This window comes from Bubalus bubalis, chromosome 9, assembly GCF_019923935.1.
Source record: "Bubalus bubalis isolate 160015118507 breed Murrah chromosome 9, NDDB_SH_1, whole genome shotgun sequence".
Lineage (NCBI taxonomy): Eukaryota > Metazoa > Chordata > Mammalia > Artiodactyla > Bovidae > Bubalus > Bubalus bubalis.
The window spans coordinates 106123264-106175167 of record NC_059165.1 but is presented as its reverse complement, the minus strand read 5'-3'; the positions used below and the strand labels follow the sequence as shown (position 1 = coordinate 106175167).

General features: G+C 52.1%; 2 protein-coding genes across 24 annotated transcripts; one reads left to right on the top strand and one right to left on the bottom strand.

The window, feature by feature from the left end:
- Positions 1–4552: 4552 nt before the first annotated feature.
- Positions 4553–20801, bottom strand: ARMC6 (armadillo repeat containing 6). Of its 14 annotated transcripts, none has more exons than XM_025293900.3 (11): positions 20662–20798; positions 19031–19156; positions 14934–15266; positions 14121–14190; positions 13561–13643; positions 10193–10766; positions 8018–8163; positions 6913–7044; positions 6426–6563; positions 5558–5644; positions 4553–5337 (listed from the first exon to the last, which is right to left on the bottom strand). In XM_025293900.3, the coding sequence occupies exons 5-11, from the start codon at positions 13615–13617 to the stop codon at positions 5125–5127; spliced, it is 1347 nt and encodes a 448-aa protein (XP_025149685.3). In that variant the 5' UTR covers positions 13618–13643; positions 14121–14190; positions 14934–15266; positions 19031–19156; positions 20662–20798; the 3' UTR covers positions 4553–5124. The 14 variants fall into 14 exon arrangements, with proteins under 14 accessions (XP_025149685.3, XP_025149680.3, XP_044804297.2 ...); XM_025293895.3 differs by lacking the exon at positions 14121–14190 and having other exon boundaries at positions 14934–15103; positions 15194–15266; XM_044948362.2 differs by lacking the exons at positions 14121–14190; positions 19031–19156 and having other exon boundaries at positions 14934–15103; positions 15194–15266; positions 20662–20800.
- A 1-nt stretch (position 20802) lies between these two features.
- SUGP2 (SURP and G-patch domain containing 2) lies at positions 20803–49973 on the top strand. Of its 10 annotated transcripts, XR_003111606.2 has the most exons (12): positions 21728–21880; positions 22618–22746; positions 26418–28025; positions 30520–30640; positions 35237–35724; positions 36752–36863; positions 40889–41409; positions 43486–43547; positions 46372–46508; positions 47132–47252; positions 47727–47820; positions 49701–49973. XR_003111606.2 is itself a non-coding variant. In XM_006058000.3 (11 exons), exons 1-10 carry the CDS (start codon positions 21811–21813, stop codon positions 47250–47252), a joined length of 3369 nt encoding a protein of 1122 aa, XP_006058062.1. In that variant the 5' UTR covers positions 21728–21810; the 3' UTR covers positions 49701–49973. The 10 variants fall into 10 exon arrangements, 8 of the variants coding, with proteins under 8 accessions (XP_006058064.1, XP_006058063.1, XP_006058065.1 ...); XM_006058000.3 differs by lacking the exon at positions 47727–47820; XM_006057999.4 differs by having other exon boundaries at positions 47727–49973.
- The last annotated feature ends 1931 nt before the right edge of the window (positions 49974–51904 follow it).

The window sequence follows — 51904 nt, the reverse complement described above, 5'->3', positions numbered from 1 at the left end:
ATGTTTGATTTCTCCGAGTTTAAGCTTTCTCTTCCAGGGATCAAATGACATCCGGGCCACCTCCCTGCTAAGCCTTTGGTGAATAAACCGAATCCTAACCACAAGCCCGTGAGGTCAAAGCGACCATTGGCTCCATTGTACAGAAACCAGAGCACAGAGAGGTCAAGCTCCTTGCCCCTGGTCACACAGCACTCCAGCAGGCTCAAAGTAGCCTGCTTTTTGGAAAAGGGGTGGTAAAGACCCTGCCTGACAATGCAGGAGATATAAGAGATGTGGGTTCTATCCCTGGGTCAGGAAGATACCCTAGAGGAGGGCATGGGAATCCACTCCAGTATTCTTACCTGGATAATCCCATAGGCAGAGGAGCCTGGCGGGCTATAGTCCATAAGGTTGCAGAGTCTGACACGACTGAAACGACTTAGAATGCTCTCAAGGCAGTGTGAGAGCTCAGCCACTGGGGGCCTGAGTGACCAGCCACTGGCTGACGGACGACACAACCTTGAGTAAGGCCCTCAGATTCTTCATGGGACAATGATTCCTACATGTTGACCTTTCCTCTCTGGGACTGCTCCTCTGGGAGAACTTATATTCCAGCCCTCCGCTTGACCTTCAAGTGAAAGCCTTTCCCCCCTCTGCAGGTTATATCTGGCCTGCGAGCCCCAGCTTTTCTGTGAGGTGTGGGGTCATGGGATTCTTTGCAGATAGGGAAGCAGCTGCTGTCCAATACTAGGCTGTGGCATTGGCACCTCTCCCGAGCCCACCCCGTTCTCTGACTCACCAAGTGCCAGGGCAGAGAGGTTTACAAATGTTCCAGATACTGGCTCTTATTTCCTCTAGGTGTGGGCTGGGGTTGGTGGAGATCAAGTTCAGAGCCAGGGAAGCCTGGGAGAGAACAAGGTTGAGCGAGGCTGTGAGAATGGCTCACATTTCAGGGCTGTGCAAACCCCCTGCCAAGTACGTAATCCATAACTTCTCAAAGGGCCTCTGTAAAGAAGCAGTGTGGGGCTCACAAGTGGGAGCCACTAGCCTGGGCCTACCATCTGACTCCTGATATTCCCAGCATATTCCCACCTGAGCCTCTTCTCAGGCATCTCCCAATTGTAGTTTGCTTCCCCTGCAACTTCCAGGCCCTGGTCTCGATTTGGCCCTCTGGAGAAGAGGAGGGAGCTGCGTGCTGAACACCTGCTGGGTGTTGGGTCTTTCCTGAGCCAGACACTTCTCAAACACCATCTCATGACCTGACTTCCAGATGCGGGTGATGATGCCCATTTTGCAGATGGGAAAACTGAGCTTTGTGCAACAAGTGTTTCTTGCTGGGAGGGCCCGGGGCTGGGTTTGAACCCCTGCTTTTCTTGACTTGCTAGCTACAGGACCTTCCACAAGTGCCTCAAATTCCCTTGCCTCAGTTTCTTCAATTAGCTCCTAGGGTTGATGGAAATATTAATAAAATGAATGGAAGCAAACCACATGTTGGCCACAGCAAGTGTTTCTGAATGTTGCCTGGATAAACTGTTCTTTTCAGGGTCTCTGTTTCCCTCTCTGTAAATAGCATCTGATGGAATGTAGATATAGACCGACTGTGGGGATGGTTTGCCATGCAAAGAGGGAGGTATTTGTACTGGAGAAGTCCCCAGCTGCAGCACCCACCTGCTAGGTCCTGTGAGGGAGGCAGCAAGCTCCTGGAAAGTCCCACAGCACCCCCAGGGACAGTGCCAACTGAGGCAAGGGTCAGGCAGTGGCCCTGGAGGTGCTCACTGGGCTCTGGCTTCTGTTTGCTCATCAGCAAGCTGGCACTGGCCCACCTCTCAACAATGGCAGACAGTGCCTCTCAGCATCAGCAATAGACACCCCCCACCACAGGCACCTTGGCTGTACCTGGCCAGGGTGCCCAGGGGACCCAGCTCTCCCCTGTCTGCTTGGCTTCCCCTGGGCAGGACACTGACTCTCTGCATCTCCAGTTCCTTCTGTCTCGGGAATCCCAGGAATCGTCTGACATGACGGCCATGAGCCAGGCCCGGGCACGGTGACAAGGGCTTAATCAACCAAGGCTAGAGAGCCATTTGCCCAAGGTCAGGTTAGCAACACTGGCAGCAGAGGAGGGGCATGGAGGCGGGCTAAGCCAGGTTCCCATCCCATCTTGGCCCCTCGAAAGCCGGCGAGTCTGCTTCTCATCTGGAAAATGGGGTTCCCAGGCCCTGCCTCTCAAAGGTGTTCACAGTGCGAGCAACGTTGTCCCTTTCCCAGGACCCCGAGCCCTTCCCTGGCGGGTGGGGGGACACATCATTGACACCTTGGACGCCACAGAGATGACAGTCAGGACTGACTGGTTTCAAGGCAGCCTTAGTCAGTGTCCCAAAGGCTCAGATAGGGCAGGACCCCTCCCCTAAAAGCACATGGCAGTAGAGGAAGAACTGAATGTGCTGGCCCCTCCCTTGAAGCAGTTTCCCCCTTGGCCCACATTTCTATCGTCAAGGAGGACAGAAGAGCGCTGTGTGCCAGACACCCACAGCCAGGCAATGCTGGGGGCTGTGGCCCTGTGCGGGGACACACTTAAGCCCATTTCCAGATGAGGAGGCGGAGGGCCACCTGAGGGGGCAGAGGAGAGACTGGAACGTGGGCCTGGTGGACCTCAGTGAAATGCGGGCTCTTCAGTTGGAGGTGGGGTTCCACCCCGCCTGGGGATGTCCAAACAGGCCCTGACCCACACCCAGTGAAGGCACGCTCAGGCAAGGTGGAGAGGACTGATAGGCAGGAGCCAGTCTTCTAGAAGAGGGCTGCAGCTGTGGGAAAGCTGGATGGGATTCCAGGGGAGGTGACTAGGGTGGCCAGGGCAGAGGCCTCCCCTACAAGCACCCTGGGTATCTCCTCATTTACTCGGGTGAACATCTGAAAACACTGATGGGAAGTTGGCGCAGAGCGGGGAGACAGGAGCCTGCTCATGGGCAGTGGGCCGGAGCGGGGGAGTCAAAGGAGAAAAGCACACAAGTGAGGTGACCTCAGATGGGGGCAGAGGTCAGGGACACAGCCCGTGATCACGGGGCACCAGGGCAAGGGGGCAATAGGGCACTTCTCTGAGAAGGCAACATGTGAGCTGGAACCGGGTGCCAGGAAGGAGCCAGCCATGGGGAGGGCTGGGGAAGGATGCTCCATGCAAAGCATGACATGTGCACAGGCCCTGAGGTGGGGAGGCTGGAGTGACCGGAAATGTGATTACAGGGGCACATGGGGAAGATGCAGATGGGAGGTGGGTAGGGCCTGGAGGACAGTTTGGTTTCATGTGGAGGGCGATGGGGAGCTACAGGAAGATTCAGAGCAGAGCTGAGGCAGCAGTTACAAGGCTGGCACCTCAGGCTTCCCCGAAATGGACTAGCAATACCCACTGCCCATGAGACAGATGGAGGAACAGGAGGCTCATGGGGCCTCCAAGGACACAAGACTGATCCAAGGTCTCATGGCTGGAGCCTGGAGCGGGTACGGATCATCCCACCCACGGGCTGAGTCCCCAGTGAGTGAAGACAGGCCTGGGGGGCTGGGGCAGAGGTTCTCATCAGCCCATGGAGCTGGCAGGGCCCTCCCCATCCGGAGGGGCGGTGGGACCCGGATGACGCTCCTCCCGCAACTCTTCCCGCGGGCCAATTTCCACCGGGACCAGGAGCCTCTTGGGAAAGGGCTTGCGCTGACTTTGAGGACTGAATTCAGACCTTTCTCAGCCTAGAGGAGGCGAATGACAAGCAGGGTGGTGGAGACTCAGACGGGTGATAAGGGGCTCCTGCCCTGTGGGCTTGAGCTGTCGGGCATGACACCAGGAGGCCACCAGGGGGCCTGAGGCGGCCCTGACCTGACTGGAACACAGGGGATGCCCGGAGCTGCCAGGTGACCACACCATGAGCCTGCGGATGAATAAAGAGGAGAGCTGGGGTCTGCCAGGCACCGCTGCTGGGTGACACCTCCAAGACACTTGCAGAGGGTGGGCAATGGGGGCAGCAACAGTGACGCCCACCTTATGGATGGGGAAATGGGTGCTCAGAGACGGAAGGCCGGCTGCCCCAGCCAGCCAGCTACTGAGGACCTTGACACAATCCGGTGGGGGAGAGCGCAGGGTGATTCTCCTGGGGTGACTCGGGCGCTGAACTGAGATGAATGACTGGGTGTTTCCCATGTGGCCCAGCTCTGCACCACCACCCTTTGGAGGGGGCTCTAGCCCCTCCCCTCTCCCCATTTTATGGAGGAGGAAGTCAAGGCTCAGAGAGATTGTGTCACTAGCTCAAAGCCACAGAGCAGAGTGGGGGCCAGACACTGAGTGCTCCAGAGCCCCCAGGGCAGTGCACATCCAGGCACAGCAACGTTGGCACCCACGGATCCCAAGTCTGATGAAGACCCCAGCAGCCCACCCCTCTGAGTGACAGCAAATCACACATCCCAGGCTGTTCTCAAAACCCTTTGCTTTCCTCAGTGAATCCATGACCTCCCCAAATGCGCACCCCTCTCCCCTGTCCTTTGAGGCCGCTGGCTGCAGCCCCCACACCCCGTGGTGCTACGGAAGAGACCCCTCCATTGTTCAACCAACAGTCTTTTATTACCAGGCTCCACTGGCTGGCCTGGGACACCTGGAGACCATCAAGCCTTGGTCCCTGTCCTCTGTTCGGCACGGCAAGGCACCTGGGATCCAACTTACAGGTGAGAGAAGCAGTAGCAGTGATGAGAATGGACTCGCAGGAACAGAAGCAGGATCCCTGCCCTGCTTTGCGATTGGCCAGTGTGGTTTCCAGATTTCAGACGGACTTTCAGCCAGAAGCAACGCTGAGGGGGCACTTCTCCTAGCAAAGGGCAGCGGGGTGGGGGTGGGGTGACACAGGGCAGATGGAGCGATGCTCTCAGCTGGCAGCCGCGTGGACGAGTGCGCAGAGGGGCCGGGCCTCAAGGGCCACTTTCTGCTGTGCGGGTGCCTCACTACGACTCCCTTCCCACTCCCTGGCTTCTACCTGGCACCAGTCAGAAAAGTCCTCTTCTGGACGGGGGAGGAAGCTGGGGGCAGAGTGGCAGGACTCGGATAGCTGGCCTGCCCCCAGGCCGTTCCTGAGTCACACGACTCGCCCAGAGTCACAGCGCGCACTGGGCCTGCGGTCACGGCGCCAGGTCGCCCTTCTGGCCAGTCCACAGCTCCCGGAGCTCGACGTGGCAGCCCAGGTCCCGCAGGGCAGCTTTGGCCACGTCCTCACAGTCGCGGTGGGTGGCTCGGGCTCGCGAGATGAGGGCCTCAGCCCCCAGGTCCAGGATGGGCTGTGAGAAGGCTTGGCTGCGGGCCACCAGGTTCCGGATCAGCATGCAGGCCTGTTTCTGGAAGGGAGAGCAGGTCAGTGGCTGAGAGTCGGGGGTGGGGCCCGGGGGTGGGGTCCACCCTGACCTTGGGGTCATCATAACACAACACAACCACTGGCAGCATGCAGCAGGTGCCTAGGCTCTGACTCATCAGGCGAGGCCCATGCCTCCACTTCAGCCTCTTGGCACCCTGGCTGGGCTGACCCCCCAGCTCCCAGGTGAGGAGACTGAAGCTCACAGTGGCCAAGTGTTGGGCAGGCGGGGCTGACTCCTCAGGTGTGGGACTCAAAGTCTCTGAGCAATGTCCTTGAGTGCTGGCAAGAGCCTGGCCAGGGGAGGAGGGCGGGGAGACAGAGGGAAGAGCGGGGCTGTGCCCAGCGTCCATCAGTCAGCACACTGTTGACTCATTCAGTTAGCATCTGGGCCCTCTGCCTCTGCTGGGCAGCAGTTCCAAGAAGCACCCCAACACGGGAAAGCCGGGGAGAAGCAGGTGAAATGAGGGCTTGCCTGGCCAGGGTGGTCAGGAGTGGGCAAGGTGATGGGCCAGCCACGGGCACAGTGTCCTAGAGGGAGCCAAGGCCTCCTGTGGGACTCAGCCTGGTGCGTCTCCAGACCAACCAGGAGGTCCCTGAGTCAGGATGGTATGAAAAGTGGGAGCGGGAGGAGGGTGGGTTTCTGACAAGGGTGTGCATGGCCCTGTCTATGCTTCAGCTTGACTGACCTCCAAAGCAGCAGCCTAAGGTGGGGCCAGGAAGCTTCCATGAATCCCAGCAGAGCCCCATCTGTGGGTCCACCCAACTCCCCCCCACCAATATCCCTCTAAAGAGACTGTTAGGAAAAGGCAAGATCAAATGCAGGAAGACCAACGGAACAGGAGAGAGAACAACAGCGGGCAGAGTTAGGCACATTTTTGGAGGCTGGGATGGAGATGCAGGACACTGGAGCCGAGAAGGAAGGAGACCCTGGAGGCTTGGGTCACGGTGGTAATGGGCCAGGTCAAAGAGGGCCTGCACCCTCCGCTCTGCCCGCCCCAGGACCTGCTGGCAGGCCTCTTGCCCCACCTGCCCACCAGGCTCCCGTCCTCTCCGCCTGTTGCCCATGCCTACTTGGACGCCAGCCTCCTGAGGGTGTGCCTTCATGGCCTGCAGCGCAGCCTGGGCCCCGCCGCCCTCCATGATGACGCGGCTGTTCGCTGGCTTGCGCAGGGCCAGGACGCACAGGGCTGCACAGCTCTGCTCGCACACCTGCAAGGGGGTCACAGGGATGGCTGAGAGGAGGCAGACGACCCCCCACCCCGACCAGCTCCCCCAGTGAGTGCTCTGTGACCTCACTGGGACAGACCACTGTGCGCCTACGTGTGTACCGACCAGCAGTAACGGAAACGATACCAGGATGCACCAACCAAGCTCTTAGGGGTGACAGTCTTGCGCCACCCTGGCCCTCACTCACCCTGCCTTCAGCCGCTGGCTTGCTGGCCTCACCCTAGCCTGGGCTGGCTTCCCAAGATGGGAAAGGCCATCACGTGCTACAGGTACTGACCTGGCATTCCAGCCGCGTGGCCCCGCCTGTGTGCCCCCGCCCTGGGATGAGTACCTGGGCACTGGCCAGGTGCCGGGTCATGGCGGCCACAATGGACTCGGTCCCGCCGGCACGGACGATGGCATCTTTCACATCATCGTTGCCTGCAATGGCCCTCAGAGCACTCAGCACCTGCTTCACCAGCTCCTGGAGAGAGAGCAATGCACAGGTTACCCCCAGCAGCACCCGGGCATCAGGTGCTTGGTGGCTGGATGGTGGGAGGGGGTCTTGAGGGGGGTGTGGAGCTGTTTCAATGTCTGCTGTCTGAACACACAGGGGACAACTCCGGGGCGTGGAGGCAGCATGGAACAGCAAGCTTATCTATCACTCGCTGTGTAGAGAAGGCAGGGGAAGCTTGGGGAGGTGGGCTGTGTGGTTCTGGCCACCTGCGTCCAGGACAGGCATTTGGATGACTTTGATCACCACCCCCAGACACACAGAGGGCTGTGTGGCTCAGGTCAGCACCCAGAGCACAGGTGGCCTTGTTCAAGCACCACACCCTTCAGCTGCCCCCACCACACCCACTCTGCTTCTCTCACTGCTGATTGAAAATACAAAGGTGCTTAAGGACGGTGAGAGAGGGTGGGTGGGTCTGTCTTCCCCCTAAGCTTTAGTTCCTTCTCACAGGTCCTGACAAGCAAAAACCGAACTTTGATTCTGGGCTCTGCAGACAAGGCCAGCATGTTCTGATGCAAGCCTGTCTGGCTGACCAGGGCCAAGAGGGGCCGAGTTCACTGCGAGACGCAGATCCTTTCCCAGATATCGAGAAAAACGACAGACTGAAATTCAGGCGAGGGATTTCCCTGGTGGTCCAGAGGTTAAGAATTCACCTGCCAATGCAGGGGGCACGGGTTCGATCCCTGGCCTGGAAAGGTTTCACAGGCTGAGGAGCAACTAAACCCGTGTACCACAGCTACTGAGCCGTGTGCCCTAGAGCCTGCGCTCTGCAACAAGAGAAGCCACCGTAACGAGAAGCCCATGCACTGCAGCTAGGGTAACCCCGCTCACCGCTGCAACTAGAGGAAGCCTGAGCACAGCAACGAAGACACAGCAGCCAAGAGTAAAGAAGGGAAACTCAGGCAAAGGGACTTCACACCCTGAGACAGCGGTGGACGCCCACCTGGTGGTCATTGCAGTCAGCCAGCAGGGCCACCAGGACGCTGAGGCCCCCGAGGTCGACGACCTCCTGGCAGAACTCGTTGCGGACAGCCAGGCGGGACAGGGTGCTGCAGAGCTCACTCAGGATGCTGGGATTGTCGGGGAACACTGCAGAGGGGGGAGGGGAAACCCCAGGGTGAGGAGCGGAGAACCAGCCCTGGCTCTGAGCCAGCACTCCTGCTAGGAATCCCGAATCCCGCTCCGCCAGGGCAGCCTGGCCCCTCTGCCTGGCTGGGTGGCTGCCTGTTGGGGTGGATGATAAGGCAGGGGAGAGGCAGGACCACAGGGGGCTGCCCAGGCCTGCGGTGCCCCCTACTGGCTGTTGGGGAAGACACGGGAATGTGCCTTCCTCTCTGCTGTGCCCCAGATAAATTCCAGAACAACTGATGATCTCGACTAAAAAAAGAAAAACCATAATAGTGCTATAATAAACCATCCGAGACTATTTTTATGATCTTGGGTTGGGAATGACCTTTCTAAGTGCAACAGGACACCTAGAAACTGCAGAAGGACATATGGATAGAGTTGACCCAGGCGAAAATGAAACACAGATGCTGCAGACAAAGTTCAGAGGCACCAGGGAGGATAGGCCTGACTGAGGATGGTGGTGGGGAGGAGGGTTAGGGGGTTGCTGGTGGGGGGGTGGGCGGCGGGTGGGCACAAAGAGCCATAAGAACACAGAGCTCAGCGATGGTCAGTGCATATGGCCCCCTGGCCAGGCCACAGCCCCCAGTGCCTCCATGAACTGTAACCTGTGTGTCGTGGAGATACTCTGGAGATGTGGTGACACCCAGGACCAGCTGACTTTTAAGTATAGCAGATGACCCTCGATGGTCTGGGTGGGCCTCGTCCAATCTGCCGAGGGCCTTAAGAAGGAAACTGAGGTCTCCCTGAAGAGGAAGAAGCTTGCTAGTGGACTATAGTGTTGGCTCCTGCCCAAACCTCAGCCTGCTACTTAAGTCTGAAAGCACCACAACCCCATGAGCCAATTTCTTGCCATAAATCTTCCTGTGTATATATGTATACATGCACGCCAACACACACACACACACACACACACACACACACACACACACACACGCCCCCTACTGGTTCTGTCTGTCTGGAGCACTCTCACTGATATGTGTGTGTTAGTCAGTCAGTCGTGTCCAACTCTTTGCGACCCCATGGACTGAAGCCCACCAGGCTCCTTTGTCCGTGGGATTCTCCAGGCAAGAACACTGGAGTGGGTTGCCATTTCCTTCTCCAATGCGTGAAAGTGAAGTCACTCAGTCATGTCCGACTCTTAGTGACCCCATGGACTGCAGCCTACCAGGCTCCTCCATTCATGGGATTTTCCAGGCAAGAGTACTGGAGTGGGGTGCCATTGCCTTCTCCACTCACTGATATGAACCCCTGTAAATAAACAAGGAAGATGTAACCCACCCCTCAGAAAAGCAGCTCAACTTTGCAGCCAGTCAGTTCCTGATTTTTCCCCTCTCTGGAGGTGCAGAGGGGAGACTGGGGCAGGCCCCACTTCCCCACAGACAGAGCCAGAGTCGCACACGCTGGCTGGCAACAGAGTCAGAGCCACAGGGCAGGCTGCAAAGGGAAACTCACTCTCCTAGCACCTTCTGTGCGCAAGACCCCAGTCCGGCCTTTTCCAGGGGGCGCAGTGCCCAGGGGGCAGGAGTTCTGGCGCCCAAGTGTCTGTGCTGTGACCTCCTGTGGCTGGCTCATCGGGGTCACCTCAGAGTCAGGCACACGGACATGCACGAGAACTGGTGACCAAGTATGAACTGAAGCGCAAACCTCCCCCTGGGAGCAGCCCCGGTGAGTGCCAGCAACACATCCCCACCTTTGGGAAACAGCACCCTCCTTCTTCCCTTTAAGGAGCCCTCCCATCCCACTCTCAGTCTGTGTTGGTGGACAGAGTCAAGTGCTTCCCTAAATGGTTCTAGAGATGAGCACGGGATGTGGTCCAGGCCAATGATTGCTGGCTTGGACTCTCCTGTCAAAACTAGGGGTAAAGACAGCATCCTGCTAGGGCTATCATGTAGGTGGGACTGAACTGACAGATACAACTGGTGCCTGGAGCCAATCATGCTTGAAGCTGTCCCAAACCCCGACTCTTCACCCTCGCCACATCTGCTCCTACCTTTGGCGGCCTCAATGAGCACCTTTAAGCCTCCATTCTCCTGCACGATCATCTTGGCGTGGTCGTGGGCATGGCCAAAGGGCACACGGATGTCGTCGTCAAAGGTCATGACACGCAGGGCCCAGCAGGCCTCGCGGACCACGTCGGCACAGCGGCTGTGCCGGGCGATGGCGCCCGTCAGCAGGGGCAGCACGCCGGCCTTCACCAGGCTCTGCCGGTTCTGCTCGTGCTTCAGGCAGGCGAGGCGCACGCAGCGGATCCCGGAGCAGGTCACGTGGGCCGATTCAGCGTTGTGGGCCAGCGTGGCCACGAGCAGCTGCAGGCCCTGGGTGTCCAGGAGGTCGGGCTGGCCATCAGTCAGGGCAGACAGGGCATTGAGGGCCTGGAGGAGGAGGCCCCGGTCACCCGCGGCGGCCAACTTCCAGGTCTCCAGGAGGATGGAGTAGGCCCCCTTCTCGGCTGCCAGGAAGCGGCAGGCCTTCTGCTCCTTGCACTGCTCACAGAAGCGGGTGAGGTGTGCGGACACCTCCTGGGGGCGAGAGCGGGCCAAGGACTCCTGCAGGTCATCCAGGGCCTAGGGGACAGGGGAAAACATCAGGGCCAGCTCAGCCCGAGGAAGGTCACAGTGACCGTGCTGGGCCCCGGCGGGATCCCTCTGCCTGGGATCTGGGCCTCGGTTGGAAGTGCTGTGGGGCCAGTTCCAGCTGGGGCCGCTTCCACACCTGTGCTTTCAGGGGGCTTGAGAGGCCACAGAGAGAGACAGACAGAGGCCTTACTACCTCAGTGTCCCTGACAAGGAGCCACACACACAGAAGTACAGGCATGAAACGTTCTAGCCCTGGGCGCCACTGCATGAAGTCCCCACCTGAGACCACCCAGCAGCACCATCCAGCTGAGGTTAGCGAACCCAGAAAAATCACCAGAAACAAGACAACGGCCGTTGTTTGGGGCTGTTTGTTAGGCAGCCAAAACTAGCTGACCCACCCACCAACGGCCAGCTCCCTGAGGAAGGTGAAAGCCACCTCCACCGGTTCTGCTCGTATCACATGCCTCCTGCTTGTCTCTCTCCTTCACTCTACAAGTATTTACTGAGCAACTGCCCAGTGAAACCCGACCGTACACACGTGGTTTACCCACGTGCAACTCTAAGCCCTTGGGGGAAAAAATTATAATGAGAGACGACAATCTGAACGGGACAGACAAGTCTAGTGGCCACTCAGTGCCATGACTGTGGGCCTGCCTCAGCTTGAGGCCACAATGAACCCATGCACCTGGAGCTCATGGCATTATCTGCATCCAGCCCTAAGGGGAGTGGGTCTACAGAGACCATCAGCCCAAACGGCTTAGATTTGGCCTCAACTGCCACGATAGTCAACAATGCCTGTCAGCCAACCCTTGCTGAGCTCAAACTTGTGGATTTAACTAAGCGTATGATATAATGTGGAGAAGGCAATGGCACCCCACTCCAGTACTCTTGCCTGGAAAATCCCATGGATGGAGGAGCCTGGTAGGCTGCAGTCCATGGGGTCGCTAAGAGTCGGACACGACTGAGAGACTTCACTTTCACTTTTCACTTTCATGCATTGGAGAAGGAAATGGCAACCCACTCCAGTGTTCTTGCCTAGAGAATCCCAGGGACGGGGGAGCCTGGTGGGCTGCCGTCTATGGGGTCACACAGAGTCGGACACAACTGAAGTGACTTAGCATAGCATAGCATGATATGATGAAACTGAACATTAAGAAATTAGTTAAAACCAGAATGTGTGACTTGAATAAACGTTTCTTCAAAGATACATATACAAATGGCCACTAAGCACATGAAAAGATGCTCAACATCACTAATCACTGCTGCTGCTAAGTCACTTCAGTCGTGTCCAACTCTGTGCAATCCCATAGATGGCAGCCCACCAGGCTCCTCTGTCCACGGGGTTTTCTAGGCAAGAATACTGGAGTGGGTTGCCATTTCCTTCTCCCACTAATCACTAGGGAAATGCAAATCAAAACCACAATGAGACACCATCACACCCATGAAGGTGGCTACTGTTACAACAAAGAAACAGAAAATAACAAGTGTTAGCAAGGATGTGGCAAAAACTGGAACCCTGTGTGCTGTTGGTGGGAATATAAAATGGGACAGCTGCTATGGAAACCAAGTTCAGTGGTTCCTCAAAAAAGTAAACCAAGAGTTCCAGCAATTCTAGACACATACCCCAAAAAACTGAAAACAGAAGCTCAAAAATATGTTGGTACACCTATGTTCACAGCAGCATTATTTACAACAGCCAAAAGGCAGAAGCAACCCAAATGCCCATCAGTGAGTGAATAAACAAATGTGGTGTTTCCATAAATGGAATATTATTCAGCCACAAAAAGAAAAGAAACTCTGACAAATAGTACAACACAGATGTACCTTGAGGACATCAAGCTAGGTGAAATAAACCAGTCACAAAAGGACGAATACTGTGTAATTTCCCTTAGGTTCACATCCAGGGCTGCCTCCTCCAGCTTCCCTTTTTATTACTACTTTCTTTTGCCGCTAGGTGAGTCACTTTTTCCTCTTTGGATCTCAGTCTTCCCATCTGTTAAATGGGGATGATAACCCCACTGTTGCAGGTATCTTTGGGCTAATAACTGAGATGGCACAAAGCAAGTGCCTGGGATAGAACTGAATTCACAGATGGTTCTCAATAAACACTAGAACTTTCTGCTGTTTTACCAACAGCTTACCAGTTTGATGGATGACCTTAAGGAAATAAAGACTGAACTCTGTGAGCTGTATTTTCCTTGTTTGGGCCACGGTAAAGTGAGGGCAGGCTCTGGGTCTCTGTTCACCCATCAGAAAGCCAGGGATGACGTACTTACCTCACACAGGCCAGTTTAAGTGTGACGCGGAGGGGCTGTAATGTGCCAGTAAACAGTGGATGCACAATAAGTGACAGCCTATGATTGCACTCTCTTTTCCTGGGATTCTTGCCCATTTTACTGAGCAAATTCAGAGCTTGGAAGGCCCAGGAGAGGTTCCTCCAGGGGGCCCTCCACCCCAAGGCTCCCAACACCAGGACAAACACGAACACTGTCCACCCCTTAGGCCTAGAGGGCTGTCCGTTCCCTGTCCACTCTGTCAGCTCTAATCCCACAATGTCACACGTGGGTGGGTGGGCAGAGCATGGGGGGCCCCCACGAGGCCCTCAGACATTGACTCAGGAAACCCTAGCTGCCCACTCAGGCTTGCCTGTGCTTGCTGGGCTGGCTTGGACCTTCTGAGTCTGTGCCTGCCATCTGGAAACACGGAAAAAGGTGATCCTGACAGAGTAATGAGGTGACGCAGGATCACACACGTGAGGCCCACGTGGGCTGCCCTCTCCTACCTGCAGGATGTCATGTATCGGATCCTGGGGTCCATCCGCAGAGACTTTTGGAGTCATCTTTACAATGTTGCTCAGATCAACCCCTGTGGGAGGGCGGGGAAGTCAGGAAACAAGAGACGGTCGTCAACCCTGCGGGCCTGCAGCAGTCACACCTGGTGTCCCTTCAGCTGGGACCACCCTACTCTGGAGGCCTTCTGGGATCTGCACAGCTCTCCAGCCCACCCCTCCCTGCCTGGGCAGGGCCCAGCAGCCATGCCTACATGGGGTGTGGGGTCTCTGCACCTTGGCCCTGTCCAGCCAATGGGGGGCAGAGGAGCAGTGAGGATGCACGCCAGTGCTGCGGTGAGGGATGCACTATGCCTGGTGGGCTCAGAGGGGAGTGCAACCTGTGGTCTCCTCCCTGGGGGCTCCAATGGGTCTTCACCCTGGCTGCATCCCACCCTTGCTGGCAGACCCAGAAGAGGCCCCCACTGTGCAGAACACACAGGTGTTCTAGGTGCCCCTCCCGTCCCTGTCCAGTGTTTAGTCCCTACTCTGTGCCCAGGGTGCCAGCTCCTGACCTGGAAGGTTGGATCCCTGGACTTCCTTGCCCTCTGGTGTCTGACTGGGTTGGCCAATGGGAAGCTGGATCTGAGAGCAGAGGCAGGAGGAGTGGGAGGATAGGGTGCTCATTCCCAGGTTCCTGCCTCTGCCTCTCAAGTGACCCCCGTCCCTTGCATGGCCTGTGGTGGGAGGGGGGAGGTCCTGCTGTGGGCAGCACAGTCTCCCAACCCTGCCCACATGACTGCAAACGGCTCCCTCCTAACCATTCTCCTCCATGGTCTGGCTAGGGCATGCTACCTGTTTTCAGAGGCTGGTGACCAATACCCCTTCTGCCTCCGTGAACTCACACTGGGGTGCAGCGGGGGCAGGGTGGCAGGTGGCCCTGTTTCTTCGGAGTGGGGTCAAGAAAAGTCTCTTCAAGGAAGCGACCATTGAAATGAGACCCACCTAGAAAGACCCAGCCCTGTAGATGTCAGGGTGCGGTCAAGGCAAGTAGAGGGTAGGCATCAGCGAGGTGGGAGGGGGTGGCTAGCCTGCCTGGGGCACAGTGTAGAGAGAGGACAGTGCCCAGGGCAGTCATGCCAGGAAGGATGTGCTCACGGCAGGACACCACTCTTTCACACATTAGGCACCATGGATGGGACTTCCCTGGTGGTCCAGTAGTTAAGGCTCCATGCTCTAGACGCAGGGAGCGTGGGTTTGATCCCTGGTCAGGGAACTTGGATCCCACGTGCCAAGTGGTGTGGCAACAACAGCAAAAAGAGCCGTGGACTGAAGGTGACTCAGGCGAAGAGCTAGACCGGCGCTGAGACCCAGTCGCACTGCCCTACCTTGTGATTCGAACTGCTCCACGGCCTCTCTCACCGCCTCCTCTGGCCCCATCTCAAACTCCTGGATGTTCTCTCGAACAGCTGCGTCAAAGGTCTCCTGGGTGATGCGCTTGGAGGCCATCTTTATCTCCTCCACGTGGGGCCAAGGACACCCAGCAGCTGCTCTCAAGCTGAAAAGGTAGACGCTAGACTTGTTGAGGGTCAGAGGGCAACCGAGAACCTGGCCACCACCTAGACAGCACCTTCCAAGGGGCCAGAACCTGTAACTGTCCTGGAAGAATCCTAACAGCCTGAGTCACAGGAAAGGGTGATATCCCAACAGCCATAGGACGCCTGAAAGTACAGAAGAAGGCAGGTAGTTTAGTGCATTTTATCTCAATGGGGCATGTTAATATAACGGATGCCCTTATGGTAAAAAGTTGCTGCTGTTGTTTAGTTGTTAAGTTATGTCCGACCCTTTTCAACCCTATGGACTGCAGCCTGCCAGGCTCCTCTGTGCATGGAATTCTCCTGGCTAGAACACTGGAGTGGGTTGCCATTTCCTTCTCCAGGGGAATCTCCTGGGCCCAGGGATCGAATCCCCATCTCCTGCATTAGCAGGTTGATTGTTTTACTGCTGAGCCACCAGGGAAGCTCCAATAGTGAAAAGCAGCAGTAGTAAAATAAAGCTAAAACAGTATCTTAATAATACATGTTGTGGAATTTCCCTGGTGGTCCAGTGGCTAAGACTCTGCACTCTCAGGGCAGGGGGCCCGGTTTTGATCCCTGATCAGGAAACTAGGTCCCACGTGCTGCAACTAAGACTTTGCATGCCAGCATTAAAAAGCCCACTTGCCACAGTGAAGACCAAAGGTTCCTCCACAGCTGAGACCCGGAGCAGCCAAATGCATAAATAGTTAAAGAGTGATAATAATATTAGGGCGTACGTTATGTGATTATATTATATTGTTTAATATAACGTTACACTACTCTATTATACAGTTATGCACTTTAATATAATTATATAACGAAATAACATTATCATAGCATACCATGGCACTAATAAAATATAAATGAAATTAATACTGATGTTAAATAATTAAAACTAATATTAAATCATACCTATTGCTGCTGCTGAGTCGCTTCAGTCGTGTCCGACTCTGTGCGACCCCATAGACGGCAGCCCACCAGGCTCCGCCATCCCTGGGATTCTGCAGGCAAGAACACTGGAGTGGGTTGCCATTTCCTTCTCCAATGCATGAAAGTGAAAAGTGAAAGTGAAGTCACTCAGTCGTGTCCGACTCTTAGTGACCCCATAGACTGCAGCCCACCAGGCTCCTCCGTCCATGGGATTTTCCAGGCACGAGTACTGGAGTGGGGTGCCATTGCCTTCTCCAAAATCATACCTATTACTTATTACTTTTTAGACTTTTAAATTACTTTTATTTATTTTTTATTACTACTAATAAATAATAAGTAAATTAGAAGCTAATAGAAATAGTTACCTGTAAGAGGAGGTAGAGAAAAGGGTGGTGAGAGCAGGAATAAAAGCTGGATTATTCTCTCTTAACGTACCTTGCTTTAGAGGGTTGAATTTGGAACTCAGGTAAATGATTTATGTGATTAAGAAAAGGAATATGCCAAAATAAAAATAAAAGCAACCCCTAAAAATTAACAGCAGAATGAAACCCATGAACCTAACGGTATGTCTATGTGGGTGAGATCATTTCAGGCAATTTTAAAACACAGCGATATGACTGCATATTCTACCTGGGATCTACCCTAAAGATGAAAGTGAAAGTGAAAATTGCTCAGTCACATCCGACTCTTTGCAACCCCATGGACCTGTGGAATTCTCTAGGCCAGAATACTGAAATGGGTAGCCTTTCCCTTCTCCCAGCCAGGGATCTTCCCAAACCAGGGATCAAACCTAGGTCTTCCACACTGCAGGCAGATTCTTTACCAGCTGAGCCACAAGGGAAGCCCAAGAATACTGGAATGGGTAGCCTATCCCTTCTCCAGCAGATCTTCCCAACTCAAAAGATAGAACTGCAAAAGAAAATCTTCAACAGTTTTCAGTAATCATGTTACTGGAAACCTCATTAGTAATATTATTTGGAAATGATTATAGATATAGTAAATAAGTAATGATGTTTATATCATGAATAATCAGCATAAAAGAAAATAAGATTTTAACAAAATCAGAGAAGTAAAAACTCAGAACTCCTACATTTGAATTGGAAATACGACATGAATTCATTTTCTCTTAAGCAAATAAAGAACCAATTTTCTATTAATATGAACTGAAAATGCCTGGAGAAAGTAATACTACTATGCAGCAGTGAGCACCCGGAACACCAACTGTGGTCTCTACCATTTCCCACCGAAGAACCAGGGCTCTTAGAGTAAGAGGTGATTCCAGTTTTAGGCAGGAAACAGGCCAGAGGAGTCAGGAGCATCAAGTGGGCCCAGAAAGCGAAGAAGCATCTAAAGACCACTGGCATCATGTCAAAGGACTCAGGAGCCAACCCTCTGGGGCACCTGCTAGCTAAAGATGGGATAAGTGAGCATCAAAAAAAAAAAAAACTACTGAGGCCACAAGCCGCAACGAAGATCCCGTGTTGCTGCAATGAAGACCCCAGGCACCCAAATAAACAAGTATTTAAAAAAAATTTTTTTTAAAGGACACTCTCTTATACATTCACAGCAAAACTGAAATCTAACACTGACGATGCTATTTTCTAACATACAGTTCACAACGGACTATCTTGATTACTGTAATATGGTCTTTTAGAACACTTTTGTTTTTCTCAGGTCCTGGGTGCATTCCAGAATCATGTGTCACAGAAAGCACAGAAACTGTGATAGGGAGATGAGGGCAAAGATGGCAGTGGGCCAGTGGCACGGGCGTGTGCGAACGTGGGCCGTGGGGGGACAAGCCACCCAAGCCCTCACTTGTCTCTGTGCAGGCAGCGCAGGATGTGACTGTTCCACCTGTGTTTGGGCAGAAGCTCAGGGTCAGGTGGGGGAGGACAGGCTCCAGGGCAAGCGGGAGCAGTGGGGCTGTTGGTCAACTCTCACGTGTGACACAGGACAAAGAATCTGCCTCACAGAATGTAGCGAAAATCCAACCCACCAATTTCAACAAAGCACCGAGAACAGGACCTGGCACAGAGCTCAATTAACATCACTTAGTTATTCTTTTCCTCTTTTGCTTAAGAGGCACTTCGGCCTCAGTTCCTTAGGGGGTAGGGGATTTTAGGGACTTAAACATCTTGCCTCTCTCCCTTGCAGATCTCCCTGTCTTTATTTCCCAGAACAGGGAGCCTGTTCAGCAGTTGCTAAGGACTTCCAAATCAAAGCTGGAAGAAAAGAATAAGGATTTTCTGTTTCAAGATAGAGTTTCTCCAACTTGACAGTCTGTGCTGCAATGAAAGATCCCGCATGACAGAGTGAAGATCTTGGTGCTGGAGCTAAGACCCGATGCAGCCAAATAATTTTTTTTTTTTTTTTTAAGATACAAGAATTTCTCAGTGGGGAGCCTGCTCTGGTGAAGGTAATGGGTCCTGGCCAGCTCTGGGGCTGGGTGCTACTGGGGAGACTCTGCTTCTGGCTCTGCCACCACATGTTGCTTCCACCACCTTGGCCAGGCTTCAGACCCAAGTGGGCCAATGATGAGAGGCCACTGGGTCACAGAAGAAATCATAAAGGGGAATGTCATTGTGTCTACTTTAAGGATGACGAATCTGAAGCTCAGAGAGGCAGCAAGAAACCCGGCCAAGACCCTGTTCTGTCTCATTAACACTTTCCCTCCACCTAGCTTCTCTGCAGAGCTTCCACCTGCTTGTCCAGGCTGCCTCCTCACGGGAGCCTTCCCTGGCTACTCAGACAGAGCCTGTGTACCCTCGGCTCTTCCCAACTCAGGAACCTCTCTCTGCCCAGCCCTGAGACCCCTGGGCAAGGGAGGTCAGTGCCTGGCTCTGGAACCACCACTTATGAGTCCTTCGAGGTCCCCTAGGTCCAGCACAACCTGTGTGTGGGGCTGGGGGCAGAGATGAAAGTACAGAGCTGGAGCTCATGAGAAAGATGGTGCCTGGGAATGGTCATCTGGGAGTTACCTGGGGAACAGCGCAGGCCAGGAAAGGAGAGAAACAGCATTGCCAGCTTTCACGCTGCGTCCGAGGCAGGCTGGGCCCCAATATTCACTGCAGCACTATTTACACCAACCAGGACCTAGAAGCAACCTAGATGTCCATCAGCAGTTGAATGGATAAGGAAGTTGTGGTACATAGACATGATAGAATATTACTCAGCTATAAAAAGGAAAGCATTTGAGCCAGTCCTAATGAAGTGGATGAATCTGGAGCCTATTATACAGAGTGAAGTGAGAAAAAGAAAGATAGATACTGTATGCTGCTGCTGCTGCTAACTCGATTCAGTCGTGTCCGACTCTGTGTGACCCCATAGACGGCAGCCCATCAGGCTCCCCCGTCCCTGGGATTCTCCAGGCAAGAACACTGGAGTGGGTTGCCATTTCCTTCTCCAATGCATGCAAGTGAAAATGAAAGTGAAGTCACTCACTTGTGTCCGACTCTTAGCAACCCCATGGACGGCAGCCCACCAGGCTCCTCCGTCCATGGGATTTTCCAGGCAAGAGTACTGGAGTGGGGTGCCATTGCCTTCTCCAATATTAATGCATATATATGGAATTTAGAAAGATGGTAATGACGATTCTACATGCAGGGCAGCAAAGGAGACACAGATGTAAAGAACAGACTTTTGGAGAAGGCGAGGGTGGATGATTTGAGAAAACAGCATTGAAACATGTTTATTACCATATGTGAAATAGATGAACAGTGCAAGTTTAATGCATGAAGCAGGGCACCCAAAGCCAGTGCTCTGGGACAACCCAGAGGGATGGGGTGGGGAAGGAGGGGGGTTCAGGATGGGGGGACACATGTATACCTGTGGCTGATTCATGTTGATGATGTATGGTAAAAACCATCACAATATTGTAAAGCAAGTATCCTCCAATTAAAATAAATAATTTTTTTTTTTAAAGGTATGCTAGGGAGAAGGGAGTTACCAAGGCTCCCAACTAACAGCCCGCTTCCCTCTCTAAGCCACCGTTCTGCTTATCAAGAAAACAGTGCCCTGACAAACCAGGGGCCCTGAATGATTAATCCTCCTCCGCCTGCCACACCCACCTTGGTTCAGGTGGCATCACCTGCTTCCTCCCAGTCGTACCCAGTGCCTCTGTTCTCCACGAGGCAGCCAGAGGGTGAATGGAAAGCAGAGACCATCTCACTTACTTAAAACCCTGAAGTGGCTTCCCAGCCTTCTCTGAACAAAATCCAGTCTCCTTACCAACACTTGCCTTACCTAGACCTTCTCACCTGTGCCTTCCTGCTTCTTTCTCATTCTTCCCAGCTACCCGAGGGACATCCTTCATAAAGCAGGCCCCGCTTTCCTACTCTCTCTTATTATTTTAACATATCTGAACATGGAGTGAAATGTTTCTTCTATTTATTTGCTTTTACTGCCCTACCCTCCTCCCCAATGAAATTTAATCTGCATGAGAGCTGGGGCTGGTTTTATTAAATACCCCGACTACCTAGGATGCGGCCGGGCATGCAGCAGGCACTCAGTACATACATAAGCAGTGAAAAATGAATACATGAAAAGAAAACGACAGACAGAAGAGTGGGCAATTTTGTCCACGGGCGGCTTCCGTAAGTCTATCATTTACCCAAAGCTAAGTCCTCGCGGGGCGCGTCCCCGTCACTAATCCGAGCCCGCGGCGTCCACTCCCGGCTCCTCGCGCGAGGGGGGCTCGGCGGCCGCTGCTTCTCACCCGGTCTTCGGGGGCACGTGGGGAAAGGGTGCGGTTCGCGGCGGTCTCCGGCTGCACCGCCCCTGGTCCCTTTCGGCCGCCGTACGTGCGCAGGCGCGCTGGCGAGGGCGCGCCTCGGCCTCCGTCAGCCCTGTGAGCCGCTCCCGGGGTGACCAAGAGTGACCGCGAGTACAGGTAAAGCTGAGAGAGCCAACAGGTTTGCGGCGGCGGCGTCTCTGTCGCCTTTTTCGGGTCGCTTCCCGTCGCCGCCGGTCCAGGGAGAGAAATTTTTTGCCTCGAGAGTGTCTGCCTTGAAGGTTGGGCAGTGCGCCTGCGCGAGAGGCTTTGGCGGCGGCCGCCTGCGCCTGTACCTTGAGGCTCGGCCGCGGCCTGCGCCTGCGCGGCGCGGCGCTGCGGAGACCGTTGGCTTATTTGCATGTCCCCGCCTCGCGCGGTGGCGGCGGCGGGTGAGGAGCCTGAGGCGGTGGCGGGGGCGGCTCCGCGCGCGGTGGGCTCGGGGTGAGGCCCGGGCTCGGGGTGAGGCCCGGGCCCAGGCGTTGTTGGCGGGTGGGCCCGGGGGTTGGGGGTTTGGGCTCGATCCCGGGAACCCCGGGTCTCCACGATGGCGCAGCGGGCTCGGCCCTCGGACTGCGCGGCGGACGCATAGCGGCCGGGTCGGCCTGGGGGGCGATCTGCGGCCTTCGAGGCCCGACGCCCCCTTTTCTTTGACCTCAAAGGCCGGGAGGAGGCGGGCCGTGCCTGAATGGGTTCATTCGTTCGTTCATTCATTCAGCCTGAGCCGGGAGCGGCCCCTCTCGTGGGGTGATAACGGCGGCGGGGCTCCGACTCCGCCTCTTTAGACATTTTTTTTAACTGGTTCGGTCCCCACAGCAACCTCTACCAAGAGCTGCCGGTTTAGATGGGGAAGCGGAGGCACGGAGAGGTTAGATCACTTAAATTGATCCTGGACCACCTGGCCGGGACACCCTGCCCTTCTATAGCAGAGAACAAGGGGGCCAGGGAAAAGGCCTGAAGGATAGGGAAAGGGGGTAATGGTGATAAGAAATGACTGTCAGGCAGGGGCAGGCTTGGGTTTTGAGGTTGGAGGCTTCTAGATGGAAGGAATATCTTGCTGGTAAGCCACCACTGGATTTCTCAATATAGCTTCTCAGTCTTTTTCTAATCAGTCTTCAGGGCTTTGTCCCCACAACCAGTGCCCTGTTTCCCAGGTTCCAGCCCAGGCTGGTTGACCTTGAATGGGTCACTTAGCCTGAACCTCCCTTCTGCACTTCTGTGTAATTTCATTCATAAGAGGCCCCACTTGTTTATTGGGTTGTTGCAAGAAGTGTTGTGGGAGTCCCTCGCCTTCAACAGGAGCTGGCACAGAGTAAGCTCTGTCAGGGATTTCTCCCCTCACTTGCTGAGATGCCTCTGTCAGACGGGAAGTTAGCTCTCAGAGCCTCTTCGCCATGTCTGTGAAATAGGAAAATGGAAATGGGAAAAATCATGTCTTTCCTAAACATTGTTTGCAAAGATTTATGCTCCTGTTGTGTGTGTTGCTTCATACAGCCTCCGGGAGACAGAGCTGCTTTTATAGCGCTTCTTTTAAGGAATTCTGAGAAAATGGCCTCAGAGAAAGAAGCAAAATAGATTGTCCAAGATCAACAGCATTGTCTTACTCCTTCTTAGCCAACACACACCTGTGAGGTTATGTGGGCAGAGCTCCCCTTAAAATAAACCGGCCTTCTTCTGAAGTGCCATGCCAGATTATGGATCACTGCTTGGTTACTCTTAGGATTAAGTGGAATAGATCAGGCTTTGTGGGCATTAGTTGTCACTCTTAGTGTCTTTTTCCCCCTCTTCTCATTACAGGTCAGAGAAACATGGCAGCAAGGAGAATTGCACAGGAGACTTTTGATGCTGTATTGCAGGAAAAAGCTAACCGATATATGGACCCCAGTGGTGAGGCTGTAGGTGAAACTCTTCAGTTTAAAGCTCAAGGTAAATTAAAGTACGTGGTTTTGGGGGGAGTGAGGTGGGTGGGTGGAGCATGTATTTAGAATTGGGGCCCAACCTGCAACTCCTCGGATTTTACCTTCTTAAGTGGAGATAAAATTTTCTCTTGATCCAGCTGTTAAATCATTATGTAGAAGGAGGTATTGTCATCATCCAGAGCTTCTCCCCAGACACCCTGCCCCACCTAAAGAAGGGTTCTTAAATAAATTGCCTGACTGCATGCCCACTATCACTACCCAGGTTTGAGCTCTTATCAGGTCTTACCTGGATTATTGCAGTAATCTCCTCCTGAAATGTCTTTCAGTTCCTGGCTTCATTCCCTCAAATCTTCTCTCCCCACAGACCTGTTAATGCTAACTTTGCAGGACCAAGGCCAAGCTTAGGCTCCTGGGGCTCCCTATTTTGGTTTTACATCCTCAGATAAGTGCAGGAGCAGCCAAGTAACTGGTATGCAAGACAGGAGGGCCTTGGAGCCTTGTGGAGCTGCTTAATGTAGGCCCTGCCTGAAAACGTTCCTTTTGCAAAGTTTTGAAGCATCCTGTCAGCAGGATAAAAGATGGTCCTAGTGTAAATGGCAGGACAGCCTGGAGGCCCCACCCCACAGTGCATGAGGCTCCTAGCTCTCATCCTCTGCCTTAGGCCTGTTGTTTCACCGATACTGTGTGCCTGTCTGTGTTGTGAATCCCTCATCTCAGCTCTGTGTGATTAACTCCCTCAGTAAGACCTGGCCCACAGGTGTCTTCGCGCAGGAGGCCCTGGTAGGCCTGGAGGTGATTCACACCGAGTCCTTGGTCCCCTGCTGTGGGCTGGCCCCTCCAGGCCGCCTCTGGGCCTGTGCTGTGTGCTGCTGCCCCAGCCCTGGAGCCAGGCCTGCTGTGGAGAAGGCTTCCTCAGTGTTGGCTGGATGAGTCTGAGTGCTTGGGGTGGGGATAACTTATTATGTGCTTTGGACCCAGAGAAACTGAGGCTTGGAAGCTGTCTCCAAAGTCTGAGTTTTCAAAAATTGTATAAGCAGCAGACAAAACCTTTCCTGTTACAAAAGATTGGAAGGATTAAGTAGTTAAGAACAGAATGTCAGGACTTCCCTGGCCATCCAGTGGTTAAGACTCCACACTCCTAAGGCAGGGTTTGAGCCCTGGTTGGGGAACTGAGATCCCACATGCCACACTGCAGGGCCAAAGAAAAGAATAGGATGTAAAAAGCCTCTTTGCTGCTTCCTTATTCCTCGGAAGTAACCGTATCTGTGGTGGTTTGTGCATCCTTTAATTCTTTTAGCCATATATGAATCCTGAATACTTCATGTGTTTTTATATATATACACATGTATGTGTGTGTACATACGTATATATGTGTACGTAAAAACACATGTACGTGTATCTATGTATGTATATATATATATTTGGAGATTTCAATTGGTTTATCTTGTCTAGAGACTCAAACACTAACACATATCTTAAGTTACCTCAAGAAAGGTTGGGGGAGGGGGAGACTGTGAACCCAGTAGGACACTAGATGGTTCTGGAACCATCTCTGTGTCATAGAGCTGCATCGGTCAGCCTTTCTCTGTCTGCTGCATTTTTCTGAGGCCTTGTAAACCAGGTCCTATTGGGCAGAATCCAGCCACCACTCTTCCTCTAATGCTCCCACCGTAACCAGGCCATCGGAAACCATCAGTATCTGGATCATCTTGGTGGACTCCTTGCTGGAACTTCCACTCTTGTCCCTTGCAGTCTGTTCCCCACACAGCAGCCAGTGAGGTCATCCTTTTGCTTCAAACCCCCCATGGCTTTCTGTCTCATTCATAGTAAACTCTGGAGTCCTGTCAAGGGCCTGGCTTGATCTGGTTTGCACCCACTTCTGTTTGCATCTCCTGTCATAGTAATTCACTAATTTTGCTGCACATTAGAATCCTTTGGGGGCTTTTTAAAAGTCCTAATGCCCAGGTCACATCTCATCCTAGTTAATTAAGTCAGGATGCCCCAGGCCTTCAGTGTGCAGGAGAATCTAGGTGCTGCACCGCTTTGTCCCTCCTTCCCTCTTCCATTCTCACCACATTTGTCCTGTACTCATCTCAGGGCTTAGTCCTCACACTCCCTCTACCTGGTAGGCTTTCCCCATAACTGCACATTCTGACCCCTCACGCCAGGCCTCTGCTACTCAGATACATTGTTGTTAGAGCTGCCCACCTGACCAGCCTGTTTAAAAATGGCTTTCCCTCTTCACATTCCCACCGGTTTGGCATTTCCTTACACCTGAAGAATTTTTTGTTTATTATTTGGCTTCCTCAACTGAAAAGTCCAGGAAAGTAGGGACTTTGCTGTGTCTTCCCTGCTATAACTTCAGGGCCTAGATCAGTGCCCATATACAGTAGGTGCTTAGTAAGTACTTGTTGGACAGATAAATTTGGATTTATTCAAAGGTCTTGTTTCCTGTGGCCTGTTGACCCGTCACTACTTCCTGGCATCTTTCTCTCTCTTTTATGACTGACTTTTTGACTAGGTAATAGATTCTGGTTCAGAAAGTAAGAAAGGTGCTCTGTACAGATGTCCCCCTGAGGCCCTCTGTTCCTGTGTGCCTATAGTTCTCTTCTGTTTTTGACTTCTTACGGTTTCTTTCTTCTTTTTGGCTGCCATGCTGCATATGGGATTTCAGTTTCCTGACCAGGGACTGAACCCAGGTTCTTGGCAGTGAAAGCGTGGAGTCCTAACCACTGGACTGCCAGGGAATTCCCCTTACATTTCTTTATGCGTGAATGAACACATGCAAACATAGTTTCCTATTTTTCTCATTTCTGCACGGTGGAGGACAAAAGCACGCACTGTTCAGTTTCCACTGTGGTTTCTGCTGTCATGGCCTGTTTAACTTCTGCCTTCCCTCTTGTTTGCTCAGTCTCTCTTCAGGTATTGGTTGGCTTAACGACCCTTTCTGGGGGAGCCTGTCAGCCGCCTTTGGATCAGGTGCTCAGCTAAGGTCCGGCCAGCAGTGGTGGGTGCAGTGTCAGATGTAGCTCCCACCTCAGTGGCACTGTGGGCCGAGAGTTCCTCATGGGAAGCAGGGGAGGCAGGCAGCCTCTAGAAAACCTGTCTGCTGTGTGATAGAAGTAGAAATACACAAGCGTTCTGGTCACAGTAAAGACGACCAGGTTATTTGGGAACCAAATGCCCATCCCTGAGTCTAAAAGAAGGCTTGTAAAACAGAAAGTGAAGTGAAAGTGAAAGTTTCTAGTTGTGTCCAACTCTGCGACCCCACGGAACTCTCCAGGCCAGAATACTGAAGTGGGTAGCCGTTCCTTCTCCAGGGGATCTTCCCAACCCAGGGATCAAACCCAGATCTCCTGCATTGCAGGCAGATTCTTTGCCAGCTGAGCCACCAGGGAAGCCTTGTAAAACAGGTAGGGCAAAGGATCTGGCTGAGTGAGCAGCACTGCTGCCTAGCCTCCCTGGACTGTCGTCAGGCCAGAGGCCCAGTACTCATAGCCCTTCTGTTTGCATAAGTAGAAACCTAGGTTTTTAAGTGAAACCACACATATTTTCCATGTGAGTTTCTAAAATGCACTCTGACTGGGAAAGCACCCTGCTGGTGGTCTGCAGATCACCCACTTGCAGCCTCTGGTCTGACACGTACCTTTGTGTTTCTTTTTGGATTGCTTATTTCAGATCTTCTAAGGACAGTCCCAAGAGCCAGAGCAGATATGTTTGATGACATTCACAGTGACAGCAGGTACACTCTGGGTGCATCTGTAACTCATCCTCGAGACACTGGGAGAGAAGGCCTGAGAGGTGATATATTTCCAGGACCTTCCTTCAGGTCAAGCAACCCTTCTGTAAGTGAAGACAGCTACTTTCGCAAAGAATGTGGTCGGGATCTGGAATTTTCCCACCCTAACTCCCGAGACCAGGTCTTTGGCCACCGGAAACTGGGACATTTCCGTTCTCAGGACTGGAAATTTGCACTCCATGGCTCTTGGGAACAAGACCTTGCCCACTCAGTTTCTCAAGAATCCTCTTGGTCACAGGAGTATAGTTTTGGCCCTTCTGCATTACTGGGGAACTTTGGCTCCTCCAGGCTGATTGAGAAAGAGTGCTTGGAGAAAGAGAGTCATGATTATGACGGAGACCGTCCAGGGGAGGCAGACTCTGTGCTCAGGGGCAGCAGCCAAGCCCAGGGCAGAGGCCGAGGCCTAAACCTTGCCGACCAGGAGGGTGCTGTCTTGGGAAAGGGGGAGACTCAAGGCCTGCTCACTTCTAAAGCAGGGGTTGGGAAACTTGTCATGCTGAGAAACGTGAGCACGAAAAAGGTACCCACTATGAGTCGTATCACTCCCAAAACTCAGGGCACTAACCAAATCCAGAAAACCACCTCAAGTCCTGACGTGACCCTGGCGACCAACCCAGGGACAGAAGAGGTCCAGTTCCCTACCCGGAAAGTCCCTCTGGGGCTTGATCTGAAGGATGTCCGGCTCCCCAGGAGAAAGATGAGCTTCGACATCATAGATAAGTCAGATGTCTTCTCAAGATTTGGGATAGAAATAATAAAGTGGGCAGGATTCCACACCATAAAAGATGATGTTAAATTTTCCCAACTTTTCCAGACTCTCTTTGAACTTGAAACAGAAACCTGTGCTAAAATGCTCGCCTCATTCAAATGTTCCTTAAAACCAGAGCACAGAGATTTTTGCTTTTTTACTATCAAATTTTTAAAGCACTCCGCTTTGAAAACACCCAGAGTTGATAACGAGTTTTTAAACATGCTTTTAGACAAAGGTGCTGTGAAGACCAAAAATTGCTTTTTTGAAATCATAAAGCCCTTTGATAAATACATAATGAGACTACAAGACCGGCTGCTGAAGAGTGTCACGCCCCTGCTCATGGCCTGCAATGCCTACGAGCTGAGTGTGAAGATGAAGACCCTCACTAACCCCCTGGACTTGGCTATTGCCCTGGAGACCACCAATTCTCTCTGCCGGAAGTCTTTAGCTCTTCTGGGACAGACATTCTCCTTGGCCTCTTCCTTCCGGCAAGAGAAAATCCTGGAAGCCGTTGGCCTCCAAGATATAGCTCCATCTCCTGCCGCATTTCCAAACTTCGAGGACTCGACTCTGTTTGGGAGAGAGTACATCGATCACCTGAAGGCCTGGCTGGTCAGCAGTGGGTGTCCACTCCAGGTGAAGAAAGCTGAATCCGAGCCAACCCGAGATGAGGAGAAAGCTGTTCCTTCTACAAAACCTGAAATTCAGGCCCAGGCACCGAGTGGTCTGAGTGATGGTAAGGACAGCAGCGACAGTTTCTGTTTGTTGTGATTTGTTTGCTTTTTTGTAATGTCTCTCACTTTCTGATATTTGTACATAGAAGTTCTTTAGCCAGTTGGAAACAAATCAGAATTTTAGGAGAAAACTCACAGTGACTGCCACTCATTCATAGATGCCTGCCACTCATTCTCTAAGTATTGCTTTACTATCTGGGTTCTTTGTATCACCTTACAGCCAAGGTTAAGAAGCCTTGTTCCAAAAGTATCCCTTCTCTGACCCGCCCCCCCACCTCCCAGCCCCGAGTTATTACTTGAAAGTAAATACAGGCCACAGTCTCCAAGGATCCCCCAGGCTTCCGAGGGGAAGAAATCACAAACCCAGCCCCTCCTGTGCTGGGATTAAGGGGATATAGGAGAGGCCCCAGCCCAGCATGGGAGTCAGGAAGGTTATTTCTGAACTGTTGTGAGGGCTAGGTGATGGAGGCACCTTTTCACCTGCTCACTTTTCTAGATTAGCTAGAGGTTGAGAGATCACTTCAGTATACCTGGTAACCTGCAGTTAACGAGTTGGCTCACTGGGGAGGGGAAAGACAAAGAAGGTAATAGAAGTAGAAGTGACTGGCTGTGTAGTGTCCCTTTCCCTCCCCCTGCGCTCCCAGGATGGATGTTTTCACAGCCCAGAAAGCCCAGAAGTCATGAGCACACATAGTGGCCATTGAGGAAGTCCTTTTTTCCTCTGATATAGTTTTTGGCTTCCATTGCTCCAGTCAAGTTGTTAAGTTGCATTTGTCCCTGAATCTCCTCAGTCTTCACCCTTGTGGAGCCCTGACTGCCACAGGCACTGGGTAGGTCCCTCCGTGGATGGGCGGCCACACCTATTGCCAGAGAGGGAGCCTTTCAGAAGTGAGCTCAGGGCTGAAGTGGGAACTCTTCCCCACATCCCCCAAGATAGTGGGGTGGAAAGTCTGTGGAACAGTGATACTGAGGAATGAAAAAGTCCCCCGCAACCTAAAGTTGCCCGCGACCACCCCCTGGTTGTGCTGCTGTGCATGCGTGCCTGGAGCTGCCATCTTGCTGTACTGAGAACACTGCAGTCTGCTCCTCTACAGGATTATCAAGGGCTCTTTGCTGTGTTTCTGCAGCATTTGCTGCATCTCCCTTGATGTTGGAGTCATAGTGCCTTTTATTAAAGGCTTCTGAGCCTGAGCAGAGCTGGGTCCCTGTGAAATTGGCATCTGCCAAGCATTGGCTCCTTGTCTGGTCATCAGGTAGATGGCGCCAGTTCCACATCTTATGGGGCACAGGCTGCCACTACTTCCATTACTGTTAGAAATGCTGGGATGAAATTGGTTGATTTCTTGCTTCTTACTATTATTTTCATTAAAAAAAAATTGAATCCTCCTTAAAAGGAGATATCCACAGAAAGATTGCTGGGCCAAAGGTAAGATCCACTTTCTGGCCCTTAACTGTGGTCATCTTCTCTAGAGTTGGTTGCAGTGATGCACAAATTTCATTGTCTTTGAAAGCCTCTGACTTTGAAGCTCTTACTGTTTTTGTAAAATCATGTAAAACTAGCAGTTCTATAAAGTGAGAGCCAACAACAAAAAAAGAAAGTAATTTCAGAGGGGAAATGAAATGACAGTTGAAGGATTGACGCGTCCTGTTTTAAGAACTCACACTGATGTTGAGAATGTCGATACCATGCCACAACAAACTGGAAAACCTCTCCAGGTCAGGGCTGATTTTTATTGAATGAATGAACAGATAGACCATCTGCGCTATTAAAACTAGGAAATATCAAAGGAAATTCACACTTAAAAAAATGTTTTTTTTCAAACATTCAACAGAGCTTTCTTTGAACACCTATCTTGGAACTATTGACATTTTTTAATATTAACTTTTTAAATTGGACAATTTTTCTTTGTGAGCTTATATATGTTTTCTGATTACACATCACATGTGTTTATTTTTTATAGATAAAGCACACAGAAAAGTGAAATCCCTGCTAAATCTACCACCCATAGATAACCTTTGTTAACTTTCTGGTATATTTCTGTCTAATCTTTTTTTCTGTGTGTCTATTTATTTGTACCTCTTCTTCCTTTTTTCATATTGCAAATTACAGTTTAGATGCACTTTTTACATTATTTTATACCTAGCTGCATTTTATATCTTTCTGTTTTCCCCTTAATATTGTGAACAAGTTAAGCTGTATGCAAAAAGTGATAAAGAGTTGCTACATACTATTTCCTTCCATAGAATATTGCTCTGTACAGTCACTAAGTTTGCGACTGTTTCTCTCCTATTGATTATGCTACTATAGCCTTTGAGAGGATATTTTGTATATTGGTTTGTAGAATAACAGGCCCTTTCCCTCTTCAATGCTGGTCTCGTGAAGGAGGATTTCAGTTGCTGGTGCCTGCTTAGGCTCCATCTTAGGCTCTATCCTGATCTTCCCAGGCCCCATGTGGTCCAGTATGTTTCTCAGAGAAGACCTTCTGTGTGTTCCAGAGGTCCCCCAGCGAGCAGATCACAAGGTGGTGGACATCATTGACCAGCTGGTCGCACGTGTCATTCGAGGCAGCCTGTCTCCCAAAGAGAGAGCTCTTCTCAAGGAGGACCCTGCTTACTGGTAGGTCTCTAAATGGTGCTCTTCTGAATCCCTCCTGTAAAGTACAGGGCAGTGTTTCTGTTGCTCTGATGGTGTCCAGAGAAGAAAGTGAAGTGTTTATTTTGAGCTGTGGTGTCAGTCAGTAGGAAGAGTATGAGGGTGGGTCAGGTTCATATGGGTTTAGACTCCTTGTCTGTGCTGATTTGAGGATGAGGTGACAGACACATGCAAAGAGTGAGTGTAAGATGAGGCGTATGTCACGGCAGTTGTTTGTGATTTATTGCTCCTCTCTGTTCAACTGTCTTCCTTTTGTCTTACTGCCTCTTTGCTTGAATAGAACAATTTTTTAAAATTAAAGTTTCTGCCATAAATATTATTGTTTATTAGAAAAGGAGAAGAAGAATAGAAAGTTGGGCGAAGCCACCTGTGCTCTTACTGGCACTCACTGGCATCTGGGGGTATTTGTTGGCAGTCTTTCTGCTCATTGGAGCTCTCTGGTTTCTCACGCAGTTGTAATTATGCTGTGATATACCCTACTCCTTTTACACAGGAAAGTGCTCGTGTTTCCTGCTTTTTGAAGACATTTCAGATGGCTGTGTTTACTGGTCTGAAGAATTGATGATCAGTTTATTTAGCCATTCCTCTCTGTTGGATTTTTAGATTTTTTTGTTTTTTAAATAACATGCCCTTCCCTTATTTTTTAAATTTTAAAAAATTATGTACTTACTTGACTGAGTCACGTCTTAGTTGCGTCCTGTGGGGTCTTTGAGGCGCGTGGGCTCCAGTTGTGGCTTATAGGCTCCGTAGTTGCGTGTGGGCTTAGTTGTCTGCGGCACGTGGGATCTTCGTTCTCCAACCAGCTATTGAACCTGTGTCCCCTGTATTGCACAGTAGATTCTTTTTTTTTAATTTATTTATTTTTGGCTACACTGGGTGTCTATTGCCACGTGCAGGCCTTCTCTAGTCGTGGTGAGCAGGGATGGCCCTTTGTTGCAGGGCGCGGGTTTTCCATTGGTGTGACTTCCGTTGCAGAGCACGGGCTCTTGGTGCGTGGGCTTCAGCAGTTGCAGTATGTGGGCTCAGGAGGTGTGGCCCATAGGCCTAATGCCGCATGGCATGTGGAATCTTTCCCAACCAGGGATCAAACCCGTGTCTGCTGCATTCGTAGGTGGATTTGGACCAGCAGGGAAATCCCTGAATTTTCTGTTCTTGCTGTTGTAATTACTAAAGATGCTTGAAAGGTAAAAATTTCTGTATAACGGTGTCAGAGCTTTGGTGGTAACCAGTATGATTGCCAGGAGGAGAGTTAGAAATTGTTATGTTTTTATTTTGACAGAATTCTTGAATTCACCGAGGTCATGTTCATATGTTGAATAAGGCATATAACTTAAAGTTAAAAAAAAAAAGCCAATAGCCTAATTGCCCCAGTATCACTTATTGAATACTTTATATTTAGCACATCTTTTGCTTTTTGTGCACTTGGTACCGTTCTAAGCACTTTACTGATTGAAGCATTAGCTGGCCGAACCCTCATAAACAATCTCTTGAAGTAGATATGTTGTCGTCTTTACAGACAGACAGAAAACTTGAGGCTTAAAGAGGCCTCTTGCCTGGAGGATACACAGCTGGTAACAGACAGAGCTGAGATTCACACTCAGGCGCTGCGGTCTCAGCCAGTGCTTATGCTGAAGGAAGGAGGCTAGGTAGCCTCAGACTGACGGATGAAAGCAGGGACCAGTTCCTCTGGGTAGGATGTCATGTAGACCTGAGAGACCCGGGCAGTTTCCAGGGGATTGTCGAGGTAACTGGGCTGGAGGGAAGGGGGATGCTGAGAGGACTGGGAGCATGTGTCCCTGCCCCGTGACCGCTGCACACTCCCCACAGGCTCCCGGTCACTGACAGCCGAGGGTGGTGGACAGAATCAGAGCCAGGCTTGGGGGTATGTGTGGTGGTGGTGGGTGGGCCTGCAAATCAAAAGTAAGCATGTATTTGAGGAAAATCAGCATCATGAAAGAGGATCACCAAACTCAACAGATCTGACACCTAAGACAAGAGTTACTGTAAGAAAAAGAAGATTGTCTAAAAATACATATGTGATTAATAGTCTTAGATGGACAATAGCAGATTATATCTATGAAATAGGAACTGCTTATTATGGAAAATAGCCAATTAAGGATCTTGGAATTGAAGAATGTGATTGTTGAGATAATCTCAGTGGTTGGCTGATAGAAACAACCTGAATGAGGAGCAGATTAGGGAGCTGACTCAGAGATTTGATCACCTGTGAACTCCTTCAGAGTTACCCAGAGCCTATAAGAAGAAAGAGTGTGCAAAGAAACAGAGTTAAAAAAAAAAAAGTAAACTTAGGTTTAAATTCTTAAGTCAAAGTTGTATTTGTATGTGATTTACCAAAAAAATTGATGTTATAACAAAAGGCAAAATGTTTCTGCCATGCTCCATTCTTATGCCAGTTCCACTCTTTTTTTTTTTTTTGGCCATGCCAGTGCAGCCTGTGGGGTCATTCCGCAACCAGGAATCAAACCTGTGCCCTTCCTACAGTAGATGAGTGGAGTCTTAACCACTGGTCTGCCAGAGACGTCCCTGAGTTTGCTCCTTAGAGACAGTCACTTTTAGCTCTTTAAGCTACTTTTAACAGTTAACTGTTATATCCCTAGAGATGACACACCGATGCTGCCCTTTTTTTTTTTTAATGCCTGAGCTGTGCGTCTTGTGAGATATTAGTTCCCCAACCAGGGATCGAACCCAGGTCCTGGCAGTGAAGGCACCAAGTCCAAACCACTGGCCCACCAGGGAATTTCCCAAAGCATTTTTTTCATAACAAAAAGTGTATAATTCACGCCTCACAGCAACATGGTGAAATAACTTATCGTTATCACGCATCCCATCTTATAGATGGAGAAACTGAGGCACAGAAAGACTCAGTAAATCTCACAGCTAGTGAGTGACTGCACTGGGATTTGAACCTGGCGGGCTAGCTCGGGAGTGCGCTGTGCTTTTGATGTTATGCTCCACTAGAGCTGGGGGAAGTGGGCTTGTGACTGATGTGTTGAACCTGCACTTGGCATTAGAATCGACCACAGAAAAGGGACTCTTGCGGTGGGGATCTGGTCACCTGGCATCTACTCCGCTTTCTGCCGTGGATAGGGGGCTGCATTTGACTTGAGAGCTGGCGCATCCCTGTTGGTCCGCCTTCCCTCCTGTGGGAACCTAGGCTGGTTAGGGTGCAGTCTTACGGGATGCTGCTGCTGCCCGGCAGAGTGTCCTGGGCAGCAGGGGAGCCAGCACAGCCTGTTCCCCCAGATCCAGCCAGACCTTGACTGTGTAGTGAGGGTCGGCAGGAGCTCCATACAGAGCCGCCCGCCAGGGACACGCCCCGTCACACAGAGCTGCCAGCACCCTGCTGCGCACTGCCGCCTCGTGGCCAGTCTGGCAATGGGGAAGCTTATCTAATACGTGGTCTCAGTAGCAAACAGTCCAAAAGCCTCGTGAAACACTGCCATACTCACCAGACAATACTTACTCTTTAACACAAATTGAAGTTGAACGTTCACAAAAACCATGGTATGAAAGAGGTCATGGGCAAAATTACAGACCATCCCAGGAAAGGAAAATCATGTTGGCCACATTGTGCCATGCATAAAGCTTGAAACCAGCAACAGCCTAAATAAAACTGGCTTCTAATAACTTTCCGTATGAAAGAGAATTAGAATTGAAATTAGAAACTCTTCAGAAGGAAGTAGCAGGTTGGGGGAAAGGTACAACCTTGCATGTGTTTATCAGAAATGAAGAGTGAAGATAACCATTCAATTCATGAGGCAAGGAAAAAACGGTGAAAAAAGCCCAGACTAGGAAGGAAGGGTTAATAGAGATGAAAGAAAGTGCTAATGAAATGGGCCGCAAAGTAAATAATGTGAAAGACCCTTCCATTCCCCTTTCTCACCCACTTCTTAGAGCAAATTCTTATGTTTACTTTTTATTCTTTCAACCTGTGTGGAAAAAAACAAATATGCGTGGGTGTTATGTACACAAAGGCAGTTTCATAGGGGATGTTTCAGTGTTGGATTTCTGTAGCTTGCTCTCCATGGGCTGTATCACGGATCTCTTTCTGTGTTAGTGCATGTAATGTCAGTACGTGTAACTCAGACTCCTCTTTTCTGTACTCTTCTCCTTATGACTCTGGCACATGATTTCACATCAATGGCACGCTGTGCTGAATGATGTAATTAAAAGGTCGCTGAGTGTCCACCATTTGAAGGGTTTCACCTCCTGAAAGCAGTGTCTGGGAGCAATCCCTGCCATTCCCTGGCAGCAGAGGGCTTCCATGTGAGGCCGCCAGGAGCTGTGAGCTCCTTCACGGTGCTGAAATCGAGCAGGAATCAACCAGTGCTCCATCAAAGCTCCTGATCACCCTGTGGTCACTCTGAGCAGGACACATGACCAGGGCCCAGTGCTGGGTCCTTGGTAGAGCTGGGCAGAGCCTCTCCATCAGCGAGGAGGCCACCGAGTAGAAAGGGTTTGCAGAAGTGTATTTACAGCAGCAATTTGGTTGTGCTGGTATGTTCACATATGTCCTGCTGTTCCTGTTTTGTTACATAGGTTTTTGTCTGATGACAGTAGTCTGGAGTATAAATATTACAAGCTGAAGCTGGCAGAAATGCAGCGGATGAGCCAGACCTTGCCAGGAGCAGATCAGAAGCCAACAGCAGCAGAGTGTGCGGTCCGGGCTATGCTGTATGCCCGGGCGGTCCGGAGCCTCAAGAGGAGGCTCCTACCAGGGCGGCGGCGGGGGCATCTTCGAGCTCAAGGGCTCCGGGGCTGGAAAGTGAGGAGAGCCACCACCGGGACCCAGACCCTACTCTCCTCAGGCACCAGGCTGAAACACCATGGCCGGCAGGCTCCGGGCTCCCTGCAGGGCAAGTTGCCCCAGCCAGACAGAAGTGATGCTGCCAAGGACTGCCCCCCAGAGCTGGCCGGACCCTCACCTCGGGACCCCAGCCCTGAAGCCTCAGGCCCATCCCCCAAGCCAGGAGGCTTGGATGTCTCCGAAGCCCCTCAGACCTCTTCTCCCTGCCTGTCTATTGATGGTGAGTGCTCACCCCTGTCTGTCCTCTGGGCCCCAGCCCCAGCTCTGATCCATCCCCAGGGGTCTCTGCAGAGGCAGGCAGCTTCCGTGGGCTGGGCGGGGCGGGGCTGGGCAGCAGAAGGTGGCAAAGGGACCCGGGCCGGATGGCGCATGCCTAGGCGCGCTCCTCTCGCCTCCCCAGGGGGCTGGCCCTGGAGTCCTGCTGCCCCCTCCTCTCTCCTGAACATGGATCCAGCATGCATGCCGCCTGCCGAGTCTGTGCTTCCCCACACAGTTCCCCTTCTGGCCAGCAGGGTGTGCCACGTGCCCGTGCTTGGGGCGTTGAGCTCCTTGATCCGATTCTCTGTATTCTTGCCCCTTGCGCTTCTCATAGGGCTGCCCTGGTTCTTGTTCTATTTCCTCTTCCCTGCTAAGCTCTCTCGTTTCCTTCCTTAGAGTGACTTGCAGTTTCTTCTGTTTCTCCCAAGCATTGCCTTCTCCTTCCACAACAGGGCTGCCCTATGGCCAGTGCTTCCCCTCAGCACTAGATGGGAATGTAGAGGGAAAAACATTTTTCTAGTTATTGCTATGTAACAAGCCAGTCCCTACTATGGCTTCAAACAGAAAGCATCGAGGGTTGTTTCAGGTCGGCTAGGCTGGGCCTGCTAGCTGCCGGCAGTGGCCAGTAGTCAGGGACTGTTTGTTGGCTGAGGAGATGGAGCTTGTGGGCTACATACATGCCTGTCGCCCCCCAGCAGTAAGCCTGATGGTTGGATTGGGTATCCAGGAGACGCAGAGGAGGTGCTTGAGGCGCCTCAGGCCCAGGCTCCACGTTTCTGTCACATTCTCAGTCAGGACGAGTCCAGGCCAGCCCCAATTCAAGGGGAGAAAGGAGAGTCCACCTCTGCTGGACAGAGTGACAGAGGCACGTGGCAAAGGGTAAGACCACAGTGAAGGGCTGTCTTTGTAATCAGTCTCCATAACCCCATGATGTTCACCTGGAAATTGGCAGCTCAGAACCGGTACATGACAGTTGCTTTATTTTGTAGTTGATACGAAGACAATGGAAACTGCAGAGAAACTGGCCAAATTTGTTGCTCAGGTGGGACCAGAGATTGAACAGTTCAGCATAGAAAACAGCATTGACAACCCTGACCTTTGGTACGTACCCATCACACCCCTTTGATTTATGGTCACCTCATGAGTGTCCTGAGAGCCCATAGAGGGTCGCCCCCAGGATAGATCATGACTTCTCTTCCACTGAGCTCAGGGCTTTTTGGGAGAAGCATCTGTCTGGGGTTGTTGGAGACCTGTCCTCGTCTGGGGCGTCAGGAAAAGCCGCCCCCAGAGGGAAGTTTAAGCTGGATCCAAAGGCTCAGTGGGGGGTGTTGGTCAGGGGAAGGGGGAGAGAATGCACTGGCAGAAGGACGTGAAGGTTCCCCAGACCCTTTGCAGAGGCAGAGAGGAGAGTGTGTGCTCGCCCGCGAGCCTGAGGAGGAGGGCACCGTCCCTGCTGGTGCTGGCAGCTCTGGGCGGGGTGAGAGTGTGCTGCTCATGTAGCATGGCGATGGGGTTTGGTCCCGGTGTGAGCAACAAGCACTTCCACATAGTAGTGGCTTGGCACCCTTGTCCATTCTTCAATGGGGTAAGCATTCAACATTCCATAGCCCAGAGGCCAGAGAACCCACTCTCCTGCGGGGTGCCAATTCTCCTGAAGGCGGAGGCCGCCTGAGGGCCGTGTGTTCTCAGTACTGAGCCTTAACGTGGCTGAGCTCGCTTGGAGTGGGTGGGATTCCCATGCTGTCTGGATCGCATCCTACAGCCAGCTAGGGCTTCCGGACCCTTGCCCTGTTCCCAACGTGCTGAAGAGTTGTGCCTTAAGGATACAGTTAAAAATTTTACGTTTCCTGGAACATTTCTGGGAGTCAGTGCGTCTAAGCTCTTATAGCAGATTTGGATGTTGAGTAGGTCTGCACTGGGTACCTCTTGCTTCCTGTGAGACTCAGACCAGCCACATGGAGCACTGGCGGCTTTGCAGGTACTCAGCCTAGTACTGCCTTTTACAGGCCTTGGGGCTGCTGGGCCTGACAGGTCTTAGAGCTGGGCTGCCACTGCACGCAGGACCTCACACTGGCAGGGCCAGGCAAAGGGGACAACTCAGTGAAGGGCAGGCGGGAGCATTGCAGCAGTTTGCTTTTTTCTCCCAATGCAGAAAGAGAACTCTGCATTGTCCTGCTTATTTGGCACTGGCAGGGCTTGGTGTTATTCCTCAGTCTCTGTGGCAGCCTTTTCCGAGCAGCGTTCCTCAGAAGATGCTGTCTGCTTTGTGCCCTGCAGAGAGAGCCAGAAAACTCCAGCAGCCTCAGTGGGGTGATGCATTCTCGCCCCCAGTGCTCGTAGGATAGTTGAAAATGACTGCATCCAACACCCACCTAGCTAGTAGGAGGCGAGATGACTGTGTTTCTTCTTTTAGAAGAGTCACACCTGTAATGTGTTCAGTGGTTGCTTCAGTTAATTCATTTTGTGTTTGTGGTTATGTCCTCATTTTGACACAGTCAAGTTCATTTGTTTCTGCTGAGAATCTATTTGGAGGGTTTTTTTGCTTATCCTTTTTAATTTAATTTTTAAAATAAGTACAGAATTTGTATGGCTCTAAAGTAAAAATTACAGGAGGTAGACTCAGAGAAGTCTCATTCCCCCATCCATCAGTAATAAGAAGCCATTTTCATTTATCTGTAGCATGTGTGTGTGTATTTCTCTCAGTTCTTCCAGCACACGTAGGTTTCTGTATGTAACAGGGGCTTTTGTCCCTCGCCGTTTCCCTTCACATGTCCAGAGGTCCCTCCGCCCGTCCCACCTGTGTCCTCGCTCTCCAGTCTGTTGTGTTGCCCTCCCCATGCAGCCACATCTGGCCCGGCTCCCAGTGTGCTTGAGTTATGGGTCAGCTTAAGAATACAATTAAGAGGGCTTCCCTGGCGGCCCAGGGGTTTGAGAGTGTGCCTGCCAGCACAGGGGACGCAGGTGCAGTGCCTGGCTCCGGAAGATTCCACATCCCCTGCACCGCAACCACTGGAACCCAAGCACCCCAGAGCCTGTGCTCCGCAGCAAGAGAGGCCACAGAAATGAGAAGCCCACCCACCTCGGAAGAGTAGCCCCTGCTTGACGCAGCTAGAGAAGCCTGCACGCAGCAACAAAGACCCAGCACAACAAAAATAAATAAATACGTCTTGGAAAGAAAGGAGTACAATTAAGAGAGCTGCATGGGCTGGACTTGCAAAGGGATCAGCCTGCCTTTGGCAGGAATTTTATTGCATCCTTCCTTGGAAAAGAAGAAACAATAAAAGAAACAGCTTGTTCAAAGTCCGAATTCTTACTTCATGGAGTAAGTCCAGGTAGCTACAAGATTACCCTGGTTTGCAACCATGCTCAGACTGGCGCTTTGCGTAAGTTGTTCCGTAGTGTTGTGTCAGCCCACAGGAGGAAAGACCAGATTCCTAGAAGGGCGTTCATTTGGAAAAGCAGCACCGTGATCCACACAGCCTCCTGAGCTTGTGTTCTCTCACAGGAAGCCTCATCAGTTCAGTAATGCCGGTTCATCTGCCTAGATTAACTAACTATGCTTCATTTTGTAAGGTATACAACTCGCTCTCCTATTTTGATGTCAGTTTTTCAATAAAGTTTTAATTATGGGTGAAAATAATACAATTAAAAATATTTCCTGTAGCATAGAACCAATTTAAATATTTTTCTAAAAAGCTGCCTAGTTGTCCCAACACCATTTGTTGTAAAGGTTGTTCGTTTTCCACCTTCATCAGATGCTGTGTTTCTGATCTTTCTCTTGATCTCTCTGTCCATAGACCAGTATCATACTGTTTTAGCTGTAGAGGCTTTACACACCTTGTAATATGTGGTGGAGCTGGGCCTCTCCTGACCTTGTTCCGGGGGTGCTCCTAGATATTCTTGAATACGTAGGTTTCTGCATGCGTACCTGGTGGCTCAGACGGGAAAGGCTTGGCGTGCAGTGCTGGAGACCTGAGTTTGATCCCTGAGTCAGGAAGATCCTCTGGAGAGGGAAATGGCGGCCCACTCCAGGATTCTTGTTTGGAGAATCCTGTGGACAGAGGCGGAGAAGGCGATGGCACCCCACTCCAGTACTCTTGCCTGGAAAATCCCATGGATGGAGGAGCCTGGTGGGCTGCAATCCATGGGGTCGTGAAGAGTCAGACACGACTGAGCGACTTCACTTTCGTTTTTCACTTTCATGCATTGGAGAAGGAAATGGCAACCCACTCCAGTGTTCTTGCCTGGAGAATCCCAGGGACGGGGGAGCCTGGTGGGCTGCCGTCTAGCGACTTAGCAGCAGCAGCAGCAGCATGGACAGAGGAGCCTGGCAAGCTATAGTCTATGGAGTCACAAAGAGTTGGACACGATTGAGAGATTAACCCTTCACTTCACAAACTTAAGAATCACGTTCAGATCCAGAAAAAAAAATGATGCTTTTACTTTTATACATTAATATTTAGTTAGGGAAGAATTGACTCCTTTATGAGGCTGAGTTGTCCTTTCCAAGAACAAGGGCTGTCTTTCCTTTGGCCCAGTATATTATGTGTGTTTTTGGTTTCTCAGCACCAGCCACACCTCCAAGCTATGACTAAGGCCGTTGAACTCTGAGGTGCAGAGAGGCCTTGTTCCCCCCGTATTCACACAGCTTTGTTGCGGGACGTGAGGTAGGAGGTGCTGTGCTTGGCACACCTTTCTCCATCTCATGGCTGGAGGGCGGGAGGAACAGAGAGTCACAGCACACGCAGGCCTAGAGTGGCCGGTGATGTAATTAGAGATGAGGTGAGGCCCAGGCCGGATCTCCTGGGGGTGCTGTTAGAGCTCGTTCCAGCATGTTCCCTGACCGTCCCTGCGTACCTTGTTCCTCCAGCTCCCTCCCCAGGAAAGCAGTTAGGCCTCTTCTGGCTCCTTTGTTAAATTACTAATACTCCTCAAACTTCCTATCTCATTGTAAGGCTGACCGTCAAGAAAGAAAGGCCAACTTTCTACCACAGCTAGTAGAAAGAGGTCGTGTATCTGCTGCTTTATGCCACCCGCAGTTCTTTCGGGTCCATTTGGACAGTTTCAGCAAATAGGAGTGTGTAGAGAACCCTCTGGTTAACCAGTGTGTCTCATCTTTATCCTAGGTTTCTACACGACCAAAATAGTTCAGCTTTCAAATTCTATCGAAAGAAGGTATTTGAACTGTGCCCATCGATCTGCTTTACGTCATCTCCACTTACCCTCCATGCCAGTGAGAGTGCCGATTCTCAGGAGAGCCCCCTGGAGCCCATGGAAGGGGAAGGAGAGTTTGAGGACGAGCCCTCTCAGCACGAGGCTGAGCTGGAGAGCCCAGAGGTGATGCCTGAGGAGGAGGAGGAGGAGGAGGAAGAGGACGAAGAGGAGGATGAGGAAGGGGGTGAGGAGGCCTCCCCTCCTGGAGGGGCCTCCAGGCCGGCAGAAGGGTCCAAGTCTGAGGGCTCGGAGGGCAGCCCCCCAGCCGATGGCCTCCTGAGTGAGGTGGCCGAGGACAGCCCGGCTGGCGGGCCTGCCCTGTCCCAGGCCTCCTCAGGGGCCTGCTTCCCCCGGAAGAGGATCAGCAGCAAGTCACTGAAGGTCGGCATGATCCCAGCTCCCAAGAGGCTGTGTCTCATCCAGGAGCCCAAGGGTGAGTGCCTGGGTATTCGTCCAGTGGCCTCAGCGCATCTTCTGTTTAATACCTGAGGAGGAATGATGCTCAGCTGGGGGCCATGGAAAATTGTGGAGACGTGGCCTCTTTTGAGGAATTTACCTGATCCCCCCAGCCCAAGTTTAGCTGCAAGATGACTGCTGGCCCCTGTCACCCCTTCTGCCTCTGATCACTCCAGCTGACCTTTGAGAATCCCCCTAGGACCAGCACACCCCAGGGCTCTTTGCTCTTGTATTTTATTTAACCCAGAATAGTCCTGTTGGTTTTGCACAGTCCAAAATGTTCATGAGAAACTGACGTTTCCAGCTGGTCCAGAGATGGCACTCTAAGGAGATGCTGCCTTTGGCTTCTAGCACCGCACACGTTGCTTGTTATTTTCCGTTATTGCTCAGCTTCCAACAGGGGAATCCTGGCTGTGGAAGGAACAGGCCTGGGTCATCTTGGCTGCTGCCTGTGATCTAGAGGGGTGCCCAGCTTTCTGAGCACTGCCCCCCCCCCCACCCTCCTGCAAGGCCCCAGGGTAGTGATACCTGCTTGATGATGTTGAGGCAGGGGCCATGGAGCGGTCTGGGGCAGCAGTTAGTGAGACCTGTGGAGTCCACGCTCTGCCGGCCTTGGCCATGGAAGGCCATCTCCTGCTCGTCTATAGGGAGGGTCAAGGTTCTTGAGGTACAGTTTACCAGCAATAAACGTGCACCCTTTTCAAGTGGATAGTTGATGGAGTTTTGGCAAAGGTGTACAGGCGTGTGCCCCCAGCACTGCTGAGCTGGAACTTCTTCCAGAAGTGTCTCTCTGCCTTTCCACAGTCTCCTACCTGGCCCCAGCAACCACTGACCATTTTCTGGCCTTGTGGTTTGCCTTTTTTGGACTGTCAGTAGGTAAATCACATCATGTGCCGCTTTTGGTGGGCTCCCTGCTGCCCACCCAGGTCTCCACACAGCCAGGCCCGGGCCGTGTTTCATTTGTGGGGCTGATCCTTCGATGCTTGTGTGGGAGGAGGTGGTTTTGGTGAACAGTGCTCCACTGTGTGTAGAATCTTTGTGTTCTAAGTTATTGAGAACATCATGTTCACACCCAACTGTATCAGTCTAGTTTCTCCTGCTAACAGTTCTCATGGTTTCTGTTTAGAAACAGTGTTGCAATCGATTGCTAACTCTCTACTAAGCTCTTCTGTCCTTCAGAACTTACCAGAGGGCGGTAGCACATCAGAATACTTGTTATGATGGCCTTCATGGGGGGAAAGTGAGATTCTTTCCATTTTAGAAGCTCTCAGTTATTTGATAGGGTGGTTGATGAGATAGTACCAGACCTGCTAGTCTCTCTTTTGTCAAATATAATAATATATGATCTAGTGCTCTGTATGGAGAAGGCAATGGCACCCCACTCCAGTACTCTTTCCTGGAAAATCCCATAGATGGAGGAGCCTGGTGGGCTGCAGTCCATGGGGTCGCTAAGAGTCAGACACAACTGAGCGACTTCACTTTCACTTTTCACTTTCATGGATTAGAGAAGGAAATGGCAACCCACTCCAGTGTTCTTGCCTGGAGAATCCCAGGGACGGGGGAGCCTGGTGGGCTGCCGTCTATGGGGTCGCACAGAGTCGGACACGACTGAAGTGACTTAGCAGCAACAGCAGCAGTGCTCTGTATGAGAAGTGTGATTGTTTTTACTGGAAAGTTCTGTGTGGCCTTTGGTTCTTTGTCTATGGAACACTTGCAGAGACATGAAGAGGGCGCAGTGTTACAAATCAGTTATTTGTTGAAGCAAAATGCCTTCCTCCAGTCATGGAAAGCAGTGCATGTGTTGGGTCCTTCATCATAAACATGGCAGTCACACTTACGGAGACTCTCCCACAGCAAGGCAGCACTCGGCTGAGCCTCTGTGTTCGTTTCTGCACTCTGCAGGCCAATCGGCTGGTCCCGCAGTACAGCTCCTAGTCTCCTCTGTCGGCAGAAGGGCCATTAGCCAAAGCTGCAGCATGCTTGTCTTTTAAGTGTCAGTAATCTGGGGAAAGGACCTGTGTATTTGTATATATACATTTCTTTTGTCTTCCAGTTCACGAACCAGTTCGAATTGCCTATGACAGGCCTCGGGGTCGCCCCGTGTCCAAGAAGAAGGTGAGCATGGCTGAGCGTCCTCAAATGTGACATAGAGCTTGCCCTAGTTCTCAAGGGTACAGGCTGCAGGCTGTACTCACTCTGCAGGCCAGGTGTCAACATGCAAAGAACAACATACAGCCTTATCTCTCTTAAAACTGTTTTGCATTGCCCAGAGCACAGGATGGAGTAATTAGTCTGTTTAAGGGATGGGTAAGGCCTGATGTGTGCAGTGGATCGGCGAGATGAACAAGATAATGTCTCAGCCATTGAGAGCTTCAGATTTAGTAGACTATAATTGTGGTTAAAAGAATGCGCTGCTTTGCTGGTAAGCTGAGCATGTGTGTGCACGCGTGCATGCGTGAGTGTGCGCGCACGTGTGTGTGCGTGAGCGTGTGTGTGTACACGCATGCGTGTGCAAGTGTTCATTAACGAACCGGCACCAACCCCCTGTGCTCTCTCTTCCATCTGCCCACCCAGAGGCAGCAGTGAGCAGGGCTGTCAGCAGCAGCAATGTGCAGAACTGAGCATGGTGGGTGAGGAGGAGCAAGGCGGGAGGCCTGATAGAAGCCCCAGGGCAGACGCAGGTCAGCAGCGAGCCCTTTGTGCCTGGCGTGGAGCGGTGGGGTGGGGCGCTGAGGCAGTGGAGGTGGCAGCAGCCAGGTCACATGGGGTCTGTAGGTGGGTGTCAGCACTGTGCCCCTTCTTTGAGAGAGGCGTCAGGGGGCCACACCACAGTGGGGATTTGGGTAGAAGACATGGCCATTATAACTACCGTGTGGAAAGCAGCCTGTGGGCTAGCGGGCCAGGCAGAGCTGAGGCCCAGGCGGGGTGAAGTGGAGTTGGTGGGGCTTACTGATGGACTGGATGTGGACCAGAGAAAGCCAAGAAGAGTCCAGGGTGACTCTGGGGTTGTCGGCCTGGACAGTTAAGGGAACAGGGCTGCTGTTGACTGAAATGGGGTGGCCCTGTGGGGGGTGGGTCATTGGAAGGAGACGGGAGTGAACCTCAGGCAGGTGAGGCTGGCCCAGGTCACCTGGGACACGTGGGGACATCACAGGTCCCTAGCAGTCCAGGAGGTGTCTCTGCAGGCGTCCAGGGGTGAGGAAAGCCCATGTGGTGGCTCAGACTGTTGGGAGTGCATGGCGCCAGTCTCAGCAGACAGACGAAGCACCAGTGTGACCTCAGTTACAGCTGGGAGCAGGAGCCTTCCTGTGCCGGAAGCGTGTGTTTTTAACAGGTGTGTTGGGTTTTAAGCTGAGCCAGCACCCAGGTACCCATCTGGTGAGGCATAGCCTGGTGAGAAGGCAGCTGTTCAGGCTCAGCCTGGCCATCTAATCTTGGCATGAGGTTCTGTTTGTACATCTGTAAAGTGGGACAGTTGCACCTCCCTTGCAGGTAGGAGATCCGCGAGGATTAAATGAAATGGTGTTAACCAGTGTGCAGCCAGCTGGTACCCTGCCACCGTGGGTTTCTCTGTGGGGTGACTGCTGACAGGGCGGAGGTCTCCTCGTAGCTCTCCGTACACTCTGCAGCCTGGCCTTGGGTGCATGGCTCTGCTCTAGCCCCGGGAGACCGGGCAGGGTGATTCTTAGACACAGTTGAAAACTCACCAAGACGTGTCCTGCTGAGTGGACCCCTGTTCCTCTTGTTGCTTCCACTTTCGCAGCTTTCCCGAAGCGGGGTGCAAGCCTGCCCCGGGGGACCTGTGGCCAACCTTTCCTGCCCCTTCCCCACCCTCTTCCCACCCACACTGAAACCCTCCCTGCTGCTCCTCGCTGCCTTGATCGGGACAAAGGAACCTCTCCCTGGGAGCACATGAGCCCCTCTCAGTCTCCCAGGCCATAAATGGATAAAAGAAACAGGCTCAGGTGGCAGGAACTGGGAGCCCCTAGCTGCCCAGACTTTGCAGCACATGAATATTCATGAATGAATGGAAATCCCTGTAGCTCACACCGGGCAGGTGTCTCCTTCACAGGCCTCTGGGCCTTTCTACAGCCTGCTCTGGAGCCCAGATCTCTGCCAGGGCTTCTTACTTCTCCACCCACAAGGTCATTCCCAGGCCCCATCCTTTCCAGCTGCACCCACTCAGCGAGGTCTGCTCTGTGCTAGACATGGACCCCAGAGTCCAGGTAGAACCTCATCCCTGTCCTTGGGGAGCACTCAGAGCCCCAGACCTGGGAAGGACCAGACACACACATAGGTTTGGTAAGTAATGCCTCAGGGCTGCCCAGGAAGCTTCCAGAATGGAGTCACTGTCCAGCGTTTTGAAAGCTCATAGAAATGAATGAAACCATGAGAGAGGAGTGGACGTTGAATAGAGAGGACCCTTTGAGACAGTTTTTCTGTACAGCCTTTCTCCATTCCTGTCTGGTCCCCTTCTGCCTTAGCCCTGCTTCCTCTCTGACTCTGGCGCTCCAGGGGCCTTCCTGCCTCGAGGCCTGTTCCACCCAGCCTGGGATATGCCCCTGATCATCACTTGGCCACTTTCTTTATTCAGGTCTCCACTCTGGGATCTTCCTAGTCAAAAGTTTTGGGCCGAGTCCCTACCATCCCCTCACAAAGTTTAGTTCACAGTCTCAACACTGCAACAAGAGCGGTCGCTGCGAAGCCTGAGAGACTGCTTCAGTTCTCTGGGGACACCTCAAGCTGTGACCTCCAACCTTTACAAATATCAGCCCACCCAGGGAATATTTCCAGGACTGTGCTTGATCTTGAGCATCCAGGGGCATTGAAGGGGCATTAGGGGTGTTAGTGCTGGACCATGTCCAGGTGCAGCCCAGGGCAGACTCCTGATCCAGGCGCGTTGCTGCCTCTCACGTGCTACACTCTTCTCTCTCCTCAGAAACCCAAGGACTTTGATTTTGCCCAGCAGAAGCTGACCGACAAGAACCTGGGGTTCCAGATGCTACAGAAGATGGGCTGGAAGGAGGGCCACGGCCTGGGCTCCTGTGGGAAGGGCATCAGGGAGCCGGTCAGCGTGTACGCGGCAGGCGTCAGGGGCCGGGGGGCAGGCAGCTGTGCCCGGGGAGACAGGCTCTCTGGGGGATTCTGGCCCTAAGTCCTTTGACCGGCGCCCCTTGGTTTCCCTGGCGTAGAACGTGGCTTCTGGCAGGTCGTGTCCCTGTGCAGGTGTTCACACAGTTTCTGGCTGCATTTGCATAGACTTGGTCCCTGGCATTTGGCCATGTTCATTATTATCAAAAAAGCTGAGTGGTAATTCTGGGTGGTTACGCTAACAGCCACTTCCCTTTTCTGGGAACCCACACTCAGACTAGCCGGGAGAGAGCACGGCCCACAGTTCAGGAAGCCCCACTAACATGCAGCAAGCATTTCCGTTAAAAGTGAGCTTAGCACCTGCTGGGGAGGCTTTCAGCTGTAATAAGGGGCTGGCTTCTGAGCATGCTTCTCAGAAGGTCCACAGGCCTGCACAGGTGAGCGTCCCTTGTCTCCACCGTGAGCTGTGTCTCTATTTCCTCTTTCCCTTGCTGTCACCGACGTGTGTCCCTCATACCGCGTGCCCCTCTGGCGGCTCCAGCTGCGTCCGTGCCCTGGTGGCCAGGCCGCGGGCTCAGGCGTGGCTAACTGTCCGTTTTGCTCCTCAGGGGAAGCGCGTCAGAAGGGGAGGGGCTGGGTGCCGACGGGCAGGAGCACAAAGAAGACACGTTTGACGTGTTCCGTCAGAGGATGATGCAGATGTACAGACACAGACGGGCCAGCAAATAGGTATGTGTGTGTGCCAGTGGGGGCTCTCTGCCTGAGCTGATATGCCAGGACGTAGGACACAAACGCCAAAGTGTCACTCCCCCAAAATCATAAAACTCTGTGAGGGAAACACTCGGGGTGTTTGGCTGTGGGTGCGTCCCACCTCTCACCTTCCAGGTGTGGCTCAAGGAGCGAGCCCCGACTCACCCTGCACGCTGCCTGCAGCCTGTGGTGGGCCTGAGCGCCGGGCCGTCCTGTGGAAACAAGCTGCCTCTGGAGTGGCCTTGTGTCCTGCACGTGTCAGGGTGACCTCGAAGCTGGCACCGCAGAGGACGCCACTCGTCCCTCATCTCGATTTGAGGGTCTTCCAGCCCTTTTCCTTCCCGAAGGCCTTTGGCCTATAAATATCCTTATATTTCTCCCCTCCTTTTAGTTGTCTTCCCCACCCATAATTTCCAACTCAGTTTTGAACAAAATCGTTCTCTCCCTGAATAGATGAAAACCATTGGTGAGAAAGATAAGGCTTGAAGCAGCAATTACTCTTAAAACACCACCTCTGTCCCGGATCAGCCCTGGAGCCAGTGCCCAAGTAGGTTTGGTGTGTACACGGAAAACAAACATCTCTGCAGTTTCTGGTGTGGAGGTTCCACCCCCTGGCCTTTCTTTTTCTTAAAAAACAAAAAAAAAGACCCCACTTCCAGCCTGCTTTTGCCTTTCGCCCTTCTTCCAAATGCTTCTGGCAGCAGGTCTTCTGCAGGTCTCTGCTGGCCCCACTCAGAAGGTGGGGTTGCCCTTGCAAGCACCAGCGCCCGGCGAGCGCTCGGGAACCGGCTGCTGTCGGGTTTCTTGTCCCAGGACACGCTGCTCTCGAAGAGCATACTCGATCCCGAGACAGTCACGGATTGTGTCTTCTCAAATTCAAGTAGGGAATATGAATCAGGAATAATGAAGCCTGCGCTCTAGTACCACAGCCTGTCGGTCTGAGTGCTGAAGCTCTTTACACAAGTGGATTCAATGAACATGTTGTTTATGGAGTCTCAACTCGTAAATGCATCCCTAGAGACCTAATGAAATTTCACCAATGTATTCAGTAGCTGAATTCATTGGGGAGTAACCATTAAACTAACGAAACTTTCCCCAAATTTACATTCTCTTTAAAATCCACAAAGCAAACTAGTTTTTTTTTAAAACCACGTATGGAGTGTTTCCTTTGCAGAAAGGGTAGGAGGTGTAAACTCTTGAAGATTTTGTTTTTTGCGTGTGTGGCAGTGTAAAGAATTGTTTTATTAGGGCCTTTGTGCAGAACAGAAAGGATCCTCTTGGGGTGGGATCTGCAGCTGTTTGCTATTTCGAGACGTATGATGCCGCCCCTTCCAGCTTCTCAAACGCTGCCTCTTGCAGCTACATGTGGAATTCTCAGGCTGTGGGGATCTCTCAACCCTTCATCAGAAAGCAGCAGTGTTGAAGTTTTAAATATGTGTCAAAATCTGAAAAACGAGGTCCTGCTGATACTGTGAGCTTGGGAGACAGAGCAGTAAATTAACCCATCAGCCACTTTTATTGGCAGTTATGAAATGCTCATTTTCTCAGATCCTCAGCTCTCCTGGCTGTAGCCCAGCCTCCTCTGGATCTCTGTCTGGCCCGCACTCACTGGCACAGCATCGTGTTCCCTGCTGATGGTGCCTTTCTTCATGTCACGGGTAGTCCCCTGAGCTCTGCTTGCTTCTCGTCACTTCTGTTGTTTTGGCAGATCTTTATGGGTGGACCTGTTGGAGGTTCTTCAGCAGAGTTGAAATAGCCTGGTGGTGTGGTTTGGGGGAACCACAACCTGGGGGAATCCCCTCGTTTCTTTTTTAATCCTTCCAGCAGCCTTCCATGTTGGCTGTGGGTCAGGCAGAGTGATGGAACTCTGAGACCTGGGCCTGGCTCCCCATGGCCTGTCGCAGAGCATGCACGCCCAGCGCACGCCCAGAGTGAGGTGTGCACCCCCAGCATGGGTTCTCGCTCTTCAAGCATAGCTTTGACCAGCATATTGACTTTGTCCTAGTATGCTCATTCTTAGCTTTCTGCTTTTATTTATAAATAAAATACTTTAGGAATTCCCAGGATTCGAGCGCTATTCAATCCACAGCCTCCTGCGACTCCTGGGGGTGTCCTGCTTTGGCTGACAATGAGCCTTTGGCAAACGTCAAAGGGAACACCTACTTCTTGAGCCTGGAAAGTCCCGTAAACACTGAGGTGACATTTCTGTGGAGATGGCATTGAGGCAGTCAAGGCATTGTGGGGGCCAGGGAGGAGCATGGCGGTGTGTCCTGTGCCGTCTGTCAGCCGGGGTCCAGCACACTGGCCCTCCGTGCCTGCCTTGCTCTCTCCGGCAGAGGCCACTCTGCAGGAAGCATGCATACAAGCAAGCGTGACGTGCAGCTGCGTAGCCTTGTCAAAGTCACAGTGTCTTTTCTGTCATTCTAGTTCCAGGGGCTCTTCCGTGAGGACGACAGGCATCCGGAAAGTGCTAACTCGCCACTTTGGGTGCTTACTGTCTCTGCCTCGTTTCCATCACTGGAAATCATATAGAGAATTTTAGCTTTTTGGTCCTTGGTAAAACCTAGAAGACATTTGTGATGTTACAAAATGGAAGTTTTGGGGGTTTGGGGTTGTTTTTTCTTTTCTTTTTTTTTTAATCTAAGAAGTTGTGGATGTTGTTAATCATTTAGCGGTTGAAATAAATGTAGAGAAAACCCAGTTTTCCATGGTCTCCATTGATGCATTTTTCAGTCATACTGGCTGGGGAACATGTGGTGGATGTGGTGGGGCCTACGTGGAGAAAGATTGTAAAATTGTTGCCTCTCAGGCATGTGCTCCGCCAGCCGGGGCCTCTCTGACTGTCCCACTGCAGCTGGAGGGCCTGGTAACTCAGGAGGAAAGCCTGAAGGGTGCCAGAGAGCAGGTAGTGATCAGGGCCAAGCACAGTGGCTGGGTCCACTGTATTTTTTGTGGAGAACGAGGGGCGGGTTGCTGGGTACAGAAATCTGCCTTTGAGAGCGTGTCGGGATATGGGAGCTTTACCTGAGCTACCCACAGTTCACCTGCCCACCTCACAGCCTTCCCAGGGTTGGGATTCGAGCTGCCAGAGTTAGAGCAAGGCCCACTCAGGCTTCGCCCTGACTTCGGAGCCGGCCTGTGGAGTATCTTCAGAGCTGTTGCTGTTCCCATATTCGGCCCTGTCTGTCTGCCTGCCCCACCAGCAGCCCCTTGGCCCTTGTGGTGAGGACACAGGCTGGCAAGCCTGGCGCCTGCAGGACCTGTGGGGACCTCCACCTGAGCACAGCCTGATGGGCAGCAGCTTGCTTGTGCCCAGGGTAGCAGACAGCCCAGGAGGGTTTGGGGGGCTTTGTTAGCAAGTTAGGGGTGGAGGAGCCAAGGCCCCTTAGGAAGCTGGGGCGGGTGCCCTGAGCCGCCACTCTCACTGTCCCAGAGGACACCCGGGAGTGACGGGCCCACATAATCGTGATGGGGGCTTGTCAGCCAGGAAGCCCCACGTGTGCTGTTGTCCTCGCCAGAGCCCTGGGGCGGTGTCTGCCCACGAGAAGACTGAGACCCTACAAGGGCCCCACCCACTCTCCTCCTCCCTCTTGGGAGACCCCCTTCCCAGCTCCTCTCACTGCACGGGGCTGGGGAAGGTTACCTGCACAAAGGCACGCAGAGCGAGGTTCTCTGCCCAGGAGAACTCAGGATGGTCTTCACCTCAGGCCTATTTCCCCTGTGCGATTTGGGAAGGATTTCTTTCAGTTTGGAAGGTAAAATTTCCTCTGCTACCTTGTCATTTAGGGCTGACTGGAACCTGAACATACCATTACCAGTGTGGATGGGCTCTCCCCACCCCTTCCTCCCCCTCATCCTCCCCTCTCCTGGGAAGCCTTTGGACCAGGACCTTGAGAAAGGCGGGGTGCTGCTGGAGAAGCTCTAGTCTATGGACCTATGTAACATGTACGTGTAATACACGCAAGCATACACGTCCAGGCAACATGAGTATTTTCTTTGTCAAAGACTTTAAAATGCAAAACCCAGATAGATGCAGAACAAAGCACAGAGGTTTTCCCTCTTTCCCACTCCCATGTAAAAGTAACAAAAAAAAATTCAAGACTCACCATGCATGCTACCTTGCTCCTTGGAAGAAAAGCTATGACCAACCTAGATCAGATCAGATCAGTCGCTCAGTCGTGTCCGACTCTTTGCGACCCCATGAATCGCAGCACGCCAGGCCTCCCTGTCCATCACCAACTCCCGGAGTTCACTGAGACTCACGTCCATTGAGTCAGTGATGCCATCCAGCCATCTCATCCTCTGTCGTCCCCTTCTCCTCCTGCTCCCAGTCCCTCCCAGCATCAGAGTCTTTTCCAATGAGTCAACTCTTCGCATGAGGTGGCCAAAGTACTGGAGTTTCAGCTTTAGCATCATTCCTTCCAAAGAAGACCTAGGGCTGATCTTTAGAATGGACTGGTTGGATCTCCTTCAGTCCAAGGGACTCTCAAGAGTCTTCTCCAACACCACAGTCCAAAAGCATCAATTCTTCGGCACTCAGCCTTCTTCACAGTCCAACTCGCGCATCCATACATGACCACAGGAAAAACCATAACCTTGACTAGACGAACCTTTGTTGGCAAAGTAATGTC

Bases quoted from the DNA above. Each gene is read 5' to 3' on its own strand.
- ARMC6 (XM_044948360.2), bottom strand. The intron at 8,164-10,192 runs GTAGGAGCAGAT...CCCCCTCTGCAG, and splicing joins GCTCATTGAGGCCGCCAAAG to TGTTCCCCGACAATCCCAGC. The intron at 5,338-5,557 runs GTGAGCTTCAGT...TCTCCCTTCCAG, and splicing joins CTGCCCAACACTTGGCCACT to AAACAGGCCTGCATGCTGAT.
- SUGP2 (XM_006058000.3), top strand. From the start codon at position 21,811: ATGACTGTCAGGCAGGGGCAGGCTTGGGTTTTGAGGTTGGAGGCTTCT. The intron at 28,026-30,519 runs GTAAGGACAGCA...TGTGTGTTCCAG, and splicing joins ACCGAGTGGTCTGAGTGATG to AGGTCCCCCAGCGAGCAGAT. The intron at 41,410-43,485 runs GTGAGTGCCTGG...TTTGTCTTCCAG, and splicing joins TCTCATCCAGGAGCCCAAGG to TTCACGAACCAGTTCGAATT.